The following is a 72,089-nucleotide window of genomic DNA, read 5'->3' as shown; positions in this document are numbered from 1 at the left end:
CTTAATGATAGCATCATGGCCCAGTTTCCTCCTAATTTTTGGTTCTGCCAGCCTCAATGTGTTGGCCCTTTCTGTGGCCATATAATGTGAACTGCAATTCCAACTGGCATTTGCTGATAAGCAATGTTGTATGAAAGAATGTGTCTCCTTGCTTTTTGTTGTTGTTGTTATATTTACTTATTTATCTATTTATTTATTTATTTAGAGAGGGGGAGAGTGCGAGTGGGGGGGAGGGGCAGAGGGAGAGAATCCTCAGGCAGACTACCCAATGAGAGCAGAGCCTTTGAGGCTCCATCCCAGGACCCATGAGATCATGACCTGAGCTGAAACCAAGTTGGACACTCAATGGACTGTGCCACCCAGGCTCCCCAGGAAGTGTCTCTTTTCATGGGTCTTTGTAAAAGATAAAAAGAAAAAAACAAAAGAAACAAAAGAAAACAAAACAAAACAAAAAACCTCTTTCTCCAGAGCATACCCTTAGCATACCTCTCCTTACACGGCAATCACATCTCAAGACACTCATTGGTAATAGAAATTGGATGACTCTGTCTTGGCAGTAAACAATGTTTCCTACACTCTGCTACTAACCAGTTTTACAATTTAAGATACATACATATTTTTTCCCTCTGGGAGTCAACTTCCTTGATTTCCCTATTGAGCTATAGTACCTATCTTTAACCACACCTTTACCTGAAAATCTAATTCTATATATTTGCTAGGCGTAGAGTTCTGTGCCAGATTTCAAGATTTTCAAAGGTGACTAAATGACAGTTGTTGCCTTTGAGGATCTTAAGTGACTAGAAAAAAATAAAAACCCATTCCATTGGATTCATCATAAGAAGACACAGATCCAGAGCTGCTGATGAGGAACTGAACACCTGGTGGATCTGGAGACTAAAACTTAGATGAGATTAGAGTCAGGAAGTAGATGGAGAGAGAATAGGCTCTGAGCTTTAGATCACCACCCTCCTCCCATGAACGCTCATAGGTTATGGAATTTTCTGTAATTTGGAACAATAAAATTTCTCCTAATTGAAATGGTTAAACTGATAAAGTGGAAAAAAATGCATGAACTGGAGAAGTCTTGAGTGTTTCAAAAATAGCCAGGGAAAATAAATTAAGATTCTTGCACCACAGTCAGTAAAGTACGAGTGATAGTAGGACTGACCTCACAGGGTCGCTAAGGAGAATAAATGGTAACCACATGGAGAGTGCACAATAGATGCTTACTTTAAAAATAAGTAAATCAAAAAACGTCTTTTTTTTTTTTTTTTTTCACCTAAGGCCTTATTAACTGGAGTCCTGGCTTCTCACTAACTGGAACTCTTAATTCATAATAGTGTGTATGGTACCACATACCACACACACACATACATACACACACGCACCATTTTTAAAAATCATCAAGTACTCTTTAAATGAGCCATTCCTAAGTGTCTAACATTGTGCTAGGTGTGCTAGAGATATAATGGAGAGCAAGGTGGGAAGAGAAATGGGGTCCCTGTCATGTTCCAGCACCTCCCTGGTAGCAGATATAGCCTCCAGAGGATCCAAGGATAACCTCAAAAAAGACAATCAATCCACACTAACGTGAAATATTATCTTTGTGAAACCCAGAGGTTATACAGAAGAAAGCAATGCCACGTTTCAAGCTTCTGGCTAAGGAGACCATGTTGGCCCAATCTGGGCACAAAAGACAAAAAGTAATGCAAAAATGCCAGCAATCAAATGAAATAACATTTTAATAAAATATTTAAAAAATTAAAAATAAATTCAAAATAACTCATGTAGAACAAAATTATCAATACAAGATAAATACAGGCTTGAACCCTGATGTTTCATGATTTGGCCTCATTTTCTTCACCCTAATACTGGCCCTGGCCCCAGATTTCTAGTGCATCCCATAAGCCTGTTGTTCCCAGTGTACAACAGGAGGACCAACTAATAGCTCTTGTCCATAGCAGAGCAGAGGACTTAGAAGACACCAGGGCCAAGAGCACACGTGATTCTTTCCTGACCTTCTACTATTTGCATCCAAGATCAGAACCTCTCCTTTGGAGGTCTTGGGTTCTCTAACTCTTAGAGACAGAAGAATGTAGGTCATAATGCCAATAATAATGTCTAGGCTAGACTCACCATGGCAAGAAAGAAGAAGAGGTGTGGGATAAGAAAGGGTGCGTGACTGGCTCTTGGTAAAGCAAAGCACAAATTAATTATTACATTGCCCATTCACTCCTGTTCATTGACCTTTATTTACATCTTGTCTGGAATAAGCAGAAAGATATCACTAGTTGAGAAACCACTAAAAAATTGGAAATCTGAAAACATGAATAAAATGATGGAACAGAATTAAGGCAGAGAGAAATTTCTAAGTAAAAAGCAATTCAAAAACCTAAAAAGATTTTTACTCTAACAATTTAAACTCCATTCTCTTTAATTTATTTTTTTCATTTATTTTTTATTTTATTATGTTAATCACCAGACATTACAGCATTAGTTTTTGATGTAGTGTTCCATGATTCATTGTTTGCATATAACACCCAGTGCATTCTCTTTAATTTACAAAAAAAAAAAAATGAAAAAAATATGTAAGCAATAAATATGTCATGGGATTATTATTTTTTCCTAGCAATTGTCCTGTCTTAAAGGAGCTTACAATCTAATTGAGGAAGATCAATATCACATGGAAGTAAATAAGATAAAATATTAATGATAAAAAATATGCTACCTGTGAGAAAGCAGCAGCAGGGCAAAGGAGGATAAATGATATCAGAACATTAAAAATTTAATTTTTATTCATTTTGACCTTTAAGTCATAAAACAAATATCCATTTTATTGTAGGAAAAATAATAAATCAGAAGGCATGAAAGGAAGAATATAAAAATTATCTGTAATCCCTCAGACAAACATAATTAAAATTTCACGGTAGTTTCATCTTTCCTCCTTATATTTAATTATTATTTTTCCTCCTGCAGACACAGGCTTGGGTTAGGAAAGATAAGACTTAGAAAATAATTACTGGATGTTCATGGGAGAACCAATCAAAGGGGTCTTTTAAATTTGCCTGTGCTGATATGGCAATGATGTAGACATCATGCCAGTGAAATTTAAAGCATTTTCTGGTGCTTTATGGGGGAAAAAACCCCCAAAAAAACAGTAGATGAAAATATATTCATAGAGGGACAAACATCAAAGTTAAGAAAAGACTTAGAGTGACATCGATTCTAGCCCCACCCTTTGAGATTTTAAAGTAGCTGCTACACCCAACATGGGGTTCGAACTCAAACCTCTGAGATCAAGAGTCACATGCTCCACCAACTGAGCCAGCCAGGCACCCGTAGCCCTACACTTTAATAATATATAAATAAATAAAGCAAGTGGGGATCATTGGTTTGCACACGGTCCAAACCTGAGCCCCTAAGTGACTTAACAATGGAGCTTGGACTTCCTGACTCTCCTGAATGTGACATCATGTGGTGTTGCAGGGAATGGACCCATTTTGTGAAGATTTCTTGGGATGTGCATCCCAAACATTATTCTTTGGGAAATTCTGGTGCAGACTCTTCAGACTCTAATCAGAATCTATAGTTTCATCAACAAGACAGCCTACCTCACCAGAAACTGCACTAGAAGTCCAGACATCTCCCTGCATCCACGGAAGTTGCTCTGCCCTGACATGGGGGATTGTGTTCATGGTACTTGAAGGACCTGGCCATCCTTACCACTCCCTCCCTCAGGGTTTAACTCTAGTTTCACATGTAATTACAGAGGAAATCAAGACCTTAAGATGACTAACATCGGTAGTAAATCACAAATACCTTAAATCTTAAAAGGAAAGTGATTAACTACTCAAGAGGTATTCCCATTATCAAATAGTAGAAATGACATATAGGGAACTCCTTCTGTCCCCTGATTCAGGCTAACATGTAATGAATACCTACCATGTAATGGGAGATGCACTGGGAACATTCTGGGGGCACCTCATTTAGTCCTTTTGACAGCCTTATGAGGCAGGTCTGGTTATACGCTTTATATAAGGCAGCTAAGGATTAGAGAAGTTAACTGACACTCAAGGCATTGAGCTTGTAAACTGTGGGGCTGGGATGGTAACTCAGGCCTTCTGACTCCAAACCAGTGTCCTTAAGTCTCCCCAACCACACCCTGGCCAAACCAGTCAGTCCTTCTTGGTAATCAGGAAATGAGACATTATCAGTGATACACAAAATAAGAGTTATTTGAAAAGTGAATCCCTTCAAATGCTATGAAATCACATGTGCTAGAAAGATCCTAGACCAGCTAGTAGAAATAATTGCAATCTTTGAGTCCTTACTGTTAACCAGGAACAGGATAAGACCTTTTCCCAAATTCCAATCATGTTGTGGTGCCACAAAATCCATGCAGTAATCCTAAGAAGGTACAGTTACCCTTGAACAATGTTGGGGGGGATTAGAGGCACAGACCCCCCCCCCCATGCAGTTAAAAATCAGTGTGTGACCTTTGACTCCCCAGAAACTTAACTATTAATAGCTACTATTGACCAGAAGCCTTTCCGGTAACATAAACAGTTAATTAATACATATTTTGTACTGTTACATGTATTACATGCTGTATTCTTCCAATAAAGTAAGCTAGAGAAAAGAAAGTATTATTAAGAAAATCAAAGGATGAGAAATACATTATAGCACTGTACTGTAAAAACTCTGCATATAGGCATCTGTCTCTTGCTTCAGAATTGTTTGGAGGGCGCAGACCTAGGGACGCCCCTTCTTCCATCCTCCAGCCTCCCTATAACCTCTTTTCACGTCAAAACCTTTGGAACCATCTTCTCAGGCATCCTCTGCCTCCTGGACCAGCCAACACCATTATTTGAGCTTATTGCTGATCAGTCATGAGCTCACAGATTCCTCAGAATTATTCCACTGAGATAGAGTTGCTGTCAAGCCCCTGGTCAACATGCATCTGCATGCCTCCTACACTTACCTTTCTCTGGGCTTTTATTTCCACTGCAACAATGTAGCTCCAGAGAGCTGGGCCATCTTTCTGGAGTTGGGGAAAAGAAGTGCAAGGCTGCCAGTCTCTTAAAGGCAAAACCAGCATGGTGGCCACGCCCTCTTCCAGGATGTACAGAAGCTGTTCCAAGATGAGTGGGGTAAAGCGGTGGACTCCATGGAAGCTGCCATAATTCTGGGAAAGAACCTAAACCAGGCCCTTTTGGATCTGCATGCTCTGGGTTCCTCTGGCACAGACGCCCATCCTTGTGACTTCCTGGAGAACCATTTGCTGGGTGAGGAAAAACTAATCAAGAAGATTAGGACCACCTGAGACCCCTGCAGGCTGGCTGTTCCCCAGGCTGGGTTGTGAGAGTATCTTTTTGAAAGGCTCACTTTTAAACCTGGTCAGGAGTCCCCAGAGCCCAGCAGCCCTTGAGGGGTTCCTCTGGCATCCCCCAGGTTGGTTAAAAAGCCACCTAGTGGCTGCAGGCACCGGTTCAGGCACCGGTTATCTTTTTGAAAGGCTCACTTTTAAACCTGGTCAGGAGTCCCCAGAGCCCAGCAGCCCTTGAGGGGTTCCTCTGGCATCCCCCAGGCTGGTTAAAAAGCACCGGTGCCTGCAGCCACTAGGTGGCTTTTTAACCAGCCTGAAGCCCTATCCCAAGCTGTGGACCAAATGGAATTAATTAAGCTTTTTGCAAGAAAAAGAAAATCCGTGTTTAAATGGACCTATGAAGTTCAAACCCACATTATTCAAGGGTCACCTGTACTACTCTTATCATCTTCATTTTACAGATAATAAAATTGAAAATCATAGATTCTAAACTCAGGTTATACAACTTGGGATTTAAAATAAGCAATGTGACAAAAAAAATCTGTCCTTGATTATGGTAGGTGTTTACATTTCAGAAGGGGTTGCCACTGGAGAAGTCATCATCGAAACATGGGAAGGACATACTTTCAGAATATAGAACATCCCTAAAATTGGCTTTTTGAAAAATTAATGTGCTGTCCTTTTTGTCGTTGGTTAAAGCCTTGTCAAAGGCTGGAGCTGGCCCACAGACCTGCATTCAGGAACACATCAGCAAAATAAATGGATGTTTTTAATTCTCATCTTACACTTACTTTCCAAAACATCTAGAACAGGAGCACAAGCTTGATAGGTGTTTTCAGGACGCCATTCACATTTCATTTTGCAAATGGCCTTCAAACATGTACACAAAATATCTGAATCCAATCCCCTCTGACTCCATTTAAAAATTTTTTCTACACTAAACTCTTAATATTGTATTAGTTGGACCAAGAAACAACCACCCCAAAACATTGGAAATGGCCCTCATTAAGGAAGGGTCCTTAGCAAGGAGTCAAAGGATAAACTGAAAGGATCTGAAAATTCTTAGAAGCAACTAGCAAATTTTTACCAAAATGGTTATATCTGCTGTGGCTTTAGAACACAAAGAGCTTAAAAATCACCACTTTAGTTTCAGTCAAGAGCTCACTGAGTAACCCTGGGAAAGTCACTTGACTATTAAGTCATATGGAAATAATGTAATACCTGAAGGTTACACCTTTAATGTGAACACTATTGCATGAAATAAAGAGCTATATAAAACTGACCAGTTATTACTGTTCTGACTCATTTTGCTAAAGAGAAATGTATAATACTTTTCATAATATTCAGTATACTGGTTCATGAGAGTCCTTTTGTTGCACCCGTGTTACTTAGAGGCTCTACTTTGATGCTTTAACTATTTTTATTCTTTACCACTTTTTATTATTCTGTACCCATTGCATTCTGTAAAGTTTATCTTTAATGTGTTCCTTGTTTTTTTTAGTTTATTTTTTATTATGTTAATCATCATACATTATATCATTAGTTTTTTTTGATTCATCTTTTTTCTTTGTTTATTAAATTCCAGATATGAGTGAAATCATATGGTATTTGTCTTTCTCTGACTTCTTTTTTTTATTATTATGTTATGTTAATCAGCATACATTATATCATTAGTTTTTGATGTAGTGTTCCATGATTCATTGTTTGCGTATAACACCCAGTGCTCCATGCAGAACATCATTAGTTTTTGATGTAGTGTTCCACGATTCATTGTTTGCGTATAACACCCAGTGCTCCATGCAGTATGTGCCTTCTTTAATACCCATCACCAGGCTAACCCATCCCCCCACCCCCTTCCCCTCTAGAACCCTCAGTTTGTAATGTGTTCCCAAATCCTTTAGGTTAAGAATAAATGATAATAGTTAATATTGCATTTCTGCCTATTGATATGTGGATGGGAGTTCAAATGAAAAGTTAGCTATCTGCAATTGTCCAGGTGACACACAATCATTCCCAGGCAGATTAAGGATCATCAGTAACGACTGTTATAAATCAGAGAATCTCTTCTGAGTAGAAAGGGAGAGCTTGCTGTGAAGATGCCTTCCAAATTTAAAATATTTCCACCTAGGAAAAAATCCAATTAATGTGACTTTGTCACACAAATAAAAAGCTCTCCTGCAAGGATGACAGACACCAAGGACACAACCATTATAGCTCTCTTTCAACCTTGCTGATTTGTCCAAAATGACAGCACACACACACACATTACATGGACCTCAGCAACACTTAGCTTTTAGATGATACTTAGGATCAACACTTATGGAACATTTAATAATATGAATTCTATTGATTATGGTCCTGCTCCCATAGTGAATTTTCTGCAGAAGCTTCACAACCTGGCATCATTTAGGAAAAAAAATTTGTTAAGTTATGTTCCCAAGTAAGGACTCTACTATTGGCCTGAGCAACCTGAATCTTTGAAAATCAAGGTAATGAGGTTGCAATCAAGATGAAGGTGATCTAGAAAGAATAAAGGAGAAGACCTTTAGAGTTAGTTCCAGTGTAACAATGACTCCCTCCCCCAGTTGTCTGAAGCAGAGCTAGCTCTCCTCATCATAGATCAAGAAATTATGCCTCCTTGACAAATGCTTTGAAGGTAGAGAAGGTAGATTTCCCTAACTTGATAAAGTACTTCATATGCAGAGAAAACACATGTTCTAATTTAATGGAATCCTAGAAGATCAAGGTTAGATTATACAGACAGACATTGCATGTTATCTAATCCAACCTCTATGCTTTCATTCTTGCTTCATACCCAGGCTGTATAATGACTTGGGCAATTCTACAACACCTACAATGATAGGAGGTTCACTATTCCCATATGGGTGGGCAGTTCTAATAATTATTTACATATGCATTTATGCAAACATTTATTAAACACTACTTTTGTTTTTTGAGTTTTTTTAAGATTTATTTTTTTATTTGCGAGAGAGAGAGAGTGCATGAGCAGTGGGAGGGGCAGAGGAAGAGGGAGTGAGAGAATCACCAATCAGACTCCCTTCTGAGCCCAAGACCCCGAGATCATGACCTGAGCTGAAATTAAGAGTCGGTCGCCCAACCAATGGAACCACCCAGGCACCCCTAAAATACTACTTTGGGACAAAAATTCTGCTGGACAGTTAACTAGATACACATGGACACACATGCAGAGAGGCTCTATATTAGCAGGAGCTGCGCTATACCGGCAATTACAATAGCACGTTCTCCCTCATGTTGAACTGAATTCTTTCCCTAAAACTTAATCACTATTCCTAGATTAACCTCTCAAGGGTACACATAATATGTCTAACAATTTCCCACAGGTCAAATTCTACAGCTGCCATAATTTTATGAGGCTTCTCTTCTGTTGGATAACAATCCCCATTTCAATTAGTTTATTCCTTGATTCATTCATTCACTCAACAAGTGTGTATTAATTACTTATCATGTGCCAAGTGCTGGAGACATGGCAGAAAAAAATGTAAACATTGCCCCTGTCTTCATGAAGTAGATGACCTGCTCTTCTGAATCTCTACTATTTTTGAGTAAAAATTCCTCTGTAAACATCTCTCTACTTACTATTTGAAATAACAACTATTGTAAAAAGATGTATGGAACTCTGAAAAACAAACTGAGGGCTCTAGAGGGAAGGGGGATGGGGGAATGGGTTAGCCTGGTGATGAGTATTAAAGAGGGCATGTTCTGCATGGAGCACTGGGTGTTATACGCAAATAATGAATCGTGGAACACTACATCAAAAACTAATGATGTAATGTATGGTGACTAATGTAACATAATAATAATAAAAAAAAAATGTATGGAGCATAGCCCCTGCCTTCACAGACCATAAGGTTTTGTAGAGCCAAGTGTAGTTTCTGTATCCTTGTTGGTATCATGAATCCCCAAAGAAATTGGTTATATGGCAATATTTCTGATTGATGAATTTCCCTATAGCATCAGTCTTGCAAATATATGAGATATGTGATTGCCATCACAATAGGTGTAATTAACTTAACATTTTTAATAGAACACATACCAAATAATTTCAAAGACTGACTATAGATCCTGAAAATTTCTTCTATGATAGGTAAATAAGCAAAATCCAGGGTTTTGTGCCAAGGAAGCAGGAAAAAAGAGATCTTCCACTCTTTTCCTGAAAGGAGATTGACTACATGCTTTCCAAACTACTGCCTCAGGGTCTAACATCCAATTAGCATGCATCTCAGCACTAACACTGATCCTCTCTGGAACCCAAAAGAGGAATCTTCCAGCATTTTCCTGGAAGGACTTTTCCACACACATAGTGGCCCAACTTTTACAGCTGCTACCGGAGGGATGAGTCCCCAGATCACTTACCTCTGAGCATCAATAGGACTTGCAATCATGAGTCCCATAGGACTATCACAAAGTCATTTTTAAATGGGTGCAGGAACAATCTCCATTCCTATACACTCAAGCTCAGTGTATAACCTCAACATAATAATGGACATTTATGCCAACCCACAGCTAACATTATACTCCATGGTGAAAAGCTAAAAATGTTTCTTCTAAGATCAGGGATAAGACAAGGATACCTACTCTCACCACTTTTATTCGACAGAGTACTTGAAGTCCTTGCCAGAGCAAGTAGGCAAGGAAAAAAATTTGAAAAGCATCCAATTCACAGAAGAAGAAGCAAAATTACCTCTGTTTCTAGATGACATTTTTTTTTTTTTTTTTTTTACAAAGGCACTAAAGACTCCACCAAAATATTATTTGAACTAGTAAAAAATCAGTAAAGTTTCAGGGTACAAAATTACTATATAAAAATAAATTGTATTTGTATCCACTAACAATGACTTATTGGAAAAAGAAATTAAGAAAGCAATCTCATATATAAAGCAACAAAAATAATAAAATACTTAGAAAAAAATTTAGCCAAGGAAGTGAAAGTTCTACTCACTGAAAAGTATAAAACATTGGGCGCCTGGGTGGCTCAGTTGGTTAAGCGACTGCCTTCGGCTCAGGTCATGATCCTGGAGTCCCTGGATCGAGTCCCGCATCAGGCTCCCTGCTTGGCAGGGAGTCTGCTTCTCCCTCTGACCCTCCCCCCTCTCATGTGCTTGCTCTCTCTCATTCTGTCTCTCTCAAATAAATAAATAATCTTTAAAAAAAAAAAGTATAAAACATTAATGAAAAAAATTGAAAAAGACACAAATACATAGAAAGATATTCCATGTTAAGATATTGGAAGAATTAATATTGTTATGATGTCTCTACTACCCAAAGTGGTAGATAGATTCAATACAATCAGTATCAAAATTCCAATTGCATTTTCACAGAAATAGAAGAAACAATCCTAAAATTTATACAGAAGCACAAAAATAACAACAACAACAACAACAAAAACTTGAATAACCAAAACACTCTGAAGAAAGAAAAACAAAACTGGAGGCATAACAATTCCTGATTTCAAATTATGTTACAAATCTATAATAATCAAAACAGTATGGTACTGGCATTAATAACAGACACAATGACCAATGGAAAAGAACTGAGATCCCAGAAATAAACCCATGCACATACATGATCACTTACTTTTTGACAAAAGATCCAAGACTACACCATGATGAACAGACAGTTTCTTCAACAAATGGTACTGGGAAAACTGATATCTGCATACATAAGAATGAACTTGAACCCCCTATCTCAACCCAAATGGATTAAAGATTTCAATGCAGTACTTGAAACCGTAAAACTCTAAGAAAACAGAGTGGGTAGGCTCCTTGAAATTAATGTTGGCAAAGACTTTTTGGCTAAGATATCAAAAGCAAAGACAACATAAGCAAGAATAAATAAGTAGGGCTACATCACTAAAAAGCTTCTGCCCAGCAAAGGAAACCATCAATGAAATAAAAGGCAATCTGTGGAATGGGAGAAAAATATTTGCAAGCCACATATCTAGGCTTGGGTTAATTGGGTTAATTTTTGCTCTTGCAAAAATTATGTCATGTCAATTAGGTCATGTCAAATTTTTGCTCTTGCAAAAATTAACCCAATTAAAAAATTGGTAAAGGACCTGAATTGACATTTTTCCAAAGAAGACATAAAAATAGCCAAAAGATAAATGAAAAGGTGCTCAAAACACTAATCTTCAGGGAAATGAAAATCTAAACCACAATGGCCCACCTCATGCCTATTAGGATATCTCTTACCAAAAAGGCAACAGGTAACAGATATTGGTGAGCATATGGAGAAAGGTGAACCCATGTATATTGTTGGTGGGAATGCAAACTTGCACAGCTACTTTGGAAAACAATATGGAGATTCTTCAAAAAATTCAAAATAGAGATACCTATGTTCTAACAATCCCACTTCTGGTTGTATATCCAAAAGAAACATAATCACTATCTCAAAGAGATATCTGCACTCCCACGTTTACTACAGCATTATTCACAATAGCCAGGTTATAAAAACAACCTAAGCATTCCTCAACAGATGAATAAAGAAGATGTGATACGTATACACAATTGAATATTATTCAGCCTTATAAAAGAGGGAAAATCTGCCATTTGCAACAATATAGATGAACCTAGAGAACATTATGCTAAGTGAAATAAGCCAGACAGGTAAAGAAAATACTGCATGATATCACTCATATGTATGAAATCCAAAAACAAAACAAAACAAAAAAACAAACAAAAAAATGAACTCTGAACTCATAGAGAGTAGAATGGTTGCCAGGAGCTGGGGAGTGGGGGAAAAGGGGACAGGGTGGAAAAACAGACAGACTTTCTTTTCTAAGATGAAAAAAAGTTAAGGGTCTAATAGATAACATGGTGACCTGAACTGATAATACTATTTTGTATAATTGAAATTTGCTAAGGAAGTAGAAGTATTTCACCAAAAAATGAAAACAAAAACAAAACAAAAAACACACAAGCAAACAAAAAAAGATAAATGTATGGGGTGATATATTAACTCAACAGTAGAAATCCTTTCATAATGTATTCATATACCAAATCATTATATTGTACACTTTAAATGTAAATTCTATTGACTGTGACAGTCTCAAAATGCTTGAATTATTTACAATTGAACATGAAATTAAGGTAGATGAAGAAAGGGAGAACTTTCTCAAGACCGGAACAGCAATACTCAATATGTCAAGTGACCAGATAGCTGCCAATCCACAAGCAGTAATCAATGAAGTCTGTAGGCACAGATTGCTGAGTTTGGGATCCCATGTGATAGTGCTTCCCTGGAGAGTTCAACAAGCAAAGGCTTGCTGCTAAAGATTGAGGCACTGTTGCCTAAAGAAGGAGAAAGCAAAGAAAGTAGCAAAGAAACTGTCTAAAGTGTTACATTGTAAAGTTATTTTTGGTGGATTAAAAAGCAACAGTGAAAACTATAAAATTGACAATTTTATTTATCAATTATACCTCAGTAAAGCTGAAAAGAGATGATAGATAGATTGATAGATAAAAAGATGATAGAAAAATCTGTCTGCAAAATTACTACATTTAAGCTATTTTCCACATTAAAATTTATAATTTGTATTTCTATATATTGCTTTATTTTGCTTAATTATATATTAGACACATGGGGTTGGGATAAGGACAGGCAGAGGATATTTGAGCTACATGTGGTCTCTTTTTTGCCATTTCAGACTTCAAAATAAATTCTAAATTACATTTCTAACAGTTTTTTCTGCACTTTAACTTAAAAAAAAACAGACTAATCATTTAGTTTAGTTTAAAAAATGGCTTTGGTGATCATTTCTGATACAGACACTAACTTTATTCTAATAGATTTTTTGAAAATTCTTATTTTCCCCCAAGTATAAATAATCGAATCAAAAGTGAAAAAAAAATGACGATATTTTATAGTCTGGGAGACGTTCACAATGGAGCATGGGTAACAGATATTTAGTAATATTTTATAAACACATAAGAGATTTACATTTTGTTAAGAAGGTTTGATGTGGTCATGTCAAAATATCTTGCTTTCTTATGGAATAATATTCTACCACAACTTTAATACACAAGAAACAACCATCAACATGAGATTGTGCTGAAGTTTACAGTTTCCCTCATCAAAAATATTTTTTTAATAAATACATAATTATACCTCAGTCAAGGCATTTCCTTTCAGTACATTCCTACTTACTGGTGGTGGTGGTGGTGGTGGTGGTGGAGTGTCCGCTGCTGCCCATGGTAACTTATTTTTGCTACTATGTAGCAAACATATGTATGTAGAAGACATACATAGAAGACATACGTTACTGCATTAAAACTTACTAACACTGAGAAGTAGGTGTCTGTACCACCTCTTATAAGTGCTAATCTATCCAAAATAACACAAATAAAAGGGCGAAAGGGCAGGAATTGGAACGCCCGCTATACGGGGATCACTGGGAGTAGAAAAACATGACAGCAGAGGCCCATGAGGAAAGAGAAACCATGAAATTGGAAAATTAAGAATGATTCCACCTAACTTTGCAACAAAACAAGTCATGCCTGGGGGCACCTGGTGGCTTAGTCAGTTAAGCATCTGACTCTTCATTTCAGCTCAGATCAGATCTCAGTGTCCTGGGATCAAGCCTAGAGACAGGCTCTGTGCTTAGCAGGGAGTCATCTTGAGGACTGTCCCTCTTCCTCTCCCTCTGCTCTTCCCCCTGTTCACGTGCTGTTTCTCAAATAAATAAATAAAATCTTTAAAAAACAAAAACACAAGTGATACCTGGGCTATAACCACACTTTTTTGGATACTCACAGTTAGTAAACTCTAGGATATTGGGCCACAAATTCTATAAATGAGCTGTGGTCCAATATCCTAGAGTTTACTAACTGTGAGTATCCAAAAAGGTGTGGTAATAAATTAATTCATTCATGGGCCATCTCAAATTCTATAAATGAGCTATGACCCAATATCCTAGAATTTACTAACGGTGAGTATCCAAAAAGGTGTGGTTATAATTTAATTTAATCCATTCACTTGTGCACTTATACATACCTTCTTTCAAATATTTGAGGTCCTAGTAAATGTCAGGCACTTGGGCACACTCTGCCCTGCCCTGGATAAATAGATTTCACCTTAGTGGGGCCAAGAGTGAAGCGAACAGATCCAGACAAACACAGAGCTCAGACCCCATATGTCTCCAAACAGTATTAAACATCTCTCCTGTCCATTAAAGGTCAGTTCAACAAAATCCAAATCTCGGAAAATATTTGTCTGTAATGTGTAAGCTCTTGAAAAACTCAATTCTCTCTCATCCACGCATTGTGACAACCAAGAAAATCATTTAACCACAGGTCCACAAGATGCTTTCATGATAACTTAAAATGGTATTTCAAACATAAATTAGTCTCTCTCAATGTCTTTTCTCAACTAAGGAAGATTTACAGTATTAATTAAAAAGAAGAAAATCTATAGAAAACACTTTTGTTTCTTTGTATTGATTTACCAGCCATTAAAATACTTTTTCACTTACTAAGAAATAAAAAACAATCATAAAATAGAAAAGATTGATTTTTTAAAAACTGTAATAGAAGTGTTTTTTTAATTGTTTTGTTTCCTAATATCCTTAAAGCTTTTCAGGCTAACCAGAGTTTACATAATGTGTTTCCTCAATTCTAAATCTGAACCTGTGAAACTCAATTCATTATAAAGCAGAGCTTCAACTTTTCTCTCCTAAAGAGAAAAAGGAAGAACAATGGGGTAAATAAACGTGTGGTGTTAAACATTAGGATATTGTTACCATAGCATTTCTCCTGAGGAAAGGCCAAAAATGTGACAATTAGGTAAGCCTCCACAGGACAAGAAACAGCACCCTTAAATATATGCACAGTCAGGAGAACATACATTACATAAGCACAAATTGGCCAATACTTTGGCTTCCTTTTTTTACCTTCTAAAAATGACACATGACTGCATTCAAGAAGCAAAGTCACTTCTTGCATACAGATTTCTCACCTTTCATCATCTGCTTAGAAAATCAGCTTTTTTCATCTGTGTTCATACCTCCTCTCAACTATTTAGACATTTATTACATTCTTCATAACCTTGAAGTTATTCCAAAAGAAAGAGAATAGCTAAGAAAGAAACCTAAACAAATTAAATAGAACCTATTCTTTGACATGCAAATGTGTTTTAGTTTTGCCCCACTGCGGTCTTATGTTTCGTTATTATTAAAAATGTCAAGCAATATTTTGCCTGCTGGGAGTGTAGGTTTTACTCCTATTTTTCAATCTTATTCAAAACCTCTTACTGCATAATTTATGAGGTACAGCAGCCTTTGGTTGTTGTTTTTGAAAATTACAAACTATGAACCCCATGGTGGCATTTTGCTAAATAGTTTTGTACATATTGGCTTTTGAGCATTTATAGAATAAAAGTATAAAATGAGAAACCCTTTCTGGATGATTATTCCCTTGTGTGCAACCTTCAGGAATGAAAATAATCTGTTCTCATTAACGTGGCAAGTGAGTCCTCGACTCTCAGTTCGTGAACTTTTTTTTCATCTTGGGTAGCATAATCCTCAAAATACTTCATCAGTCAGACTCTCTCTCTCTTTCCTCACTAGCACCCCCTCACCCTACTTTGTTGAGAAACCTATTGATTAGGGACTACATGGTGAGAACTTACTTGCTGAAAGCTTGAGTGGTGTATTAAAGCAACCTGTTTTTTTCCCTTGCTTACCCTGGGGGTTCTGTGAGCTTAATGAACTTGCCATGTGTGTTTGCAGTGTGCTAAGGCTTCTGAAAAAGTAATTTCCTTTGTAATAGGCAATATTTGAAGGGCATTCATGGGAGAAATGAAACAACGTATTTGGGAAAACCAAGACAGTTGAGGACACACGTTTACAAATAGATTTTAAAATAGTTGTGCTTTGTTCAGTAACTTTTCAGAATAGTAGTTTACTATAGTCAAAATTTTTCTGTCAGGATGGACAGAGTAGCTGTGAAGATCTAAAGAAATAATATATGTTTAGAGCAGGGCCAGGCCCATGGTGAATGCTCAGCAAATGCTTGGTATTATTATTAAGTTTCCCTTTATATGAGAGTCACTGTAAACCCATCAAGAGGAGTTGGGATATAACTTCTTTAAGAGGAACATTGATTGTATCAGAAAACTTATAGGAAAAATGAATATTCAGATTCTAGGACCATAGCTGTGATGAATATGGAAGATGCACTAAAATGGCTAAAATCAAAAAGACAAAAAAAAATATTGGTGACTATGTGAAGAGGTTGAAATCCATATACACTGCTAGTAGGATTGTAAAATGGTGTGGCCACTTTAGAAAACAGGCTGGTAGTTCCTCAAAGTGTTAAACACAGAGTTACCATATGACCCATCAATTCCACTTCTGGGTATCTGCTCAAGAGAAATGAAAACATGATGTCTACACAGAAACTTCCCTATACGAATCTTTATGATAGCATTAATTATAATAGCCAGAAAGTGTAAAGAGTTCATCAACTGGTGAACTTATGTTCTTCATGGTGAGTAGATAAGCAAAACATGGTCTACGTACATGATGGAATATTATTTTGCCATATAAAAAGAATGAAATATTGATATATACTACAATGTTTATGGTAAGCAGAAAAAAAAGCCAGATGCAGAAGAAAAGAAGGGAGGGAGGGAAGGGAAGTGTAAAGGAGGAAAAAAAAGAAGAAAGGTGGGCAGATGATGGATAATTAATGATATAGAGAGTTGACCCTTAAACAACATGGGGGTTAGGGGCACCAATCCTGCAGCGGAGGAAAATCCATGTATAACTCTGACTTCCCAAAAACTTAACTACTAATAGCCTACTGTTGACCAGAAGCCTTACTGATAACATAAAGAGTCGATTAACACATATTCTGTAGGTTATATGCATTATATACTGTATTCTTAACAATAAAGTAAGCTAGAGAAAATAAAATGTTATTAAGAAAATTATAAGAAAGGGAAAACACATTTGTAGTATTGTGCTTTATTTATTGAAACAATCTGTGTATAAGTGGACCTGCACAGTTCAGATCTGTTGTTCCAGGGTCAACTGTAATTGATATATATTGCCTTGCTCATATATACATATATATATATATTTTTTTTTTTCTTGCAGGAAGTAGTACATGGGGCTAGAGGAATAGATGTTATGTGAAATTTCTAGCACCAAGATTAAGTAGGTGATGAAAAAATCTAAAACAAATGTTTCCTAATAGCCCTCAGATGGCCCCAGAGTTAATAACTAGCCTTTTTCAGATATGTCTTCCCTGCTTCTTCTAGCTCTAAGCACATGCTCTGTTTCTGATTTCACTTTTGTCCAGCCTTAAAGTAACATTGGCTGGTGCCATGATCCTGACAATCCAGGACTTGCACCTCCCTTTCAGAAGCAGCGTAGCCAGGAACTTGTTTCTTTGAAGCAGAAAATATGTCTGGACTTCCAGGCTGAAGGCCTCAGCAAAACTACAGCTCAGACCTAACCCTCACCTCCCCTCACCTCCACCCCCAGTGAGCCCTTGGATCACAGAGAGAGCATGGCTGGAAGCCTGAGGGGTTCCCTTCCCAGGCCCCAGTGGACATATTACATCTGGAGTTGTTCCTTGATGATGGACTTACTCTGCTCTCAAGTACCCAAAATGTCCCCAAGGCTAAAGGCAGAGACAGAAGGGAAGGTTTTTATAGTAATCCAGGCAAGAAATATAGCAGGTGAGAAGCCCCTCCATGTGTGAGTAGGAGGGGGGCACTGCAAATTGGGAAAATAAATAAATGTATCATCAACAAGTGTCAGTGATTAATTTAAAGTGGGAAGCGGGAAGAAGCTTTCTGGCTGAAATGGCCAAAAAGGTGCTGAAGCTACTTATGGAATGATGAATTATAAGGAGGGGGTTCTTCAGGGAACCCTGTGGAAGCACACGGAGTCAGAAGAGGCTGCAGGATTTTGAGCTGAGAATGGGCAGCAGCAGCTCGAATCCTGAGTGAAGATAGCCTTTAACACCAGTCGATATCTTTGAAATAGCAAAAATACAGCATTCAAAGCAAGAATGTGGGAGGGATGTATGACCTAATACATGAAATGAGGACCTTACACAGCATAGCCAAATAGGAGAGGATGAGGGGAAATTGAAGGGAGGAGAGAAAGACAAGCTGCCAGTAAAGAAGTACCCTTCCACAACCCCCACTCTGTTCAGGAAGGCCTATGGAAACAGGTTTTGATTAAGTGCAGTGGTCTCCTGCAACCAAAATGCGTCGTTGATTCCTACTGGTTAGAAGCTGATTTTCTCTAAACTACTGAATTTAAGTGTAACAATTGTATCAGGGTCTAATGAGTTTGGGATCACTTTATAAATGCCACATGGGACAGTCTTCTGTGATTTGGGGCCACACTCCAAATCATGTTCCACCTCCAAGCTATCTTAAACCACCCTGTCTCAGGCAGAGCCCAGCTTTCTGTTCACCTCCAGAAGAGGGGCTGTGAAATTCTTCATAATGAAAACAGAGTACCAGGGTGCTGGGTGGCTCAGTAGGTTAAGTGTCCTACTCTTGATTTCAGCTCAGGTTGTGAGATTGGAGCCCCACATTGGGCTCTGCGCTGGGTGCTGGGTATGGGGCCTGCTTAAGATTCTCTCTCTCTCCCTCTGCCCCTCCCTGCTTGTGCGAGTGCTCTCTTTCTCTCGAAAGAAAAAGAAAGAAAGAAAGAAAGAAAGAAAGAAAGAAAGAAAGAGAAAAAAGAAAGAGAAAAAAGAAAGGAAGAAAGAAAGAGAAAACAGAGTACCTTGAAGGTGAAGTTGTCCTGATATATACATGTCAAGTGAGAAGTATGCCTACTTGGACATCGTGTGTATGTTCAGAAATACCCAGGTCTACATTATAGGAATATGAAGATGCGAAGCTGCTAAAATTGAACAAGAGCTTTGGGCCAACTAGGAATTCAAATGTCAAGTAAGCTACAACAACAGGCTCTAAACCAGCAGCTCTGACCACAGATTGAAAACAGTCAAATGAAAATAGTACTAAAGGTGCAATTGCATATCAACTAGACTTTGTAGCTACAATTGCTCATTCAGAGAAAAGCCCCTATTAGCATTGGCATCCTGAAACACAAGAGCCCCTGACAAACGAGTCACAAAAGTTTTTGCCAGCCAGACACCAATAACTAAAGTATGGAACAGAGGAAAATAATGAGCAAATACAAGGTCAATCATTTATTATCAGTGAGATAGTCTTCTTAATTAAAGTCATAAATGCCCATTATTAAATTTAAAAGGACTTTGTGTTTCTTTACTTGTATATTAATTTCATACATTTCACAGCAGAAGCCCAATTAGTTTCTACTTCTATAGTTAATAAAAAATAGATAATTAATTTTCAAAAAAATAGTCTGACCAGATTCCTAATACATTAATTTACTGAATGTTCTTCCCTCATTCATTTTATTAATTTATTGTATGTTATTTTCATCTATAAACATCAACTAAGGTTTCACGTTTGTTTTTTGACATTTTTTGAAGCCCTGCCTAATGATAAACTGGGTATTTTTTTCTTGAATTAAGATTTTTTGAATGTTACTCAAATTGCCCAACCCTAAAATAAAAATGCAATATATGTCTGTGGAGATCAGTCTATAGCTCTTCTATATCTTTATTAAAATAATGTTCAGGTAACATTTTTAGCTTTCCAAACCACATATATACCCAAGAATAATTTGTTACTTTTTATCATCATATAAAATTATAAATAAAGTTTTCAAGACTATTACTGGATGGTTTTCCTTTGACTTTATCAGTGAATTCAGTATCTCCCTTAATGTACTTGCTACCTCAGTTCTCTTTTTTTTTTTTTTTTTTTTTAAAGATTTATTTATTTATTCGAGAGAGCGAGAATGAGAGAGAGAGAGAGAGTACATGAGAGGGGGGAGGGTTAGAGAGAGACGCAGGCTCCTCGCCGAGCAGGGAGCCCGATGCGGGACTCGATCCAGGGACTCCAAGATCATGACCTGAGCCGAAGGCAGTCGCCCAACCAACTGAGCCACCCAGGCGCCCTCAGTTCTCTCTTTAAAACTGCATTTCTTTTAAGAATAAGAAGATCAGGGGCACCTGGGTGGTTCAGTCGTTAAGTGTCTGCTTTTGGCTCAGGTCATGATCCCAGAGTCCTGGGATCCGAGTCCCGCATCCCACTCCCTGCTCAGCGGGAAGCCTGCTTCTCCCTCTCCCACTCCCCTGCTTGTGTTCCCTCTCTCGCTGTGTCTCTCTCTGTCAAATAAATAAATAAAGTCTTTAAAAAAAAAAAAAAAAGAAAAAGGAGAAGATCAAATCTCTTTAGCTTAATGTTAATAGAAAGCAGAGGGCAGAGGGTCACTGCAATCTTGGTAAAGAAAGGAGCTCACTTTTCAATGCTATTTTGACTTGTAGCAAATAAGAAAGATTGTTTCACATGGCTAATACAATTTTCATGTCCTCAAGATGCAAATCTGATATGCTGTCAGGAATCACCTTAGCTTTCCTCCTGCTGAGAAGCCACAAGCTAATCTTTGGTGGTTTTTTTTGTTGTTGTTCTTAATCAAACATAATATCAGGCCCCATATTTTTGGGTAGTGTAAAAAAAGCCATGAGAACCAGCTTCCAATTCCTCAAGAAGGCAAATTAACTCACCTTCCCAAGAACTTTTTCCCAAGATTTTCTCATGCGTACTAAGTATTATGAATAATCCACCATTATTTTCTCAGATCTGTCTACATCTGCCTATTTTGCAGAAAGATAAGTAAATGGCAAGATATCCATATGCAGTGAAATGACAGAAATAAAACTAAAACAAGGATAAGACTGAGGGGTGCTAGACAAGAAACCAGAAGCTTGACAAAGGCATAAACATGTAAGTATATAAGTAGGTAGCTTATACCCACTTTTTGCTTTGATTTTTAGCTTGATTTCATAGAAAGTGTTAAGAATTATTGAGAAATAATGGAGTTTGAATGTCAGTCTGTCACTTATTAAACCATGTGTCTTTAGGCAAGTAATTTACGTTCTCTGAGACTCATATTTTCCATTTAGAGAAAGGACATAAAAAATGATTTCTTATGGGGCACCTGGACGGCTCATTCGTTTAAGATTCTGACTCTTGATTTTGGCTCACGTCATGATCTCAGGGTCATGAGATTGAGCCCCACATCTTCGCTCATGATTGTGCTCAGCAGGAGTCTGCTCAAGATTTTCCTTCTCCCTCTCCTCTGCCCCTACCCCTGCACTCTCTCTCTTTCTCTCTCTAAAATAAATCAATCATTTAAAAAAAGATTTCTTATAAGATTATTGTGAAAATAAATGTGAAGTGTAGAAAACATAGCCTGGTATATGCAAAAAACTTCCCGACCCTATTCTCTTTCAACAGGTATGCATTTTCAAATGTAGCTCTTCACAAGTGCCTTTGGTGATGATGGTGGTGGCAATGGTGAAGGTTCTGATCTTTGTTTCTCCAACTTTGGGCAAAAGATTACTTGCAAAACAATTTACCTCCATTTTCAGACCTTGTTCGCTTCTAAACAATGTGTAGCCCATCTTCTCTGCTTCTCAGTAATAGTTGGTTTGTTGTCTGGATGACAATATCAAACTTTGTCAGGATTTGTGTGGAAGAAACTGTTCCTTATAAATGTCTTGCTTGAATCAGAATAATGAATGACATACAGATGGACTATCGGGAGTGGTCTATCAATTTCATTATCTGAACTTCACTCAATAATCTTCCATAGTTTGCTAACACTGCCATTCTCCCCATCTCTCAAGAATAATAATATTCCACCCGCTCACAGTAACATCAATTTTTTGGCCTTAAAATAATTTTTATATAGATATTTTTAAAATAGAGTATTTCATTTTGTCCTTGCAAGTGTTCTTTAAAATCTCCACGCTTTGCAATAACACACATCAAGCATCACAGAATTTATGAGGGAATAGTAGAATTAGGGGCACAAGACTCAAAAAGTTCATGAGAGAAATATATATATTTCAGTAACACAGCCTTATATATATTAAGTTGTTACATAATGTTCCAATAAATATGGCGCTTTAACTTAAAAATATCAGAAGTTTGTTTGTGGAAGCAGATGCCTAAAGGGTGCAGCTTGTAAGTTATTGTAAAGTAGTAGAAGTAGGATTTGGTCTGAAATTAGATGAAAAGTTGTAACACTGGAGTGCATGGATGTAGCTCGTAACACAGACAGTGAACTGAACTGGCTGGTAGATGTCTGAAATGTATGATGTGTGTTTGTTTTGGGTATCCCTACACAGCTCTGTTCAGCTGGGTGCAGTTCTCCAAGTCTACTTTGTATTTCACATGAGCAAAAATGTCCATAAGCAAACACAAAGTGTGTGTATATTGATACCTAATATATCAACCATGTTAGAAGAAATTCATGTTTTTAAAACATGGAATTACAGCAGAAATGACTGAATGTACTTTTTCCTCAGAATATCCACATATGCTATTTTGGATGGGGGGAAAGAGCTGGCAAAACATTCTCAAGTGAATTCGGTAGTTTTATGCAATTAACCAATACCTATTTTAAGAAAACCAGTATTGAATCCCTTTCAAGAAGTAGATGGGATTAATGATCCATTGGTTCTATATTGGATTAAGTTTATTTGATGAGAAATGGACAGAGAATAGATACCAGATAAATCATAACACCATCTATGTTTGGTTTAAATTTTTATTTAAAAATTAACAGTAACACTTGTGTTACTGAAGTAAAGTGAAGTTTGGTGAGAAATGCATTGAGCGTCTAGGGGAAACTAGTCTGGGCATTATCTATCTCTCAAAGAGTCAAGATCTATTTAGTAGCCATGTGCTTAGAACCTTCTAGATGTGAGGAGAAAAAGCTCAGACTGGCCAGTACTCTCTTGGGCCCTACTGATAACCCAGGGGTTCTCATCTGAAGGCCTTGCTCACAGACTCATCTCAGAAATGAAGGGCTTTTCATTGAACACCTGCTTTTTTGTCTTACCTCTGGCTAACATCCTTGTTCACGTTTTTATTTATTGGGAGTTTTATTTTTTTTAATTATAGTACTTTAAGCACACTGTTAGAAATATCAAATTGTACTGAAGGGTTTATCAGCAACAACAATGGCAATGACAAGAGCAGAAACACAAAAAAGATAGCAGGGTGACTCCACCTCCCCCCCACAGAAATAAAATCTTCATTTCATCCTTCTCTCCAATCCTTTGGGATGGAGGAGTGCTGGGAGATGCCCACATCCAGTTAAGGATGAATCTTATTTAAACCACTAAAAGGAGAAGAAGGGAGCAAAAAAAGCAATACTCTATATCGGGAACAAGCAACACTACATCATGCCATTCTTTATTTCCCTCTTGGTTTCATTCCTGGAGCCAGCCTGAGATAATACAGCACATCAGAGTGCCTGGGTGGCTCAGTTGGTTAAGCGTCTGACTTCAGATCAGGTCATGGTCCTGGGATGGAGCTCTGTGCTCAGCAGGGAGTCTGTTTGTCCCTCTGTCCCTCCCCCTGCTCATGTGCTATCAAGCTCTCCTGCTCTCTCTCTCAAATAAACAAATAAAATCTTAAGAAAAAATAATACAGGAGGTCTTGCACTGCCCCTGCCCCCAACTCTTCCTTCCACCTCCCTGCCCACTGCCTCGTGTGCCTGCTGACTTCCTTTGGACCCCTCACATTTTCTTTCCCATAGCCCTACTTCTCTTTTCCAGCAAAACTTTGGTACTCTCAGTATCTACCCCCTCATTTCTCTCTCTTGACCTTATCTCAGGTTTTCACACCAAGGGGTCAATGATGGGTATCAACTGTCTTAGAAATAGGATGCTTTGTGGTTAGCCCAGTAGAGTTGGGTTTTCCTCTCCAGTCTGGGCAGTTTCAGGATGACCCTGGGGAAGTTACTTCACCTCTCTAAACTTCAGTGACATCATTTCCAAAATAAATATAATACCTGTCAGGATAGCTTTGAAGATAAAATAAGCGATGTAAAAACCTGGCATATAATAAGTGCCATAATAATGCTTTCGTTTCCACTGTACTGACCATCTTTTGCAGGAAAAAAACAAAAAGCCTTTAGGTATTAAAAGCTCAATGCTACCCTTTGTAGGATAATACAACTCAGTCAAGGGTAAAGAAGTTAGTTCATGTCTGGGATAGTTTCTGAGACCTCTGCTTTAAAGATTTCAAATATGCTTTCTGATGAGAGGTGGCGAGGCTTGTGGTTAAAGCCTCCAGCATATTAAAACAAAAACAAAAACAGACCATGCTGACCCCAGCACTTATTAGTGGAGTCGCCTTGAGCAAGTTGCTTAGTAGCTCTAAGGTTCACCTGTAAAATACAGATAATAAAAGTGATACTTCATAGGTGTGTGTGTGTATGTATGTATGTGTGTGTTAGAATTAAATGAGATAACACATTTAAGTGTATAGTTCAGTGTCTCGTTTATATGAAATGCATTTTTTTGTTATTTTTATGGTGATGATGAAGATGCGACTGATGAAAGTAATGAGGAAGTTGGTGATGATGATGATGTCAAGGAGTGTAAAAAAATACCAAGATTTCAAGAAGGCTTAAAGGTTCTTAAACTTTTTTTAAAAAAATTTTTAAATTTATTTATTTGACAGAGAGAGACACAGTGAGAGAGGGAACACAAGCAGGAGGAGTGGGAGAAGGAGAAGCAGGCTCCCTGCCAAGCAGGAAGTCCGATGTGGGGCTAGATCCCAGGACCCTGGGATCATGACCTGAGGGGAAGGCAGATGCTTAACGACTGAGCCACCCAGATGCCCCAGGTCCTTAAACTTTTCATGAAAGAGCTTATTTCTGCCTTTGTTATGGGCATTTAATCAGACCATTGATACAAAATGTGCTGTGTGAATTTACTTCTTTATCACAGGATAACTGGATCCATTACCTCCTTCCCCATGACTCACCTAATGATCAATGGTGATAGTGTGTGCTAAGAGGAGCAAAGGATTTTTTTTTCTTTTATCTTATGGTTTTTATCTTCTGAGGAGAAAAATGTTAGTTCTTTCCTGATTCTGTGTCTCAAATGCTTAGAGAAGAGGCTCATTAGCTATATTTAAATATTTTCATTTTTTAGGGCTTTCATAACAAAGCACCACAAATCATGTGGCTTAAAAAATAAAAAGATAATTGTCTCACGGTTCTGGGAGCTATGAGTTCAAGATCAAGGTGTCACCGGGGTTGATTCCTTCGAACAGAGTGGGGGCAGGATCTGTTTGAGGCTTCTGTCTCCTTGTCTTGTAGGTGGCTGTCTTCTCCCTCTTTTCCCACCGCTCTCTGTGTCCTAATTTCCCCTTTTTATAAATTCATCAGTGGCATTGGATTATGGCTCCTCCTAATGGACTCACATAACTTGATTAGCTCTGTGAACACCCTATATCCAGATAAAGTGACATTCTGAGGTACTAGGAGTTAGGACTTCAACATATGAATTTTGGTGGGACACAATGCAACTCATAACATATATATAGGAGCACCCTTCCCACAGCTCCCAAGAGTGTTGTTAGCTAACACCTCTAGCCCCCTACCCCTGGAAATTGTTCTCAGTTAAACAGAAGCTGCCTTGCCTACAATATTACCCTCTATCACCAAAAGACCAGGTCACAGACAAATAAATAGTGGCTGACTTGAAGGTACAAAAGTCCAACCTCCTTGCCTCAAAATTTGACCAATAGTGTGGTACAATTTAGGCTCTAGATCTTCTCATGGTTTCTGGTTGTGCTTTAAGAATCTTGTGCGTTCAGTTCATCTTCTTTACACAATTGCAAACTCTTTCCGTCTTTTATAATAATTATAAATTTTATAATAATCATTATCAATAACATTGTCATTAACATTTACCTTGATCTACCCATTAGATCCAGTAGAATGATGCTGGTACATTCTTGGTAAATACATATTCAGAAACAAATTTTGGTGAGATGAGGTTTACCATCGCGTACACAAGGCACACTGAGCAAGCACAGAAAGCCCAACGAATGAATGGCAGGGTACTGACTTTCACTGAGATGTAAATGGACTCCTACACACTGGATATTATGCTAAAAAGTGGCATTAGGCTGAAAGATTAAAAGTGAAATATTTGTAATATGAGGGAGAGTGCTCTGTTACCACTACATGTGGTGAAACTTAGATGAAGAATAAAATTATCCTATCCCTTCTCTTCTCTAATTAGAAAATATCTTATAAGACAAGAAATTCAGATGCTTTGGGGAGATTTTTGTTTTTGTTTTTAACAAAACCTTGTCACCTTTCCACCTTTGTCAATGTAGGTATTGCAAATGACTGGCCTACTAGTTCAGTAAGTGAAATGATGAGCATTTTGAATTTCTGAAAAGGAAAATTCATGAAATACATTTAAAAGCACAATAACCACAATCTGTATTTAAAAAATTCTACCAGAAGCCATTCCATGGAGAGAACCTGTTTTAGTAAACTAATTCTGAAAATTTGTCATTACCATATTTATTGTTAGTATAAAAATAATATTCCCAAAGAGACTGAAGAGAGCTTATTCTTTGAAGTGATATAATTTCTTCCCAACATAATTGTCTAAATCATTGTTTCTTGGATTTAATCTTGACAATACTTTCTTACATTTCTGTTGGACTTTATAACCGAAAAGCACATTATCGGAGGACTCCTGGTTCTGGCTAAGATGGAGTGGCTGTTTCCCTTTAGCCCAACCTAAAAAGCCTTGGAGAGAATATAATGAGAAAGTATAGGAAGGCCCTTTAAGATGGAAAGAAGGTAGACTGCCCAGACACCTAAGACTTACAGAACAACATAGTAATGAGTTTCCTGGGTTTTCCCATTGCCTCCCATATTTCCTGGGCAAAGCATGGCAGAAGCCTCCAGCCCAGAACTGCTAATAGACATAGAAACATAAAATAGTAACATAAAATTCCTCCAAGGAAAGTCTGTCTCCCCTAGCCAAAGGATCAGAAAAGGGGTGACGACCTAAAATAAATAGCAATACCCAAACTACTCCAGCAAAATACCAGCAGGAAGTGTCCAAAGTGTCAGTGGAGCTGAGTGGGAACTGACCTTCTACCCCTCCTTTAGAGAAACATCCTAGGAAGTAGGCAACAGAGCTCCAATTCCTCTGCCCACTATGTCTGTGGGGCTGAATGGGGGGATGATTTTCAATCCTCTACTCATTGAAACCAGATGGTGCTCCAAATCCCATTCCCAAATAGGACAGAGTGGAAAGCTGATCTCCATTATTCCTACAGTGGAAGTAGGGGGTATTCTAATTCCCCTGCCAGAGTGGTATTCAGCAGAGGCTATAAACTGAACCTCTATACTCAGCTGGGTTTTAAATGGTGCTAGGTCGGGGTGCCTGGGTGGCTCAGTCGTTAAGAGTCTGCCTTCCGCTCAGGTCATGATCCCAGTGTCCTGGGATCGAGCCCCGCGTTGGGCTCCCTGCTCAGCAGGAAGCCTGCTTCTCCCTCTCCCACTCCCTCTGCTTGTGTTCCCTCTCTTGCTGTGTCTCTCTCTCTTAAATAAAATCCTTAAAAAATTATTTATAAAAAATAAAAAATAAATGGTGCTGGGTCATATGGTATTTCTATTTTTAATTTTTCAAGAAAACTTCATATTGTTTTCCATGGTGACAGCACCAATTTACATTCCCACCAACAACACATGAGTATTCCTTTTTCTACACATCCTCACCAACAATGGCTATTTCTTGTCTCTTTGATTCTAGCCTTTCTGACAAGTGTAAGGTGATATATCTGTGCGGTTTTGATTTGCATCTCTCGATGATCAGTGATACTAAGCACATCTTCATGTATCTGTTGTCCATCTGTATATCTTCTTTGGAAAAATGTCTATTCAGGTCCTCTGCCCATTTTTTCATCATATTATTTGTGGTGTTTTGTTGTTGTTTTGATTTTTTTTTTTTTTTTTGGTTTTGAGTCATATAAGTTCTTTATGTATTTTGGATATTAATCCTTTATTTAATATATCATTTGCAAATATCTTCTCCCATTCAGTAGGTTGCCTTTTTGTTTTATTGATGGTTTCCTTCACTGTACAAATGCTTTTTATTTTGGTATACTCCTAATAGTTTATTTTTGGTTTTGTTTCCCTTGTCTGAGGAGACACATCTAGAAAAATGTTACTAAGGCTGATGTCAAAGAAATTATTGCCTATGTTTTCTTTAAGGAGGCTTATGATTTTAGGTCTCACATTAAGGTCTTTAATTCATTTTGAGATTATTTTTGTGTATAGTGTAAGAAAGTGGTCCAGTTTCATTCTTTTGTAACTGTCCAGTTTTCCCAGCAGCATTTACTAAGAGATTGTCTTTTCCCCATTGTATATTTTTGCTGCCTTTGTCCATTATATGACCAAATTAATTGACTATTTCTGGACTCTTTATGTGTCTACTTTTGTGTCAGTACTATACTGTTTTGATTACAACAGCTTTGTACCATATATTGAAATCTGAGACTGTGATACCTCCAGCTTTGATCCGGCAATCCCACTACTGGGTTTTTACTCAAAGAAATTAAAACACTGATTTGAAGATATATGCATCCTATGTTTATAGCAGCATTATTTACAATAGTCAAGATATGGAAGCAGCCTAAATGTATATCTTTAGATGAATAAAGATGTAAAAAGATGTGTATACACACACACACACACACACACACAGGAATATTACCGAGCCATAAAAAGAACAAGATCTTTCTCATTTATAATGACACGGATGGAACTAGAGGGTATTATGCTTAGTGAAATAAGTCAGACAGAGGAAGACAAATACTATAGAATTTCACTTATATGTGACATCTAAAACAAAACAAAACAAACCAACCAATGAAAACACACTCTTAAAAAGAGAGAACAAACTGGTGGTTGCCAGAGAGGAGGTAAGTGAGGGAATGGGTGAAATAGATAAAGGGGATTAAGAGTTATAAGCTTCTAGTTATAAAATAAATAACTCAAGGAAATGAAAAGTATAGCATAGGGAATAGAGTCGATAACACTTAATAATGCTGTATGGTGACTATACTTACCATGGTGAACACTAAGTAATGTATAGAATTGTTGAATCAATATGTTGAACACCTGAAACCAATATAACATTGTATGGTAATTATATTTCAATACAAACAAATTATTCTGGGAAATGGGATTAGTTGGAACCTGCTTCCTTCTTTTCCTTTCCTAATGTCAGTGAAACCCAGTGTGAAACTGAGCTTCCACTTCAACCTGCAGCAATAAAGTGATGTGAATCAACTAGTGCTTTCCAGCTGTGTCTGAGGTTTGGCGTTCTGCTTCCAAAGGGTAAAAATGGTCAATCTCAAAAATACTTCATCCTTATTTACAGATACATAAACTAAAGCTCAGGGAGTTTAATTAACCTGCCTAAGGCCGTACAGTTGGTAATTCAAAGAGATGTATACGGTTTAGACTTTTCCTGGGAAGACACAAATACATTTTCTTCTCATTCCCCTGCACTAATCCAAAAGGCCAGGTATTATTCCTATAATGCCTTCACTGTCATTATTTACTTTTACTTAAAGGTTAAGCTTTAACCCAACTGATAATTCCTCCCCCAACCTCCCACCTCAAGCAAAACATCCAGTAGATCTTAATGCTGTTTTAAGGAGAGAAGACCAGATAGCTCCTAGATGGCTATAATGAATCAGATGAGGACAGAGCAAATGACAGATGGGTTTCTTCATTTCTCGGCAATGTGAAAATGCAGACACATATACGAGATTATTGAGCAGTTTTGAATGCCAGGCTTCAGAACTGCCTACTGGTGGCCTTTGGATGGAAAGCTGGTGATAGGAACAAAAACAAGGAGTGAATATGACCCACATATCACCATTGTCTATGGATCCACTGACCAGACCACCGAAGGAGATGTTGGCTTTCCTTCATACAGATGAAACCAACCAAGAAATATTAACCTTCAAATACAAAAAGCCCATTCCTCCCAAGCTGCTATAAGGAAAATATTTATAACTAGATCAGCTACTGGCATGAGCAGAATCAAAAGGGTCAAGTTGATGAAGCACTGAGAGATTCTATGACAGAGCTTGAAATGCCTTGCCTGTGTGTGTATGTGTGTGTGTGTGTGTGTGTGTGTGTGTATTCATTGCTTCCATTAGTTCATTTGCTGGAAAGACAATACTTAAAAGGTCAGAATTATAAAAATGATCCGTGTGTGGAACACAAATTTACTTTCTCCACAATTAATCTCTGATTCCATCCCACCCAAACCTCCTCAAGTCATAAAGAGGGTCAGGACAGAAAGGGTAAGTGACAAAAAGAACACCATCCCAACTATTAGGAAAACAACAACTACAACAACAACGCTGAGAACAACAAAAGCAAAGACCATTATTTGATAGTGCCTTTTTATATAAGAAATGTTGTTAGGCTTTTTTTCCCTAATGCTTGAGACACCTTCTTAAGGTAAAAATTATCCATGAAATAGATTTGGTCATTATAATATTGTTTGACAGAACTGAATTTATGTCTGTTAGTTACCAGAGATTATGTTTTTATGGAGCACAGGATCCTTAAATATCTGGCTTCAGAGCTATCTGAGGTACAAGTTCATGAGGTTTTTCAAAAAGGGACCATTCTGGCAAAAGCATTATTATAGACATGTGTATCATCCCCTAGCCTTCTCACAGCCCTTGGGCTCTCAGCCTTAATTGAACAGAACTTAAAAAAAGACCCAAATTTATTGTCAGTTGACATAGGCATCTATGAGGGTCACATATCCAATGTTCCACAGAAATCTAATTTTGAGAGGAGAATAAAGCAAGAGAGTAAATTTGAAGCAGTGGATTGCACAGAGAAAGGAACATAAGAGCAGAAGCAGAAACAAGAGATTGAAGGATATCAGAGACTCTGAGAGATAGAGATTGATAAACAAACAAACAAACACTTGAGGAGCAATCAGAGACAGGGACAAACAGGAAGCCATTTTTACTTCATATAGTTTCTCAGCTTCTAGATCCATATCCATGAAATGGCCAAAGGTACTGCATCCTTAAAATAATAGTTCCCACCCCAGGCTCTACCCGGTTTAGGCAAATTAGTTAAACAAGTTTCTTTTCTTTACATGCCAAAGACAAGTGCATATTCTCAGGTGCACAGGGCCTCTCACCCAAAGTCATATCCCTCCTGGGGCAGTTTATTTAATTGTCACCAAACTCTGGAGAAGATTACAGCATTCTCCCCATCGTTAGGGTACCCATAAAATAAACCTTGCAAACCATCAACAAGTGAATGTGGAATGAACTAAGAATGACCCTTACAAACCAGAGAGTGTGATAAGATCCATTACAGCTGTGGAAGGCTCAGATATCCTGCGGACCCATGACACCTTGGTAATCTGACCAAGATAAGGGGTCAGGAGGTTTAGACCAGATATTTCCTCTTTCCTTCTAGAGCTTCCTGACTCCCCCTTTTTATAGTTTTATCTCTATTTAGTATGATTGTTTATAACATCACAGCCAAAAAGACAAATCTGATCCATGTTGCCATATAAATGATCATCAAAAGCTAGAATCAAAATGTGAGGAATATAATTTGGGTCCTTAAAGTAAGAAAATAAACAACTTACGCAAGTTTAAGGATGTTTTTTCAGACTTTAGGCCATTAATCGTGGACAGGTCTGTCTCTGCAGCTATTAATCCTGACACTGCAGTTCTGGAACAAAGAGAAAGAACAAGCAAACTGACTTTCCAGTCCTCCCCGTGAGCTCAGGTGCCTGGCAACTGATGTAGACATACGTTGTGTTGCTTCTCCAGGTCCTTGTGATTCTGAAAGGACTGGACTGGAACTGTGAGGAGGTCAAGTTGCTGCTACTCTAGGGAGACTCTGAGCTACCCCTCGTGATGTTCAAGGATATTCTCTGGTCATTTCAGGCATGGGAAAGGTAGGGCAGTAGTTCTTTGCATCTTTAAGAGCAATATAGCCAACTGTCTTTTTTACTCTTATGTGCCTAGTGTGGGATTTGGGTCAGAGAAAAAAGATGTTGTCAGTTGGGTCTAAATTTGCAACTGTACTGTCATCTATCCAATATGGTCAACCAGTTGGCATTGTCTTGTGTCTGTAAGCATGGACTCTGGAGTCAGACAGATTTAAATGCTGACTTTGTCACTTACTTGCTGTATGACCATGGATAAATTATTTAAACTTGCTGCTCCTTACCATAAATGAGGATATTGACTACTTATCTCATGGATCTATTGAGAGAAATGCATGAACTAAATACACGTAAAGTGTGTAAAAGACTTTGGACAAATTCACTTTTGATAAGTACTTGATATTATAAAAAATAATAAAGCTTAGGACAAACTTACAAGGCATTCTCCAGGACCAAATGAGAAGTAATCTCAAACTGTTTTTTAAACTTCTGTGAAGAAGAGGAGGAAGAGTGTAAGCTGAGTAAGTCGTAGTTTCAATAGTTTTTTCGGGCACTTCACTCAGCCCTGTTGAAAGACTCACAATTATACTACAGGATTCTGGATGAGTAAAGGCTGTGTGTGCACTCACACGCGTGCACACATGCACACACACACGTCCCTAGATCCCTCTAATTAAGATGATGTTGTCCTGGAAATCTTTTCATCTTCACAGATATATCTGCTTCAAATTTATTAGTTGGCGACAAACTTGTTATTTGTCTAGATGTATTATAATCTATTATCCACTCCACTTAGGTGGAGTTACTAGAAAAAGGTCAATGATTGCTGTGTAGATAACAAGATAAAGGAAACAAGAAAAGGCTGTAACTAAAAGCCTAATCATTCATGGAATTGTAGATCAAGGTAAGAAGCTATACTTTTATGTAAAGTACAGCATGGCAATATCTAAGGAAGAATGTCCACTAATGGCTTTGCTTTGCTAATACAATCAACCCTGCAATAAACATCTTTCTGTACATCTTTGCACACATGTGTAAATATGTCTTCAAGAAAAATTGCTAGAGGTGGGATTAAAAAGTCAAGCAATTTGCACATTTAAGGTTCATAGAGATTGACAAATTGCTTTATGAAAATGTTATGTTCAGACTCTTAACTGAAGTGTATGAGAGCTCACATCCAAGCTTAGCTGACTCATTATTATCAATGATTTTAAGAATTGTCAATCTTTAGGGTGAGAAACAATGAAATAGAATTGCTTCTTTTACTAAGGTTATGTTCCATACTCAGCAAGTAATATAAAATTGCATGTTGTCAAAATTATATTGTAAAGTCCCTTGAGTCACCTAAAATGTATATTATATGCAGTTAGAAATACACAGCCCTGCACAGTAATATATATGTACCCTGAAGTAAAAGAACCACTGAATTTGATAAAGGAAGGAACAAAAAGAAAGTCCCAGACTTATGTCAGGGAAGCAAAACCATTCTGCGTTTAAGGAAACTGTCAAAACCCTGGCGTTTTTCCTCGAGCAGTGGAAGGGCCTCCTATACTCTAGTTGTTATGTCCAGGTAAAAAGTGACTCCCAGGTGAAAAGTGACTCCCAGGTGAAAAAATCTCTCCACATGGGTTGCGACAGCACATTAAAAACACATTTATGAATAAAAAGTCTCTATTAGCTATACCATATTAGAGCCTGCGCCTTATAAAATTAATTATGCATCAAGTTAAATTCACCCTGCTGCTCTTGGTGATGCAGAGCGTCTTTTTCACTCTTGACCAGCACTGAGATTATGATGAGCGTCAACTGTATTAACTCTAGCCAAGAAAAAAATCATAAAACAATCCCCTCCCTGAAAGGGACACAGGCCTGTGCGAGGGTCATTGGTTGACCTGCAGTGTAATGTGCCGCTGCAGACATTCATTAAGCAGAGTCCTGAAGAGATGGCCCTTAGCAGAGCTGCACTTCAGAGAGACAGAGTAAGGCTGGAAATGTGGTCATTCATTCATGTTGCCATATGAACTTTGCCTCCTGCCTGCTCCCAGCAATCAATCCAAACTTCCTCTTAGCGATGAATTAATCCAAGGCAAAGATGCAGTAATATGGTCAGAACAACATAAAAACAAGAAAATGTCAATGCAGGAAAGCGCCTTGTACTGAACGGCATCACTCTGTGAAAAAGGAAACAGGCTTAACAGAAACACAATGTATTGAAGGTAACATTACACAGAAGAAAAAAAAAATATATATATCTCCATTACCAATCTTCCTTTTATATTTCCTATTGCACAAGTGCTTGTTACTATATTCATTTTATTTTAATTTTTTTCCTAACTCTAAGGGGAAGGGAATCTTCACAAGGAAATTACTCCTCTCTTACTTGGACACATTAATGTGTTATTTAATGTGCTATTTATTTATTTTCTTGATTATTCCTTAAAATATCCATGTAAAACTTATGTACCTTGTTCAGGTAAAAAAATTCAAAGAACAGCAGAAGAAGCCAAGTGACTGATAAAGAGCTTGATATTCACACCACTGATATGATCCAGTTTAACACTGAATAGAGTGGGTGGAATGGAATTAACAGTTAATGAGAATCTACTGTTGACCAGCTATTGTGTAGAGGTCTAGCATATATTCCCTACCTTGCAGAAATTCTGTGATGTCAGTTTTGGCGTCCTTATGACCCTTTTATAGGTGAAACCACTGAATTCTAGGAAGTTTAAGAAAATCATTCAAGATTACCTAGCAAGTAAATGATAACCTAGATTTAAACCCAAGTTTACCTACTTCTAAAAAGCACTCTTTCAATTCCCACACATCATCCCCAAGGCACAACTTTAGGGATCATATCTTCTGCAATGCTGTTTTTTTGCATCAGAAGTAGTTGTATTCTAGTGCCTCATAAAAAGAGTTGGATTTCTATCACAATAGAAACAATATAAGAGTGGGAGACATGCCTGCCTCTCTATAACAGTTTGGCTTTTAAAAGCTTGTAGCATAAACTACATAATAGGTCATTAGAAAAATAGAACAGATTTTTATATGCCATTTTTACAGATGGGATAACAGAGGCCAAATGAGCTCCTGAAGTTCCTAAGGTAAGTTAATGGAGGGTTCAGCCTGCAAACCAGATCTCCTACCTCCAAGTCCTGATCCTCTCAGTCACATCATGCTGCTCAGAGATGTGAACAGAGGGACCCCCGTTGATTCTGACATTTCTGACAGTAGGCACTCTTTTTTTTTCCTCAAAGAAGCTAAATTGTCTCCTCCACTCAAGATAGGAGGGTGGAAGGTGAAATGTTTTTTCAACCACCAGGCTTAAGAGCTGCTGAACCATGGGGATTTAGTCTCATCTCCGTCCTGCTCTCAATCCCTCCTACCCAGAGAAACTACAGTAGAAACATTTCACTGGAAAATCTCCCCTTAGAGAAAGGGTCAGGCCTGGAGGAGATATAATATGTCTCATGCTGGGAGCTGGCTCAGTATGCTTGGCTATTCCAGCTGCTCTGTGAGGACCAGTAGCAAAGGGAAAGTTTCCCACTGTGCCCTACTTGAGCACTGATCTGTTTACTGTATGCAAGCTCAACTTCCACATGGCCTCTGGGCTTTTGGAGTCCCAGGGACAGATATTTATCCTTCAAATAAGTAAGTGAGCTAACATTTGTGAGAGCTTTATAAAGTTCTGCCACATAAATAATCTAATTAAATTCTGAACTGAATCCAATATGTATTTATCTGCATTTTTGTCATATAGGGAAACTGCTTAGTGATGAAATTACTGAATCGACTTAATGTCATTTGGCCTCCAAAAACCCCATGCTCTCTTCTCCACACCATTCTTTGCATTTACTCAATTACCTCAGACTATCTATTTAAACCTTGGTAGTGGGGATTTCCCCCAAAAAGCTTCTGGAGAACTTACCTTTCAGTATGTCAGGTATCCAGGTAGTGAGCAGCTCTTGAACACTACATGAGAGCCCTTCCATGAGGGAGATACCTCACAGGGAAGCCAAGACTAGATCACTCAGACACGTGCCCACCTCTTGACTACTGTGTAGATAGGAGGGGTTTGGCTTTGAACTGATGCTCACTGAACACCATGTGAGCTCTTGACTTGAATTTTCTATCTCATTTCTTCTCTCCGTTTGTTATAGTAGGCCATAGCTTCTTTATCACCAAGGTCACAACTGCCCTCCAAATGCTAGTTCATTACAGAAGCTTCTTGTTCTTAAGTTTTTGAATTTGTGGTTGCAGAGACAAACTTATGTGTGGGAAGCAGGATGGAAGAGAAATAACTGAACAGTAGATTTGGGCTTGCTGCTTTGCCCTTTAAATAGAGCTGACTCTCCCATGCATCTTAACACAGTCTATTTGTATGAATCCTGGCACATCATGCCATACTACCTCTTCCAAGCAATTGCTCTGTCCTGTTTTCTGCCTTGATAATTTCTACTAATCTACAATAATAATTTCTTCATTTCTACTAATCTACAATTTTTAACCCCATTTCCTGGATCCTTATAGTGTTTTTTAGTCCTTTACTTTGTTAAAAAGGCAAACTTCTTCCTCTGGCTTAGTGAATGCATTGCCCATGTCAATTCTGCAGCCATGACCTTTACCTTTTGTCTGTGTGTTTTCACTCTCACTATTCCATTCCAATACTCTTGCTATTCCATTCCAACAACTGTATATAAAATTTCCCTTTGGTAAAACCTGATTGTAAAACACCCTAACACCCAGCACCCACACAAGGGAGCAACAAACCACATGAATTCTGGGAAGTCGCTACTCCTCAGTGGAGCTTATTGTCATCTATAAATGGGGACTTGACTACATTATCTAAGGAAGGAAGAAGAAAAAGAAGGAAGAGCGGGGGATAGGTTAGTTTGGACATGCAAGATGAATGATCAGAATCTGAGAGCTGAAATGAAATTGAGGGAAAATAAAATCTATTGTTTTCAATTTACCAATGGAGAAAGTATTATGTCAGTAGAGCTCAGATGAATGGGTCATGGACCCCCTTGAGATTATATGAGAGCTATGAACATTTAACAGAAGAAAGTGTATGTATATACAATATAGACATATGCATACAACTTCACTGAAGCCTACACTAACCTTAGGTTAAGAACCCTGAAATTGGTACTCAGCTCAAGACTCGCTGCGACTAGTGTATGGGTCACACATTTGGTACTTCATTTAGAAAACATGTTCGTGTATTATATAATCATCTTGAATTTTCTCTAGCTGTTCCATGTGTATTAAATTAGCATATTAAACTATGACACTTGCTGAATTAAATATGTATGGAAATTAAATATTAATTATGTATTAATTATTAAATTAATTAATAATTACATTAAATGTGCATGAAAAAAACACCAGAAGGAAATGTGTAATCATCTAGGTCAAATTAAATAAATAAATAGATAGATGATAGATAGATAGATAGATAGATTGATTTATGGTACAAACACCATTTTACATTATATTTAATCATTTCCATAAAGATAGCAAAACATTTTTTTATTAAATACATTTACCAATCAGCAAATAATAATAATTTATCACATGAAGTATTCTATTTTTAGTATGGGTAATATGTTCCCATATTGAGGGCTTAGATGATTTGAGTTCCACTTCATATCCCAAGATATTCGAAGTTGAAAGATTATCAGGTTAGGTTTTATATTAAATTGATAAAGTGCAAACTAGAGAAAGAAAGAGGTACCTCTCTGCTTGGGTGATAAATGATACTGCATCTAAAATGTTATTACAATTTCACTGAATCATGAAACATAGCAAATATAATTAATCATAAAACCATACCAAATCTGCTGAAGACAGATAAAAAAGACTCAGCAATTTTCTAAAACCTAATAAAGGGTGTTTAAAATGTTGCTTTAACCATAAGTGTTTTCAGATTACTTCATATTCTTGTTTAAAACGAGTTTTGTTATATTCCACAATAAGAACATATAACTAAATTCACCAGGGTAGGTAGAATTAGGCCCAAAACTACAGAAAGTATCTGGAAGACAAATAAATGAGAAAATATCCGAATGTCATAGAATTCTTAAACAAACTCCTAAATATATTTTTATTAACATGTTCAATTAGAAAGGCTAGCGGATGCTAAATCCTAAAGCTTTATCAGTGAAGAAGTTGTCCAACTAATTCAGGAGATCATAATTGCAATTATGAAAATTCACAGATGCCTTAGTTCTCCCTTGAATAAGTGGCTCAATGTGGTCATTGTAAAGAGAAAATTTCTCAAGACCTTTGATCTGAACTTAAGTAAATGGGAGACATCAGGAGAGGTTTGTAAAAGGGTTAAAAACTTTCAGCTGTAAAGTCTGAGGATACAATGCATAACATATTGACTATAGTTGATGACACTGTATTATATAACTGAAATTTGCCAAGAAAGTAAAACTTAAATGCATACATGTATAAAATTTTAAAATATATATAAATTATATGTAATATAGTTATATAAATATTATATCTAAAATATATACATATATATAATATACAAATACATGGGGTGATGGATATGTTAACTACATGGGAGAAACTTTTTCACAATATATATATCCTACAATTTTATTTTATTTTATTTTATTTTATTTTATTTTATTTTATTTTATTTTATTTTATTTTATTTTTAAGCTCCTTAAGAGCAGGGACCCCAACCACTTGGTTTATTATCTCCAGTCCCAAGCACAGTGTGGGGTATACACAAGGGTTCAACAAATATCTGTTAATGTCCAGCAGCCATCAAGCATTTTGTGAGGACTCATGTCTCACATGCAGGTTTGATCCCAAGGTTGGTGTGTGAAGTAACAATGAGAGTCACATCTCTGAAATTCCTTAGGGAGGTGCCAAGTTGGAGACTAAAACACCAGCTTCTTTTCCTCCGGGGAGGGAATAGATCACTGTTTCTTTTTTTTTTTTTTAAGATTTTATTTATTTATTTGAGAGAGAGAATGAGAGAGAGAGCATGAGAGGGGTGAGGGTCAGAGGGAGAAGCAGACTCCCCGCTGAGCAGGGAGCCCGATGCGGGACTCAATCCCGGGACTCCAGGATCATGACCTGAGCCGAAGGCAGTCGCTTAACCAACTGAGCCACCCAGGCGCCCTAGATCACTGTTTCTAAACCAGCACCCAGATAAGGCTTCAGTTAGGGACCGGGTGTAATACAAAATGATAGACTTGCAACTCAATGAGGTCAAGTGAGGCCCAAAGGGGCCACAGAGTCACTGTAGGGAAGGGCAACAGTTTCATCACTCATTTCTCGTTCAAAGTGCCACGGCCAATTCCCATGTTAGAGTGAGTGCAAGCAAGGGGACTTCACAGTAGTGCTGACCTGACCAATTACTGTATTCAGGCTCAGGCCAAGGGGGCCACAGGCTTGCATTACCCTGACAACCTCTTCAAGCTGGAGGAAGCCCACATGATTGCTCAGCCTCTAGGGAGCCCAACAAAAGTAAGACACCTCCATGGGAACTTTATTCATTCCCCTAGCCATGGTCTATAGGAAAGAGGTTATGGGTACTTTTTGTGGGGCACAGATTCTGTGCTGCTAGGGTCATTCTCAGAGTCATCCTTGGGTCTCCGCACAGGCTGGAACTTGAGCAAGACAGGTGGGGTGAAAATGGAGGTCTTCACAGGAGGGGGGTGGCATCTTCTCAGTATTGGGGGAACCACTACAGGCCCAGGAGCCTGGGAGCCAAAGTAATGGAGCTTGTGCTTCACTATTTCCAGCCATGTATGAGAAATGAAGCCTCCCAAGTTGAGGACCAAGGGGGTCAAATCAACCATGTGGCTTTTTGGGTTCAATGACAGGCCAGCTCAGTTTAATTTCACTTCAGACCTTACAACTTCCAACTTCACCATAGACATGCTAGTCAGCAGAGGGAAGGGGCCAAAGACCCTAGGCACAGTGTAGATAGGGGGTGATGGTGCCATCATGGAGGCCATGGTGGTAGCAGTTGATGGCAGTGGTGGAGGTGGCAGCAGGGTGGGTGGCAGGCATGGGGAGGTTGACTGGTCTTGCAAGAGGATTGGCTCTGGTTTCTACAATTTTTTTCTTCTCTTCTTGACATCCTGGGAGTAGAGGTGAAGCTCCTCTTCAGCTATTCCAAGCGCTGGTGCATCTTCAGGTCACCCATGCTGTTGAAACAATTCAGGTCCTTCTGGACTGCACAGAAGAAATTTACTAGGCCTGTTTGCCCTTATGTACTACCCTCTGGACCAGTGCAGGGCTGTGGTGGTCTATGCTGCAGAAGAGGCTGTGCAGAATGTGCCCCATGTAGGTGGCCACCTGCCTCTCGAAGTCTGCCTTGGAGATGAGCTGGCAGAGGTCATACTCTGGGGGAACTCACTGCTGAAGTCATCTAGTACCTCTATCTGAGAGGGACTGCAAATGGCCAGGGAGGTGTCAGAGTGGAGTGGCCATTGGGATCGGGCCACCAAGGCTCCAGGTGTGTGAACCCCTACCCTGTCTTAAGCTGGGGGAGTGGGGCAGCTCCCAAGGTCTGGGTCAGGTCACCCTGTTTGGTGGGAGTCCTACAGGTGGGGGCTGCAGGGGTGCACCTACTATCTTCCCCACAGCCACTCCTTCCACACATCTTCCTTCCACCATCTTCGGCCACCACCAGGCTGCTCTCTAAATATCTTACAATTTTATTTGTAAATTTACCTCAATAAAGCTGGAAAAGGGAACTTAAGTAGCCTAGAGTCCATTTTAACCTAGAGAATTCAAAATCAAAAGACTCATGTCAATTCTAGACTGGGCCATAAAGGAGTATACATTCCTAGTCCAAACCATAATACCATTTCACCGGATGATTTTTGGAAAATCATAGATTCAGAACTGGTAGAGTATATGCTATATTTACTGGAACTCATTTTATTTTAAATGAGAAAAATCTAACCCCAAATAGCCTAACAAATAAACAAAACAAATAACAAAAGGAAATTTATATAATGTCCCACAAAAGTAAGAAGTCAAAGGAAATCTGAAGCTAGATCTTTAGTCATGCCTATATTCAAACATTGAAATAATATCAAGGGAGCTTTTTTGTTTCTCACTGTTTAAAAGGATATACTAATACATCAGCCATAGCAACATATTTAAGTATGCCCTAGAAATCTAAGATAGTAAATAATTAGGTAATCTTTACAACCTGTTCTCATCCTTAGATTCACATTTTAACAGTTTCTAAGCAAACTAATATCCAGCATGAAAGGTATTCCATAGTCATAATAGTTTGAGTTAATTATTTTATATCAATGTTTTAATTATTGTTGAGTCTGGCAAACTTTCAGTTTTTGTACTGTGCCCTAAAGACTCAGCTAGAGATTCATGTTGAAGTCAGCACACACATATTTAGGAGATACCAAGAGATTTAGAACTACATAATCCTGGGTTTACATGCTTTCTTATCAGCCATGTGACCTTAGCCAATTCACTTAACTTCTCTGACCCTTAATTTCTTCATCTGAAAAATAAGGATAACAATATTACCACCTATTCCAAAAGGTTATTTTAGTTAATGAAGGATACCATATGTGAAATCTACATAACACAGTGCCTAGTACACAGAAAGAACCTCTCTAATTGCAGTCCTTTCTCTAAGCTGAAATGTAACTCTAATTTCTATTTATTCAAAAATACTTATTAACTGTCTACTATGGGCCAGGTATTATGGTAGACACCAGGAATTTAAAGATGAGTAATACATGTTCTATATTGTTCAAGCTCTTAAATTCTTGTGAGATGAAAGAAGAAAAAAATATCAGGACCCTAATAGGTGCATGCCCTCAACCTTTCATGTTGTACTGAGAATCAACTATCTCTTCCCTAATGACGAGGCTTTATAAGAAAAAGTCCATCTTGGGACAACTGAGTGGCTCAGTCAGTTAAGCATTTGTCTCTTGGTTTTAGCTCAGGTCATGATCTCAGGGTATGGGATTGAGGCCAGCATCTGGCTCACACTCAGTGTAGAGTCTGCTTGAGATTCTATCTCCCTCTCCCTCTGCCTCTCCCTCCCTTCAACTCTAAAATAAAGAAATAAATCTTAAAAAAAAGAAGAGAAAAAGTCCATTTCAACTAACTGACTGCAGCCAGATATAGATTTCTTTGCACCTTCTCCACTTCCATGGCTTCACTTGACTGGCCTATGAAGAGGAAAAGGAAGGAAGGAAGGAGGGAGAGTAGGAAGGAAAGGAGGAATGGAAGAGGGAGGAAGGGAAGAAGGAAAGAAGGAAGGAGGGGGGAAAAAAAAGTCTATCTCCCTGAGAATGAGCTCTTTCCCCAGATACAGCTTAGTCCCATATACAGGTAACTAATTGGCAAGCTAGCCCACTGGTCAGTCAGACTTTCCATAACATATATGACTGTTAATAGTAGGCAGAGCACCTTGGTCACAGCAACTTCTTTCAAGACACATCTCTAAAGGCAGGGGAAACAAAAGCAAAAATGAACTTTTGGGACTTCATCAAGATAAAAAACTTTTGCACAGCAAAGGAAATAGTCCAAAAAACTAAGGAAATCCACTAATGGGAGAAGATATTTGCAAATGGCATTAAGGATAAAGGGCTGGTATCCACGATCTATAAAGAATTTCTCAAATTCAACATCCAAAAAACAAATAATCCAGTCAAAAATGGGTAGAAGACATGAACAGACACTTCTCCAAAGAAGACATACAAATGGCTAACAGACACATAAAAAAATGTTCAACATCACTAGTCCGCAGGGAAATACAAATCAAAACCACAATGAGATACCACCTTACACCAGTTAGAATGGCCAAAATTAACAAGACAGGAAACAACAAGTGTTGGCGAGGATGTGGAGAAAGGGGAGCCCTTTTACACTGTTGGCGGGAATGCAAGCTGGTACAGCCACTCTGGAAAACACTATGGCGGTTCCTCAAGATGTAAAAATAGAGCTACCCTATGGCCCAGAGATTGCACTACTAGGTATTTACCCCAAGGATACAGATGTAGTAAAATGAAGGGGCACATGCACCCCAATGTTCATAGCAGCAATGTCCACAATAGCCAAACTGTGGAAGGAGCTGAGATGCCCTTGAACAGATGAATGAATAAAGAAGATGTGATACATATATACAATAGAATATTACTCAGCCATCAGAAAGGATGAATACCCACCATTTGCATTGACATGGATGGTCAGTGAAATAAGTCAAGCAGAGAAAGACAATTATCATATGGTTTCACTCATATGTGGAACATAAAGAATAGAGACGAAGACCACAGGGGAAGAGAGGGAAAACTGAATGGGAAGAAATTGGAGAGGGAGACAAACCATGAAAGACTCTGGATTCTGGGAAACAAACTGAGGGTTACAGAAAGGAGGAGGGTGGGGGGATGGGGAAACTGTGTGATGGGTATTAAGGAGGGCACGTGTTGTGATGAGCACTGGGTGTTATACACAACTAATGAATCGTTGAACACTACATCAAAAACTTATGATGTACTATATGCTGGCTAACTGACCATAATAAAAAAAAATAGTAGGCAGAGCACAAAATCAAAACAGTGACCTCATTCTAAAATAGGAATTCAGAATGTGATAAAATGTGAGATGACCCAGTCTTCTAAATATAGGCTGGTAGCATATATGTGTTGGGGCCAATTATTTACTCACTTACCAAGAGGAAGTCAGCAAAATTCTCTGATAAATGCTGAAAAAGAGGATCTGTATTAAGTGTAGTCAGTTTGAATTGCATTAGTTTCTCCCAAGCACAAAGCCCTACAGTTTGGCAGTCATTTCATGTCCTAAGGGGATTTCATATGTCACTGCCACTGAAGCCAAAGTGTGTATTCAACCTCCTTGAATATGGACTAATGGAAATTGTATTTTAACCTGCAGCTCCTGGACTGAAAGAACGGCTGAGGGATTGAGTTTCTAAATATAAATACAATAACTCTCTGTGGATATAGCTGAAGCATCTCTCAGCCCCTTAACTTGATGGGTTCTGCCAATCATGGGGGACAGTGAAGAGAAGTAGAGAAGTGTTGAGTAGTAGAGAATTGGAAGTGACTTTCCCAATTCACAATTTATTCATTAGTTTACTTGGGAATATATACAGAATATGAGACTACCAGATTATAAGTTATGAGAAAACATGAATCATGCATATCATTTCCACCACTGTATGCTTAGAATCTGGCACAGTCCCTGGTACATATTTTTTGCTCAGTAATGAACTCCTAGCAAGATCATGACACTCCATAGAAAAGGGTCTTTTGGAGACAGTTATTCACTCTGAAATCTGTTTCCCTCTTCACACTCTGGACAGCCAACTCTATGCAAAGTGCTATTCAATACCATCACCTTACCATTCTATTTATCTCAGTGGTAAAGACAGACATCTTCAGCAAACTACAGTAATCTGAGGTTGAAATTCAGATATGTAGGAGTCTCTGAAATCCTATTGAACTAACCAATGCTATAAAAATATGATAGGAATTTATAGAAGGCTGGGCATTGAGAGATAAGTAAAAGATTCATCATAAGTTGTATAACACATGAAGTGTAAAAAAAAGAGAAAAAAGAAAAAAGCAAAGTTTAGACAAAAACTGCTACTTCATTTATACAAAAATATGTTTTCATTATTCTAAAAATAAAATGTCACACTAAATTTTAGAGAAATAAGGAACACAAGAAAACTTCTTTATGAATTGAAGTCCAACATAATGACAATCACATTGGCAAAGCCCAAACATCTCTTCAAATTATTTTACTTTGTCTGTTTCCTCCTTTGTAAATGTGATAATTATTGTGCCTACTTCATAGGACTGTTCCAATGATTACTTTAGACATTTCTTGTAGAACTCTTGATATACAGTTTTTCTAAGATGACATTTTTTTTTTTAGATATTAAGAAGGAAGGAGCAAAAAGTTTTGATAATCAATAACTTAAGAAGAAATGAATTACATCAAGTTAAACAGGTGTAATTTCTATAGGATATCTCAGATCAGCTCCAATAATATAAGATGTATTGTAAATTTCCAAGAGAGGGATATAGTATCAACAAAGAGATAGAAAATATAACAAAGTACCAAAGAAGTTATAACTGAACTAAAAAATACAGCAGAGGAATTCACCTGCAGAATGGATGAAATAAAAGCACAAATCAGTGAAATGGAAGACAAGACAATGGAAAACACCCAGAGAGCAATGAAATGAAAAAGAGAATTAAAATAAGTGAGAATACTTTAAGGAACCTTTGGGACAATATCAAGAGGAATCACATTTGTAATATAGAAGACTCAGAAGAAGACCAAGAGCCAGAAAAATTATTTGAAGAAATAATAGCTGAAAATTCTTTAATCTGGGGAAGGAAATAGACATCTAGGTCCAGAAAGCTCAGAGAGTACTAAATAAGATTAACCCAAAGAGAAACACACCAGGACACATTACTAAAAATAGTAAAAGTTAAAAAGAAAGAAAGAATATTAAAAGCAGCAAGAGAAAAGCAATATATTACATACAAAGGAAACCCCATAAGGCTAATAGCATATTTTTCAGAAGAAATTTTATAGGCCAGAAGGGAATGACATAACATATGTAAAGTGCTGAGAGGAAAAAAAACAAACAAACCTGCTAACCAAGGATTCTCTGCCCAGCAATGTTATCATTCAGAATTGAAGGAGAAATTAAGACTTTTCCAGATAAGCAAAAACTAAGGGAGATCATCACCACTAAACCAGCCTTATAAGAAATGTTAAAAGGACTTTTCTGTGCTAAAAAGTAAAGGCACAAATTAACAATAAGAAAACATATAAAAATAAAAATCATACTGGAAAAGATAAATACATAATAAAGGTAATGGATCAGCCAATTATAAGGCAAGTATGAAGCATAAAAGAAAAAAGCGATAAAATTAATTAAAACTTCAATAATTAGTAAAGAATACATAGACTAAAAAAGATGTAAAATGTGTCTTCAAAGATATAAAACATGGAAGGGGAAGTAAAAACATAGAGCTTTAGAATGTGTTCAAAATTAACTTACTATCAACTTAAAAGAGACTGTTATATAATAAGATGTTATATGTGAACCTTACAGTAACCACAAGGAAAAACTTAGAGTGAGTAAAAGAAAAAGAAATCTAAACATAACACTAAAGAAAACAAACTACAGGAAGAGAGAAAAGAAAGGAACAGAGAGGAACTACAAAACAGTCAGAGAACAATTAACAAAATGGTCATAAGTACATAACTTACCAAGAATCACTTTACATGTAAATGGACTAAACTCTTCAATCAAAATACATTGGGGTGACTGAATGGATAAAAAATAAAAACCTTCTATATGCTAAGTATAAGAGATTCACTTCAAACATAAGGATAATCAGAGTGACTATCAAGGGATGGAAAAATATATACCATACAAATGAAAGCAGAATAAAGCTGGGGTAGCAATACCTACATCAGACAAAATAGACTTTAAAACAAAAACTGTAACAAAAGACAAAGAAGAGCATTGCATAATGATAAAGAGGTTAATCCAACAAATGATATTTGTGAACACTTATGCACACAATATAGGAGCACCTGAATATATAAAGTGAAAATTAACAGAAATAAAGAGACAGATAGACAGCAATACAATAATAGTAGGAAATTTTAATACCTTATTTACATCAGGGCATAGATCATTTAGACAGAAAATCAAAAAGGAAACATTGGCCTTAAATGACACCTCAGACCAGATAGACTTAATAGATACATAGAGAACATTCCATGCCCTGTTGGTGGGAACATAAGTTGGTGCAGCCACTAAGGAAAACAATATGGAGGTTCCTCAAAACACTAAAAATCTAACTACCACACAATCCAGTAATTACACTTCAGGGTATTTTTCTGAAGAAAACAAAAACACTAGTTTGAAAGTTTGAAAAGATGTATGTCCTCCTGTTTATTACAGCTTTACTTATAATAGCCAAGATATGGAAGCAACCTAAGTGTCCATCAAGAGTTGAATGGATAGGGCGCCTGGGTGGCTCAGTTGGTTAAGCGACTGCCTTCGGCTCAGGTCATGATCCTGGAGTCCCTGGATCGAGTCCCGCATCGGGCTCCCTGCTCGGTGGGGAGCCTGCTTCTCCCTCTGACCCTCCCCCCTCTCATGTGCTCTCTCTCATTCTCTCTCAAATAAATAAATAAAATCTTTAAAAAAAAAAAAAGAGTTGAATGGATAAAAAAGATGTGATATATCAGATATATCAGGTATATATAATTCATCAATAAATGAATGGATAAAAAGATGTGCGATATATATACATATATATATCTCACAAATATATATCATGTATATATGATATATATAATGGATTATTACTCAACCATAAAAAATGAAATCTTTCCATTTGCAACAACATGGATGGACCTAGAGAGTCTTATGCTAAGTGAAATAAGTCAGAGAGAGAAATACCATATGATTTCACTTATATATAGATCTAAAAGAAACAAAGCAAACAAAGCAAAATAGAAACAAACTCATTGATACAGAGAATACACTGGTACTTGCCAGAGGGGAGGGAGATGGGCGAACAGGTGAAATAGGTGAAGCAGATTAAGAAGTACAAACTTCTAGTTATAAAATTAAGCCACAGGGATATAATGTATAGAATACAGAATATAGACAACAATACGTAAGTTTAATAACTTTGTGTCATGATAGAAAGTAAGTAGACATATTGAGGTGATCATTTCATAATGTATAAAGATATAGAATCACTATGTTGTATACCTGAAACTAATATAATAGTGTATGTCAGTTATAACTCAAGGCAAAGTCAGCTGGCTCTTTGTACCCAGCAGTGGACTTCTCAAACATCCTGCTCAATTCTACACCCATCCTGACCTCTTCCTCCAAGGCTTTACCTGCAAGAAATAATAGAATCCCTATCAGAAGCTTAGTCTAGAGCTGCACCAAGCAATATGATATCTAATAGCCATGTGTGGCCATTTAACATTTGAAATGTGGCTAGTCTTGAGGATTCTATAAATGTACTCCCTATATTAATATTTTTGTAATGATTACATATCAAAATGTTAATGTTTGTATTACTGTATTAAATAAAACATATTATGGAAATTAATGTCATCTGTTTATTTTTATGCTTTTCAATGCAGCCACTAAAATTTTTTTAAAGTAGACTCCACAGCCAACGTAGGGCTTGAACTCATGACCCTGAGATCAAGAGTCACATGCTTTACCAACTAAGCCAGCCAGGCACCTCTAAAATTTTTTAAATTATACAGAAAGCTCATATTCTATTTTATTGGCTAGTTCTGGTCCAGAGTCAACCATTTAACTTAAAGCCATGGGCAGCTTACTAACTTTGCCTCAAATAATCCAGAAGCTGAGTTAAGGAAGCTCTTGTAAATAAAAGAGGAAGAAGGTGTCTAAAAAGGAGGCAGCAGGAAATGGTAGAAAAGAACAAAGATTTTGGCATCAGGAGTGACCAAGGTTTAAGTCCTGACTCACCACTTTCTGCTGTGCAACCATGGGCAAATAACCTAGCTTCAGTGAACCTCAATTTTCCTTCTCTAAAACAAGAATATAATACCTCTTGCTAGTTTTTAAAAGCATTAAGTGAGATAATTTATGTGAAGTGCTTGGTATAGTACATATTTAATAAATGGCATAACAAAGAAAATGCCAACAGGAGACTCAGAATTCAGTCATATTGCATAATTACTAAGATCTGAAGGGCAGGCACTGGGTTTGGAGGTAGGGTGAGGTCACTGCTTAGTGGCTGGGGTCTCATCCTTCTTACTGTAAAAGTGAGCAGTGTGGAGGTTTCTAAGAAGTCTGATTTTTTGGTGTGTATTTTGGTTAATTATCCCTTAAGCTATATTTTTATTGATAAATTATACAACTTAGTTTTTTCATATTCTTTTTGCTTATAAATTTATTTTGGTAACCTAAGTGTAATCACTTTATAATTATTGTGTTAAGACATTTATTAATGTCAGTCAAGTCATTGATAATATTACTTAGCATAAAACTCATCAAACCATGACCATGTTTAGCCCAGAGCTTGTCTGTTGCAGCCATCTCCTCTGTGTGCTTTTGTCTTCTTTTTAATAACCTTGAAATGGCATTTTAATACCTTAGTATTATCCCATTAATCCTATTAATAACATAAACCCACCACAAATGTATTGTGGAGCCTGCTTCTTAGAGCCTTCTGTCTCTCAAAGAGGAATTATTTCTCCCTCCTTTCCCTCTGTTTTAGTTTTCTAGGGCAGCTGAGACATGGTAACACAAACTGGGTAGCTTAAACAACAGAAATTTGTCCCACAGTTCTAGAGGTTAAACATCTATGATCAAGGTGTCAGCAGGGTTGGTTCTTCTAAGGGCTACAAGGGAAAGATTTGTTCCAGCCCATTCTCCTTGCCTTGTAGATGGCTGTCTTCATGTTCATGTGGTATTCTACCAGTATTTCAGTCTATCTTCAAATTCCTCTCCCTTTTGTTTTTGAGGACATCAGTCATATTGGATTGAGGCTCACCCCAGTGATCTCATTTTAACTTGACAAAGACCCTAATTTCAGATAAGCTTACATTTTGAGGTGCTGGGGGTTAGGAACATGTGAATTTTGGGGGGACATAACTCAACCCATAACATCCACCAATAGCCTGGACTCATTATTTATTAGTTTTTCCAGCCAAAAGAGACTAAAAATGAAATGGAAAATACTGAATCACAGTGCTATTTTTTTTTTTTTTTACCTTCTCCAGGACCAGTCTCTTGTCACAAAATATAAGTACGTATGTCTGTCATCTGCTATTATAGAACTTTATCTGAATCTAGATATCTTTTTGTTCTTTGAGTCAGACTTCTGTCAGAGAAACTCCATGTGGCAGAAAGATCAAGAAACTGTGTCAAGGAAACTTGAGTTCTAGTTCTGTCTCTAACTTGATTTATGACCCTTAGAATGTTCTTTCACCATCTGTGGTTCTTTGTTTATTCATTTATGAAATCAGGTAGATTTGATGATGTCAAAAGCCCTTTATGATTCTATCCTTCTAGAATCAATTAAATTAAAATGCAATTTATCCTTACAGACTAAAAAGCACTTCTATTAGTTTTTGTATGGATTATAAAAACAAACAAACAAAATTTTCTTACTTCCTGGAATGTTGCCATAGTAAGTATGTAAATCTGTGTTGCTTATAAATAGCAGTGTTGTCCCCTAGAGTTTGTTACCATGCAACTTGTACCAGGAGATTGCTGGGGAGGAAAATGTCTGAAAAGGGGAATATGAATCATGGATAAGAAAATTTCACTTCTGAACCACCCAAAGCACCAATATAAGTAGACAAGTCAGAGCTTTCATGGAAAACACATTCTGGTGCCAAAGCGGGCCCAGGAAGGGAGAGCTTGTGGAGAGTTCTATGCAAAGGTATTTTTATTGTGTAACTACCACTTTTGTGTCTGCAGCCACACAACTGCTGATGAGTTGGAGGTTCCTATTAGGCAGCATCTTCAGCTTTCAGGACAATGGGTAGGTTGTTGGGTACTTCCTCATCTACTCATCATTATATCTAAATTTAGACAGTAATGTCTATTGTTACTCCTGCCTTCCAAGTCAATTCCAAGTCTCTATGTTCACTAAAGGTAACCCAGAACTGTAGCATAACCTAATGGGTTATATTAGTTTTCTAGAACTGCTCTAGAAATTATAAACTTGGTGGCTTAACACAACAGGAATTTGTACTCCCACATTTCTGGAGGCCATAAGTTTAAAATCATGGTATTGGGAGAGTCATGCTCCCTTTAAAGGCACTAAGGGAAAATTCTTCCTTGCTTCTTCCAGGTGCAGGTGGCTCCAGGCCCTCCTTGGCTTGTGACAGCATAAGTCTAATCTCTGCCTGTATCTTCATATGGCCTTCTCCTCTAGTCTTTTCCTCTTCTGTTTGTCTTCTTCTCTTCCTAGAATGACACTCATATTTGGATTTATGGTTCCCCTAGATATTCAAGGATGAATTCATTTCAAGATCCTAAAGTTAATTATATTGGCAAAGACACTTTTTACAAATAAAGTCACATTCATGGGTTCTAGGTGGTCATTTCTTTTGAGGGCCACCATTCAACCTATTACATGGTCATTCTGGGAAATAAAGTTCCAGCATACTTAATCAGGTTGACATGATACAATCCAGAATTAGCAATCTCTTTGCAACTTGTCATACACACATACCTCATTTAACCAAATTTGCTTCTACATAAAATCAATAGCAAAATCATGCTTCTTTATAAGATCATACAATTATTCTTTGCAAAACTGAAAACACACTAACCTTCTCCCTAGAGCAGAAACAAAACTATCATTTGTCATGTCTTCATTTCTTCCTCATCTAGTTATATTCTTCCTATATATTCTGAATTTACAATAGTGAGATTTAAGTTTAATCATTATTACTCATTCTTTTTTTTTAAAGATTTTATTTATTTATTTGACAGAGAGAGAGAGAGAGAGCACAAGTAGGCAGAGAGGCAGGCAGAGGGAGAGGGAGAAGCAGACTCTCCACTGAGCAGGGAGCCCGACGCAGGGCTCGATCCCAGGACCCCGGGATCATGACCTGAGCCGAAGGCAGCCACTTAACCGACTGAGCCACCCAGGCACCCCCATTATTATTCATTCTTAACACTACTTATATTTAGATGTTTGATAAATAGGAGACGGAAAAATTTAAATGAGTTACATATGCAAAAATATTCATGTCAAAGCATAGAAGAAATACTCATAAACACTAAGGGGCTCATTTGTGCAATTGCTCACATGTTGATACCTGGTATTCAAAGCTTCTTTCTTCCAGTACCCACACCACATGCCCTTTGTCTTCAGAAATAACTTCAGCTGGTCACGATTCCAGGCCTGGCGGGATGACCCAAATGTCCATACCTGAAATTTCTGTGCTATTAGAAGTTCTACCTGTATTTCATTGTTGATATTTATTATCAAGATTTTTGATAGGACAGAGAAGTAGCACTCCAGAAGACATCCTACATTTCAGTCATAGCATTCCATATCTCTATTTTCTAGAAACAATCCAATTTCTCCTTCATAGTCAGGATAAATCACCCTAATCATAGTTTCTCCCTTCTTTGCCTATCAGTTCATTGACATGAAAAGCCCTAAGTTTTCAAGTGACATTCTTAGCATCTGGTCAATACAATTATGTTATTGTGTCACATGTTAGAAGTATTTAGAGCAAAATCATCTAAACCAGAAGAACCCAAATTTTTCTATCAGGCATGAAAAAATTTATAATGGATGAGTAGAGCTAATAATGCCCACAAATTACATGCCTTGATCCATGAGTTCTAGAAGTAGAATAAAGATTACTGTATATTTATCACAGATTCAGAGAATAAAATACATCCTGGAAGACATACCTCAGAGCCTCAAAGTATTGTCATCCTCAGATGCTGTCAGTGCACCTTTAAGAAGTTATCCTCTATTCTGTCGAGCCAGATACATCATGATGACTAATAATGTGGTAAACACAATGAATTCCCTGAGTTCGAATCTACTTGTATACTTCATTTTCTGCAAAATGAGTTCCCTAGTCAGAAGCAATGCTAAGTAATGCATGACAAAAAATAAGGCATCCTGTAAGTCTTTAATCGGGAGCTTTGGCAGAATCATTGTAGTCAGGAAAGAAAATCTATATCCAAAATAAGTGCCCACTTCAATGAGAATAAACTACTACCTCTTTCTTGATGAAAATAGTCCAATGTAATTAACTAGCCACTTAATGGCTGGTTGGTTCCCCAGCTAACTTTGAGCTCAGTGTTAATCTGTGCTGTTGACAGGTTGAGTTCTCACCAGTAGCTGTAGCCAGATTAGCCTTGATGAAGTGAAATTTGAGCTTCTGAAACCATGCATAAACTCTAACCTTGTCACCATGGCCAATTTGTTCATGAGCTCATTGGCAAGGATAGTGAGGCCTATGGAGAGAGACTAACTGACATTCACTGAATATTTTATCTTATCCATATGATTACTGATATCATTGAGATTCTCTCCCAGCTGAGTTTACTCTTTTGTGAGCATTGACACACACCTCTTCCCTAGACCCATTGGTCAGCAATTTTCCCATTGTGTTCTTTCTAAATAATTGAACATCTAGGCAATTAGTCACTGTCCACAAATTAGAGTAACTCTATGTCTTTGGCCATTTCTCCTTAACGGCAAAATTCACTGTCCTCTGGGTTGAGCATATCTTTCATAATAAATCAACTCAAGCATTCTGATATCTAAGTTTTGGGAAACCTTCTCTGTTTTAAACTGTGGACATCCTGACATCTCAGCTTGATTCAGTGCAGACCACCTCTGAGTTAAGTTTTTAGACATCTCAGAAAACTATTAGAACCATCTTCAGTGCTCCAGCTTACGGAATCCAGGAATTTTGTCTAATGTACCCATTTGAAATAGTTGGCTTAACTCAACAATATATTCCTTCTTCTCTGACTCAAAATTCTCCCAATTATTTCCATATATATTTCAGTTCTAATGAAGTAAATTAGCAGTCTTAAAATTATGTTGGTGTCTACAATCCCTCTTCAGGGCTCACACCTTGGATCCAGTGTCCTGGAACCTGCTGGCACTACATCTGGTTATAAATCTAGATGCAATCAGCTATTATGTGGGATAGGTCTTGAACAGTATCCCCGTTCCACTCAATCAACTACCTCAGGAAAACCCATTACACATTCTTTGAGAAAGTTATAAAAATTCCATTCAGATAGGGCAGGTGATAAAAATTCCATTCAGATAAGGCAGGATGAGCTGCTTCTCCTGGCAGTTGAGATTTGGCAGAATTTGGAGCTTCAAAGCCAGCAGCCTCATCAGAATTTTCCATTTTATTTTATTCTGATTTTCAATGTCCCACTCCTTCCCAAAAATATCCTAACATTAACATAAGAGAACCTATAAAGTTTAGTCTTGAGTTTAAATTTTCAGCAATTTCAACACTGTGGCTGTAGAAGATACGGGTTACTTTTAAGGTAGGATGGAAATATTCTGGTTTCTTATTATTCAAATATTTATCTGGGAATTTGAAGTCTTGTGCTCAAATCTGTTTTTTTCTTTTCTCAAGTACATCAGTACTCTTAGAAGCAACCAGAAATGCCCACAATCATTATAGTCTTTATTTCCACTATATTGTTCTTTGACTCTATAGCAACAGCTATTTGACCCCCCAAAGACTTGCCTTCTGAAAGGACTTTACTCAAGGTGACCAAAGGTCTTAAATTTAGTAACACTTTGGCCAAGGCCTAACAGGTACTATAAATGTCCTATTTATCCCTGATAGCAGTGTCATTAGCCCAGCCAAATCTTGTCAGATCAGTAAATCAATTCCACATTTCTATCCTTAAGCTTCTCTTTCCATGAAACCACTTCTCATACCAATACCTGAATCTTCAAACCTTTAGTCATAGAGGCAGAGTAGAGTATTAAGAGATTAAAGGACTTATTTTAGATACTAGATATGTGGCAAGAGATGGAGAGATAAAGGTCAGAAAGTAGGAGTCAGAAGATTAGAGAAAGTATCACTAATTGTTCCTCTGAAGCACTGACATAGGTGAACAAATCAGAGCTTTTGGTGAAATCTGAAAAGCTAAACAAGATCCAACTGCTAAAGTAGATCTATAAAGGGTGAGCTCAAGAGGAGATTGGCAGGAAGGTGTGCTGTTATAAAATTACCACTCAGTGTTTCTGCGGTTGTTTGTCTGGTAGAGGGCTGATGGCAGCAAGGTCTGCAGTCTGGAAAAGAAGCCAGATGCAAAGCAGAGGACATCAAAGACAAATTGGACATGCTGAGCTGATTTCTATCTGTATATGAGCATATCTTCTCAAGACAACCTTCTGATATTAATGGCAGTTGCTATATTTCCTCCTTCCAAGTCTCATGCAACTTTCTCCTTGCCAACCTAACCTGGTATCATACAGAGGTGGGCATTCTGGGAAACACAGCTCCAGCTTAGCTAAGTTCCCACCTTAATCAAGTTGACCTGGAAACATCCAGCACATATACGGCAATGTTCACTTAAATAAGTAGTCACTGCTCACCCTGGTTTGGTACTGTAGGCACTGTTCAGTGCAAAGTAAAGCTTTCTGTGGACTACATCTAAACTCTCATATGCCAGGCAATATTTATCTTTCCAAATTCTGAACTGTAACTCAGAATTTATTGATTGCAGTTTTGTTCTCCTGGAGATCCACATTCCACAGACTTCTGACCTCCTACTGAAAAATAGATTGCATTCTGTAGGTTTTATATCTGCTGAGTGTAGCTTGTTGTTTTTGGATTCTGATGCCATGATCTTTGTCAGTTTGTTTGTTTTGTTTAATCTATGTGGTTGTATACCTTCCAGGTCAGTAGCTTCCTAAAGAAATTGTAGAAGGGCAGGGGGAAAAAAGGAGGAGGAGGAGATGGGGGAAGAGGAGAAAAAGAAGGAAAAAAGAGATTATGCATGTCTGAAAATTCTCTTTATTCTATCATCCCTGGATCATGAGTTTTCCTGAACATACAATTCTAGGTTGAAAGTAATTTTTTCTTAGAATGTTATTGAACGCATATATCTTATCTTTTCTATCACCAATAAGCTTATTGAGATTCCTGTTACTATTCTTATTTTCCATCCTATCTTAGCTCTCTAGAAATTCTTATGATCTTTTTACTTTCGAATTCTGAAAAACAGCAAGGCATGCCTTGATTCAGATCCTTCTTATTCACTGTATGGACTATTTAGCCTATTGCTATTCAATCTGGAAATGAATCGATTATTTCCTAATTTTTCCCTCAAGTTAATATTTTAAATAGGAAACCCAGATTAAATTTTGTTTTTCATTACCATTATTTGCCTATATAAAACAAACCTGATATTCATTCAAACCTATTTTTCATTGTTTGGTTCTCTGGAGATTATGCTCCGTATGATGGTTACCAAACCTATTGCTAAGTGCCTCCAACACTATGCCATGTTTGTTACAATTTGTGTAGTCCTGCACAAGTTCTGGCTTACTTTTCATTCCATTCACCCAGACAGCAGTAGACTAAGAAGGTCCAGTGCATGTGCCATGTCCTACAGGGAGTCTTCTTAGTATCCATTTATTAATTCTCTTTCTCTGAACTCTTGAACCCCACATGTTAGTGATGTTATATGCATAGTAGTAGGAAGAAGTCATCATAATATTTTAGGTAATGTTTCTAGATTAAAGATAGTTTGGTCATTCTAAGTACATTTATATAAATATTTCAGAAAGTTCTGTGATAGGTTATGTTAATTTTAATTTTAATTTTATTAGAGACTCTGTTTAGAACAGTTTTAAGTTTATAGTAACATTGAGAGAGAGGTACAGAGACTTCCCATGTACCCACTGCCCCCACACATGCATATCCTCCTCTGTTATTGACATTATTCACCAGAAAGGTACATTCGTTTTACTGAGGATAAACCCACAATGACATATTAAAATTCAGTTTATCTTAGGGCTCACTCTTGGTGTTGTACATTTTATAGGTTTGGACATATATATGACAAATATCTTATCATTATAATATCATATATAGTATTTTTATTGCCCTTAAAGTCCTCTATGATCTCCCTATCCATCTTCCCACCTCTACCTAGCCTTGGGAAGCACTGATCTTTTTATTGTCTCCATGGTTCCTTTTCCAGAATGTCATACAGTTGGAATCGCACAGTAGTAGCCTTCTCAGATTGGCTTTTTTCAAGTAATATATTTAACGTTCCCCCTATCTTTTCATGGTTTGATAGCCCATTTCTTTTTAGCAATGAATAATATTCTATTGCCTGGATATATCCATTTATTTACCCATGTAACTACTGAAGGACAACTTGGTAGCTTCCATGTCTTAACAGTTATGTATAAAGCCTCTATAAATATCCTTGTGCAGGTTTTTATGTAGTCATAAGTTTTCAAGTCCTTTGGGTAAATACCAAGGAGCACAGTTGCTGGATCATATGGTAAGAGTATGTTGAGTTTTGTTAAGACACAGCCAAAATGTCTTCCAAAGTGGCTGTACCACTTTTTGTATTCCCACCAGGAATGTATGAGAGTTCCTTTTGCTCCCCATCTTTGCCAGCATTTGGTATTGTGAGTTCTCAATTTTGGCCATTCCAATAGATCTATAGTGGTATATCTTTTTGTTTTAATTTACATTTCCCTGATGACATCTGATGTGGTATATCTTTTCATATGCTTATTTGCCATCTGTTTATCTTATTTGGTGACATATCAGTTAAAGTCTTTGGCCTATTTTTTTAATTGGGCTGTTTTTTTAATTGGGCTGTTTTTTGTTTGTTTGTTTGTGTAGTTTTAATAGTTCTTTGCATATTTCAGTTAACAGTTCTTTATCAGATGCATCTTTTGCAAATATTTTCTCCCAGTCTATGGTTTATCTTCTGATTCTCTTGATAATTACCTTTTGCAGAGCAGAAGCTGTTTTTTTTTTTTAATTTTAATAAAGTCCAGTTTATCAATTATTTCTTTTATGGCTCATGTGTTTGGTGTCATAACTAAAAAGGCATCACCATACCCAATGTCATCTAAGTTTTCTCCTATGTCGTCTTCTAGGAATTTTAGTTTTTCATTTACGTTTAAGTATATGACCCATTTTGAGTTATATTTTGTGAATGACATAAAATCTGTGTCTAGATGATGCTAATGATGAATGCATGTGGAAGTTCAGTTGTTCCAGGACCATTTATTGAAAAAGCTATCTTTCCTCCTTTGTATTGCCTTTATTAAAGGCAAACCCTTTGCTCTTTGACAAAGATTAGCTGACTATATTTATGCAGGTCTATTTTTGGGATCTCTATTCTATTCTATCGATCTATTTGCCTATTCTTTCATCAGTATCACAGTCTCTTGATTACTATAGCTTTATAGTAAGTCTTAAAGTCAGATAGCATCAGTCCTCCAACTTTGTTCTTTTCTTTCAGTACTGTGCTGGCTCTTTTGAGTCTTTTGACTCTAGATAAAAACTGTGCTATGGTGAGTGCGGTGAATTGTGTAAGACTGTTGAATCACAGACCTATACCTCTGAAACAAATAATATATTATATGTTTAAAAAAAAAAAAAAAGGAAGATAGTAGGAAAGGAAAAATAAAAGGGGGGGGGAACCGGAGGGGGAGATGAACCATGAGAGACTATGGACTCTGAGAAACAAAATGAGGGTTCAAGAGGGGCGGGGGGTGGGGGGGATGGGTTAGCCTGGTGATGGGTATTAAAGAGGGCACGTACTGCATGGAGCACTGGGTGTTATACGCAAACAATGAATCACGGAACACTACATCAAAAACTAATGATGTAATGTATAGTGATTAACATAATAAAATTTAAAAAAATGTAAACAAAACAAAAACTTTAGACTACATTTGTTAAGATCCACAAAATTACATGCTGGGATTTTGACTGGGATTGCACTGAATCTATATCACTTTGGGAAAAACTGACATCTTGACAATACTGAATCTTCCTATCTGTGAGCATGAAATATTTCTCCATTTATTTCATTCTTTCTTTATATTATTCATCAGAATTTTATAGTTTTCCTCATATAGATTTTGATATATTTTATTAGATTTGTACCTAAACATTTCATTTTGGGGGGTTCTAATGTAAATGGGATTATGTTTTTAATTTCAAATTTCATTGGTTTATTGTTGGTATGTAGAAAAAGGAATCAACTTTTATATATTAACCTTATATCCTGCAACCTTGTTATAATTGCTTATTAGTTCCAGGGTTATGTTGTATTTTGATTTGTAAAGTTTTTTGTTTCTCCAGCTCTGCCTTACTTATTAATAAGGACAGAGGAACTATAAGCACTTGAATATATAATACTATTTTATATGTGTTAGTCTTATCTTTCAAGCTGTGTTATTTATTTATTATTCTGTACTGTCTTAGGACATGGTTTTGGAAACATAGAATTTCAGAAATTCATAATTTCCTTTCACTTTTTTATTACTTTCATCTTGTTTCAGAAAGAATCAAAGTATAGCATATAAATTACTTGTGAAAACAATATTGATCATAATACCTTAGATGTGTTTTATGGCACAGAATGTGGTTTATTTTGTTGAATATTCCATGTGAATTTGAAAAGAATGTGTAATCTGCCCTTATTGTATGAAATAGATGTCAATTATATCCAGTTGATTCATAGTGCTATTGAGTTCTACTATGCCCTTACTGATTTTTTGCCTCATTGATCCATTTTTCATAGAGAAGTATTCAAGTTTCCAAATATAATAGTGGATTTATCTTTTTCTCCTTGTAGTTGTATCAGTTTTTACTTCATATATTTTGACACTTTGTTGTTAGGTTTATATACAGTGAGAATTGTTGTCTTCTTGGAGTACTGACCCCTTTACCATGTAATGGCTCTCTTTATCCATGATAACTTTGACTGTTCTGCAATCTGCTCTGTTGGAAATTAATAGAACTTCACCTGCTTTTTTTTTTTTTTTGATTAGTGATAACATGGAATATCTTTCTGTATCCTGTTCCTTTTAATCTACATGTCTTTATGTTTACAGATAATTTTTCTAAACAACAACAACTGGGTCTTGTGTTTTTATTCAATCTGACAATCTCTGTCTTTTAATTAGTGTCTTTACACCATTGATATTTTAGGGGATTATTGATATAGTTGGAATCATATCAACCATATTTATTTTTACTATTTTCCCGCTGTTGCCCTTGCTCTTTGTTCCTATTTTTGTCTTCAAATTTTTTTTTTGCCTTTTGAGTTTTAATTGGGAGTTATATGACTCCATTTTTCTCTCCTTTTTTGTTGTATCAACTGGGTTTATTGGAAAAAAAAAATTAGTGGTTGCCCTAGGGTTTGAATTATACATTCACAACTCATGTCCACTTTCTTTTTTGTTGTTGTTGGTTTGTTTGTTTTATAAGATTTATTTATTTGAGAGAGAGAGTGAGCGGGGAAAGCAGAAGGAGAGGGAGAGAGTCTTAAACAGACTCCACACTGAGCCCAGAGCCTGACAAGGGGCTTGATCTCAGGACCCTGAGATCATGACCTGAGCTGAAACCAAGAGTCTGATTCTTAACCGACTGCCCCACCCAGGTGTCCCCCAAGTCCACTTTATAATAACACTATATCACTTCATGGATAGTGAAAGTATCTAATAAAAACAAAATAATCCTAATTACATCCTCTCATCTCTTGTATCATTGCTGTCGTTCATTTAACTTATACATAAGCATATTTTCCGCACACCCATAATTGCATACATGAATATTATTATTTTGAACAGTGATTTGTAAATCAACTAAGAATAAGAAAAATAAAAGTTTTCACTTTACCTTTGCTTATTCTTTTTCCAATTCTCCTCCTTTCTTTATATAGATCCAAGTGTCTGAACTATATCATTTTCCATTTCTCAAAAACACTTCTATAATTTCTTATAAGAAAGAACTTGTGGAAATAAATTCCCTTGATTTTTGCTTTTCTGAGAAAGTCTTTAATTCTCCTTCACTTTTGAAGGATATTTTGTAGAGTAAAAAGTTCTAGGTATGAGTTTTTAATCTCTCAACACGTTTTTTTAAATCTCTCAATACTTTAAATATTCAGTCTACTCTTTTTTTGCATGCATGATTTTTGAGAAGTTGGATGAAATTCTTATCTTTTTTCATCCACAGGTATGATGTTTTCTCTTCTACCTTCTTTCAAGATTTTTTTTTATCTTTGACTTTCTGAGTTTTGAGTATAAAATGCCTAGGTGTCTTATTTATTTATTTATTTATTTATTTATTTATTTATTTATTTATTTATCTTGGCATTCTCTGAGCTTTCTGTATCTGTGATTTGGTGTCTGCCATTAATTCGGGGGAAATTCTCTGTCATTATTGTTTCAAATATCACTTCTGTTCCTTTCTCTCTTTCCCCTCCTTCTGGTATTTCAATTATGTGTATTTTATACATTTTGTAGTTTTCCTATAGCTCTTGGATACTCTCTTCTCTTTTTTCACTATTTTATTTTTGTTTTTCAGCTTTAGAAATTTGAATTGTCATGTCTTTAAACTTAGAGACTCTTTCATCAGCTATGTCTGGTCTACTAATGAGCCCATCAAGGACAGTCTTCATTTAAAAAAAAAAAAAAAAAAAAAAGGACAGTCTTCATTTCTATTACAGTGTTTTTAATCCCTGGTGCTTTTTATTCTTTCTTAGAATTCTCATCTTCTCACTTATTTCATCTATTTGTTCTTGCATATTGACTACTTTTTCCATTAAAGCCTTTAGCATATTGGTCATAGTTTTTCTAAATCATTACTCTGCTTTTCAACAAAATATTATAGGGTATAGTAAAAGGCAAAAATAGACCTTTAATAATGTAATGAGTAGGGGAGAATTCTATAGTCCTATGATTAGGTCTTAGTCTTTTTGTGAGCCTAGATGATGAACTTTATCACTGCTCTTCTCAGTCTCCTCCTCCCCTTTAGGTAAGACACGATGACTGGAGAGGCTACAGCTATGTATTTCCCTTCCCTTATGGGGAAGGCTAGAGGGGTTGGAGTCAGGTGGTTCTATTCCTCATATGGAAACTTAGAGCTGACTAGAGTTGGATATCACTCTCCCCACCCCTGGGTAGGTTAGTCTCTAATAAAACTCCAGCAGGCTAGGTTCTAGTAAAATTGTTTCCCTTGAGAATAGGCCTTGTTAAGAATGGAATGCTCTGAGGTATTTCCAAATGGGCCCTTTTCCTCACCCCCTGCTGAAACCAAAAGGGGATTTTTCTCTGATATTTACTGTGAGGATTGGTAGAGCTTTTACAGGTAAAACTCACAAACGTGTGGAAAGCCCACTCTATTACTAGATTCCTCCAGAGCTTTTAATTCTCATATTTGTCTACAATGAGCCTCCAGCAATTTATCAATTATAATTCAGGTTTTCCTACCTTGCCATTGGTTTCCACAGAGGTTTCTGCTCCAGTAAATTATGATTCTCTGTGTCTGCCTGTGTGTCCCTCCGAATTTGGGGGCAGTGGTTTACCCTGAAACATCACTTTTCTGTCAGATCCCCCCAAAATTTGTTATTTTTCAGTTTGTTTAGTGTTTTCCTTGTTTTCAGGATGGAGTGGCAACTTCTAAGTTCCTCACATTCTGCACCAGAAACCAGGAGTCCATAATACCTCTGTACTTTCATTTTTGTAAATAATTGAAGATTTTCTCAAAGTTTTTCCATTTGGAATGATCTTCAGCAAATTCATGTCCAGTAAAAGACAAACAAACAAATAAGCAAAAACAACAACAAAACATTTGCCTCAAACTTTTTCATAAAAAAGTAACCATTTTAAATGACTTAGAAATATCCTTTGTAGAGAAGGCAAAGAGGTTTCTTTTTTAATACTGATAAAAATCTTATTAGAAAATTAAACTCTTACTTGGTCATGATGAGTGTAATAAATTTTTGCTCCAATGAAAGGAAGCTTAAATCAATTTTGGTATTCTCATTGAGCTGCAAAATTGTTATTTTTTCCTCCAGGATAATATAGATGCCATAAGCCATGCCTAAATGTGCAAAAGACATTTACTTTCATTAGGTTTTTTGAGCAAGATGAGACTTTATAAGTGACTATATTATACCTTATAACTACATTTTAATTTAAATGTATTTTTAAACACAGCTTTAATCTCTTACTAGCTGACCAAATAGGTTTAATTTCTAAAGTAATAGCATATTTTAAAAATCTCTTTTAATATGCTCTTAGAACCTTTAAATACTCTACTTCTATTATTTTTAAGCTTACTTAATTATTTGTAATTTTATGAAGTTTTAGAATAGTGGAGAATGGGATGTGATTTGTAATTAGCAATTTCCTAGCCTCATGTCTAGGCTTAATCAAAAGATTTCGTAAACTAACAGATTGTTTTCCAGAGAAAGATCTTTAAGAGGCCAAACAGTTGAAAGCCTATATACAAACATCTGAAAGTTAAGGGACAGAAAGGTAAATTTAATCATATGTAAGTATGTTTGGGGTGTGGATTGAAACAAATGATGAAAAATGTATACACAGTATATTGGAGAAAAATTAATCTGTGAACATTTTAAATAAGTATCCTAATTTTTGTATTTAATGAAATTGTCACTTCCAATGATTTTATTTGACTAGATAGTCTGCTGTTCAAGAGAGAAGATAATTATTTTCTGGGTACAAGATATATAAATGAAGCATCAGATTTATTGATATATCTTATCTTAAGGAAAAGCAAACTGATTAATTTCCTCAAAGTCTATGCTGAGAAAGGATGGGATCAATTCTGCCTGGGGAAACAAATCTCTCATCTGGACATCCATCAGTAAGAATATAACTCTTCCCTGTATAATCAAAAAGATGCTCCAAATCAAAATGTTCCATTAGAAAAGACAACAGGGGCATTATCTATAAGGAAGGGGATGATAAATTATGGGACTTAAAATGGATCCTAGGTTAGGATTAGAAAAAATAAAATTAGTAAAAATCAGACTAATAATATCAGATGCCTAAGTAGTACTTATGTGTCAGTGGCTATTCTATATATTATACACGTACTAATGAATTTGGTTGTTACAATGGCACAATGAGGTGGGTACTCTTATCATCTTCTTGAAAAAGTCAAGCAAAAAAAAAAAAAAAGAAGAAACTGGGGCACTGAGAATATATGTGATCTGCCCATACCACAGTGCTTAGCAATGGGCATTTGTTTCTCTTTTTAAGAAACTGTATAACTGCTTTCCAAATGTCTGTAACATTTTAATCCCCACCACTAGTGCATGAGATTTTCCTTTGCTTCTATCCTTAGGGATGCTTGATAGGATCAGTCTCTTTCTTTTTTTCTTTTTAATATGATCATTCTTTTTAATGTTAACCCTTATAGTGGAAGTATAGCACCTCATTGTGGTTTAAATTTGCATTCCTTTAATGACTAATGATGAATATCTTTTTATGTGCTCATTTTCCATTCACATATCTTTTTTTAGTAAAATATCTGTTGAAATATTCTGCTCCTTTTTGTTAGGCATTTGTTTTATCATAGACTTACATATATTTTAGATAAGTGCTCTCTGTCAGATATTTGTTCTGCAAATATTTTCCCATTATCTGTGACTTTCCTTTTGTTTTAATAGTATATTTTGGAGAACAAGTGCTCTTAATTATGATTAAGCCCAATTTATGTATTTTTTTCTGTGCTTTTTATGTCCTATTTAAAAAATTATTGCTGAATTCAGGGTCATTATGATTTTTCTCTTACATTTTTTCTAGAAATTTTATAGCCCTAGCTCTTACAGATTTTGATCCATTTTAATTTTTGTATATAGTATGAGGAAACAGACAGATGTTGTTTATTTTTGTTTGTTTGCTTTTAATATGGCTATCCATTGTCCAGTACCATTTGTTGAAATAAAAATTATTCTCGAATTGCTTTGGCACCTCTGTCAAATATCAATTTTCTACAAATATGTGGGTCTATTTCTGAAACCATCTATTCTATTCCTTTAAGATATATATCCATGTTTATGCTAATACTTTCTTGATTGCTAGAGTATAATAACCCTAAAATCAAATACTTCGAGCCCTTCCACTTTGTTCTTTTTACAAAATCTACATTTTACAACATTATACCTTTTTGTTTGAGACATTTTTCCTTCTAAAGGGAAAATACTACTATCTTATTCTACAAAAAAAGCCTAGGCATCCAAGTCTGGAGGAAACTGTGTCTCTTAAGATGGAGTGCAACTCATTATTTTTGACCACAGATCCCTCCTGAGACCAGAATGTTAGTGAGTCCACCAATGGCCTTTTACATTTCAGTGACACACTACACAGGTGACAAATAAAGGAGAACATTAGTAGCCATGTGCCTTATGTTTATAGTCAGTCATATAGCCAGCTAAAAGAATTATTAAATATCTATCTATCTATCTATCTATCTATCTATCTATCTATCTATCTACCTACCTACCTACCTACCTACTTACCTATAATGCCCTGGAGGATAAAAAGACATTTTTTCCCATGAAATATTATTGTGTAGTTTTTTTGACTTTCTCTAATCTTGGCATCTTTAGATACTGTTTATGTAGAGACAGAATTGCCTGATTAGACAGGGTAGCTATTAGTTACAAACAGGATCCAAGTAAGAACTCAGGAAAACTAGGAAGACCCTTTATAACTGTAGGCAAATAATTCTTAGATGCTTTTCTTGGAATAGTCCTTAATAAATTATTCTTAAACTTCATTTTCACAAGTGGCTTTTTAAAAATAATTAATCTTTATATATATGTAAATATAAATATGCCCCCAAAATCAGCTGTTTTATTTTTGTTGTTCATTCATATGTTGCATTTACTTTTTTATTTTTTAATCTTAGATTAGTAATAATACTTGCTTTGCTTTACCTCATGTAGCTGTTGCAAGGATCAAAAAGGTAATGTGTGTGAAATAATTGTGTAAATTATATCATAAGTACATTTACATAACTGTGTAAATTATAATATATCATAAGCACATAAATACATGGTAAAGTGACAAATAGATGCCAAATATTCTAAAATAGTGAGATGGAGCACTCCATGTAGTTTGTGAAAATGCTAGTTGTTTTTTTAATCCACTTTTAATGTTCCCTTCATACTGACACATTATATTGGGGGTCAGAGTGGAGATAAAACTGTCCATGATCATAGCTCACAGATTACACATAGAATTCTCTTTGAAAAGTTGAGAATGTTTGCTTGGAGATTTCTGTTGCAAAAGGTTTTGAGATTTTCTCAGTCCTCTGCATTAAAGAGTTTTTTTGTAGATTAATGATGTTTTATATGAGTAGAAGATGGGAGTGCTATACATCTCCCTTCATATCTTAGGTTATATTTACTTCTTTGATTATTTATCCCCTTTCCTCATAATTAAAGTCCTAATCCTTCATTCTTGGTGTTGTAGACCCTATTATTTCATGAGACAGCTAGAATCCACCATTCCCAAAATTGCTGATGGGACCTAAGTTATCAGGATTTCTCTTAGCACAGTATCCTCTGGGCCTCTCTGTTTTTAAATTATTGCCAGTGGCCAGTCTACTAACTCATCAGTGAGCTTTCCTTCATAGTACATGCTATTCTTCATGCCACAGCAATTTTAGAAAATCACCAAAAATTGTAAGTTTCATCAGGGCCCATATCATTTGTTTTTACAGTGTTATAAATGCCTCTTCCCTCTCTCCAATACGTTTTGAACACAAATTCAAGCAGCACTCTATATAGGGGAAAGAGCTTTTTGAAGAGATATTAAGTAGATGAAGAAAATAAGGTAATATTCAAGGCTCCTCTGGGAGCAGTGACTCAGACATCTTTAGTTATCTTGAGCTGCTACTTACAAACCCAGCCATGTGTTTTGCTCATGAGAAATTGTGCCACTAAGAAAAAGGGTAAGGTAGGAAAGGAGCATATCAAGTCTCCCATGAGTTTGGTAACCAGAGCTGGTAACCCAGCTTTCTGTTCGCAAGAGTCACCATTGATTTCAAATTAGACATTCAGCATTGCAATGTCGGTTTCTGATTTGTTCCAAAGCCTAACTATATCCCTAGTTATTCATGGCTCTAAAGAAATAGTGATAATAGAAGCCCTATTTCTTTATCTTCCTATTCTAATTGTGATAGATCCTGAAGATATTCCCTTGGTCTATCTTTGGAATCAGCAAAAAACAGTCCCTTCTTTTCTGGAACAGGAGCAAAGAGTGATTGGGATAGGCATAAAAATCACTCCCTGCTTTATGATGTGTGAATTAATGAAGGTATTAAACCATTCTAATGATAGATAAGGAAATTATATCTGCTGTTGCTGAAAGAAATAAAACTGTTTTATCATAAATTAAAGAGGTTTAAACGTTGCAAGCTCATCAATAGTACATGGGCAACAAAGAGGTACAATTTTATAACCCATTACAAGGCACCTTAATTTCTTAACATCTATCATTTTTTTCTGCTTCATATCTGTTGGTTTTATTCTTAAAAACTTAGGGAAAACACCAATTTTTGCAGAAAGGAAGAATAAATATGTGTCAGGCTATTATTTTTAAGAGGAATGCTGGGATTTCCCTATTTTATTAGCATGTTGCTTTGTTAATTGTTATTCCATTGACACTCTTCTCTAGATAGCAGTGCCCTGAGCTTGAATGGCATGATTTACTACTCAAAGGTCGAATCCAGATTTGTAATAGATGGTTAATTATATTCCTAAACTTTCACAGCAGGAATGCCACCCCTCATATTGGTAAAATCCTATGAGATTTGTTGACTCATTAACACAGGGTATTACACAGTATAATATCATAAAAAGTGGATGGGAGAATATCTTTATAGAACTTTGTCTATAGAGTTTCCACTGGTGCAACCTGGTAATGCCTTGCCTCAGGCCTTGCATGTAATTCTTACTTCTCATCTTAGAACTATTTCAATGCCAGGATGTAAGATGCCTTCAGGAAACTATTCAACACTCATACATGTCCAATCTGGCAATACAATCTGGGAGTGAAGAATTGGCACACTGCAGCTATTCTTGACAAGTTCAGGGTAAAAGGCATTCAATAACTGTTTCCTCCTTTCATCACCAAGATAATATCTGTCTCACCACTTCTTTTAGGAATGCCAAGTAAAATTTGTCTGCTAACCCTTTGCATTCTCTTATCCATCACTGATGAAAGATGGAGTTATTTTTCACAACATGACCTCAGAAATTCATGTAAAACAATGTAGATTCTAGATAGGCATTATCACTTGATTGGAGTTGGTATCCTTGTGCTACTTTTTCCATTGCTCCAAAGAGAATACATTTCATGGGTTATCATAGATTCTCTGTCTTTCATCCATTAGCCACTGGTCCCTGTTGTACCTGAAGAACTAAGACTAACTACATGGAACAGACAGAGCATTCACTGCTACAGAGTAGAGGCAGGACGGTAGGTAGGGCTTGCTCATCTACCTACTGATTCCTACTTCTGAATCTCACAGAAGTAATAGGAAATAAATTTGTGTCTCAGTATAATCACTATTTCACCATAAGGATAAGCTGAAAATGGTTAAAAGCACAAACATTGATTGTGCAAATTGCATTAATCTACCATATAACCAGTACTCAAGAACAATCATGACCAAGATAAGGCCTGGCTCTGTTTTTACTCCCTCAATGGACCAGACCTTTTGAATTCAGAATGGCTTTGAAACACTGTCTGTTGTGCCGTATTCCTCCCATTTTTATAATTTTGAAAGAGATTCAGTAGTGGTTATCCTAGGTTTACCCTACCATTATATATTGAGTGCATGACCAGTAGCTACTGCTTTATTCCATTTTGGGGATGAGCAATACTGGAAATGTTCCTAGCAGCATTGGTCATCTATAGGCCATTCTAATAATAAACTTGATAACAAAACTTTAGGTTAACTTTGCCTATTACTCTGTTACTACCCAGTCCTCACACCCACTGGTTGGGATTATTTCGTAAGATAAACCAGCTGTGTATGAGGTTATAAAGGGCCTTGTTTGTCAGGTTCTGTATTTTAAGAGAAAATAAATCAGACACATAGCATTAGAATTAAGAACTTGCATAACATGACAATTCTGAGGAATGCCAGTGACAGAAATCTGACCCAAGTTAATTTCAAGCAAAAAAGATTATTTGCTTATATATACGAATAATGTGGGGAAACTGGATAGGGACTCAATGAGTTTATCAGTAATTGGCCTCTCTCTATCTTTTGGATGTGTGTGTGTGTGCACTTATGTATGTGTGTGTGTGTGTGTGCGCGCACTTATGTGTGTGTGCGCGCGCACTTATGTGTGTGTGTGTGTGTTGGCTTCATTCTGAAACAGGCTCTTATTATGGTAACATCCTACAGCTTACTGGTTTGTACCTTACTAATTTCTGAATTTAGCAAAAAAAAAAAAAAAGTTCTCTTTCCAAAGTTTTCAACAGAAGGTGTAGAACTGAACTAAATTTCTCTGGCTAGTCTGACTCCATTTACATGCTACCCCATGGCCAATAAGATGTGATACTCTGATTAGACATGTCTGAGCTACATGTCAATCTCTATAGCTAATGCCTACCCAACTTGACAACATGGTTTGCAAGCATAAAATACTTGTTTACCAGGTAAAATCAGAATGATAAGAATTGAAGATTAATGTTGGGAAGACAAAAACGAATGACACTACACAGTTCAGTCATTTCATTCATACTTCACAGCCCCTTTGACAGAAATCTTATGGGTTTTGCTTCCCTGTTCCTGCCCCAATACCCTAAAGCCCACCCATAAATCTTGTGTTTGTTCTCTTGTCTCATTTATCCTACTCTCCTGGATAATATACATCATTTTACAAGCACTTCATTATTTTTTTTTAAAGATTTTATTTATTTTTTTTGTCAGAGAGAGAGAGCACAAGCAGGGGGAGCGGCAGGCAGAGCAGGTAGAGGGAGAAGCAGGCTCTCTGCCAAGCAAGGAGCCCGATGCGGGACTCGATCCCAGGACCCTGGGATCATGACCTGAGCCAAAGGCAGACGTTTAACCGACTGAGCCACCCAGGCATCCCACACTTCATTAGTTTTGATACTTGGCTCTGTGCTTTGGTGTATTTGAATGGTTTGTTTAGAGTCAGATGACATCTCTTAAATGTTCACTGTGGGACTTCACAGTTTTCCTACATGGCGATCACTCTTAAAAAGGTACTTGTATTATCAATATTTTTTTCAGTGACTCTCTTTATGGTGACATCCAAGCACATGAAGGGGGCCTACTGAGGCCATCAGAAGAAACTTCTTGATGTGTTTCACCTACTAGGGAGCTTTCATAATAAATACAGGGGCAAGATACAGAGTTCTGATAGCTCAGTTCATCGGGGGCTAACAAGATAGATATGGTAGGATGATGGCAGAGAGATGGTGGTGAGAGGGAAGGAACAAGTTGTTCAAATTGCTGAGCTTATCTCTTACTCATGATCTCTGTTAAGGAACACCAACTCCTGTTCAGGAACATGTGGGATCATTTTAGATTGAATTTCAAGTTAAAAAAGTGCTAAGTAAAGCATTCAGGGTGCATCTGGTAGCTCTGCATCTAGGTAATGGATATATTTTCATATAACCTTCATTGTCCCCAACAGTTCTCCACTGATTCAAGTCAAAAGACTTGTAAAATTAGCTGCCTGAAATGCCATTAAAACTTACGTCAACCATGGCTAATCCACCATACGGCATCCACAGGGATGTTTTAATTCCTGGGGGGGCCTATTAACTTTAGCTCCTTCCTTTACAGCAGGATTTAGCTCAAACCCTTACTATTTAGCTTTCCATCTGGTGTAAGATGGTTGGCACAAAAATGGAAGGCTAAGACACACTGGGCTCAGGGCAACAAGATCTCCCATGGTGGAGGAACTATTCAGAAAGTATGTTTTATTAAAGATAAATTGGGAGAGACAACTTCAAATGTAAAGAAATATAAACATTGAATTGGGATTCATATGCAAAGTGGTCAGCTTTGACCAAATCATAGCAATTGGCCAGAATACCCCATCATTCTATGTTACCACAGCAAAAAGATGATATCCTAAGGGATTTGATAGATTATCTTTATTTCCTTTGTCTACTTTCTAGAAAGTCTTCCCTTAATCTGTCCAACACATTTTTGCATATCATACTAAATACATGTCTCTAAATGACATATATTGTGAGTTAATAGTGGGCAATTTATTATCTAAAATTAATTCCTTCAACTGTGAAGAGAAGCACGTACAATTTCTGCTGTGAAGCATGTATATGTCCTTCAAAGAATTAATGATACAAAAATATCTATGGACCTTTCATATAGAGATATGGGTGGCAGACTTGTGCCTTTGACATTCCTTTCTGGGATCCCAAAAGTTGACAGAAATCACTGGACTGCAACTCCATAAGGGCAGGCTTTAGGACATCTAGCATAATGACTATTAGGTACTGAAATACTTTTGAATTAATTAATAGGTGAAGCGTATGCTGCTTTGTGACCATTCTATTTACTCTGCTCACATATCCAAATAATATTGTCATTTCTACCCACAAATCATTTTTGGAAGAGTTTTCACTGCTGCTTCTTTAACTGAGCTCTTTATTCTTAATTCCCTATTCACCTGGATTGTAGCAGTTGATTTTTATTGATCTTTCCTGCCACTTCCTCTTTCTTCTCATTCCAGCCCATCATACACACTACCATTGCATTTAATCATAATCATACTCTACCCTTTTAAAATCATTCTAGCTTTTTGACTGCCAGAAGATAACAGGCAGACTTTCTGGCCCATCACATGAGGAATTCATATGAAGTGCCCCATGAAAGAAAAATTGCACCAGACCAGTAAAACAGGCAAGGAAGACTACTCAAGTCTCTTGCAGCAACAGAGAGACTGAACTCAACTCTTTTTAAAACAAAAGGCAGATTGTGTAAGCACAGGAGTGAACTATTGGAAAAGTACTAGAGGATGTTGGGGGTAGGTGAGCCGAAGTGCTGAAGGCCAGTAGGGTTTGTTAATTGTGCTTATCCAAGTGCTAATCCTACTCTCCCTCAGAGACCGGGGATAGAGGCTCTATGTTTCCCAGTGATTACATTTCAAAGGAATAGCTCCCAGGTTTTTGAGAAAGACATTTCTGTGTTGTAGAAAATTTACATCTCAAAGGAGGGGAGAAAAAAAAAAAATA

The sequence above is a fragment of the Phoca vitulina genome, unplaced genomic scaffold (assembly GCF_004348235.1).
Source record: "Phoca vitulina isolate PV1807 unplaced genomic scaffold, GSC_HSeal_1.0 scaffold28, whole genome shotgun sequence".
In the NCBI taxonomy this organism is placed as follows: Eukaryota; Metazoa; Chordata; class Mammalia; order Carnivora; family Phocidae; genus Phoca; species Phoca vitulina.
Note: the sequence above shows the minus strand (reverse complement) of the source record.